The sequence below is a fragment of the Dama dama genome, chromosome 19, assembly GCF_033118175.1.
Source record: "Dama dama isolate Ldn47 chromosome 19, ASM3311817v1, whole genome shotgun sequence".
Taxonomy (NCBI): domain Eukaryota; kingdom Metazoa; phylum Chordata; class Mammalia; order Artiodactyla; family Cervidae; genus Dama; species Dama dama.
In genome coordinates, this window is record NC_083699.1 from 95,222,488 (window position 1) to 95,294,576 (window position 72,089).

The 72,089-nt window shown below is 38.5% G+C and overlaps 1 protein-coding gene and 1 pseudogene across 1 annotated transcript; both read right to left on the minus strand.

Moving 5' to 3' along the window:
- Window positions 1-13,342: 13,342 nt before the first annotated feature.
- Window positions 13,343-25,293, minus strand: LOC133074130 (olfactory receptor 4C13-like). Its single transcript, XM_061168065.1, has 3 exons — window positions 24,855-25,293; window positions 13,609-13,822; window positions 13,343-13,514 (listed from the first exon to the last, which is right to left on the minus strand). The coding sequence occupies exons 1-3, from the start codon at window positions 25,291-25,293 to the stop codon at window positions 13,343-13,345; spliced, it is 825 nt and encodes a 274-aa protein (XP_061024048.1).
- An 8,530-nt stretch (window positions 25,294-33,823) lies between these two features.
- LOC133074131 (olfactory receptor 4C46-like) lies at window positions 33,824-34,730 on the minus strand (annotated as a pseudogene).
- Between the last annotated feature and the right edge of the window lie 37,359 nt (window positions 34,731-72,089).

The following is a 72,089-nucleotide window of genomic DNA, read 5'->3' on the forward strand; positions in this document are numbered from 1 at the left end:
CATTAACACCATCTTCACAAAAGAGGTAAATCATTAAGATCACAGATAATTTTTTTATCTACATGAAAAACATACCACAGACAACTCACTTGAAAAAAACTGAGTTAGAAGCCCTAGGTTGAAAGTTTGTAAGGGAACTTCATTCTAGAGTTATAGGTCCTGGACATACTTTATGGGAGAAGCATGTGTGATGTGAGGCAAGTAAATCAGTAAACCTGTCTTGGTTTCAATTTGTTTCTCTGTAAATTGGGAGCAATGATAATGAAACTGCCAGTGTTGGTTGTGGATAAACCAACTGAAGTGAATGTGCCTGGTGGATAACAAAGTGTTCACATAATGTACTCATATGAATCAGATCTACAGAGTAACAACTTTGGAAATTGACCATATGTTTTTCTGTTGAGATTTGAAAGAGATGTTTACTCTTGTTTCAAATGGTTCCTCAAGTCTTGGTATAAAAAATGAAAATGTTTTCTTTATATTTAATAAAAAATGTGAGCCATAGGGATATTTAAGAAAAAGAGAGCAAATTAACAGTAATTTCAAAATTTCTGCTTTATCTCCTCTGTTAAAAAGAGAATTAGAGCTAGATTGTAAAATATTCTTTCCTCTTTTTGTCACTGACACTCACTTTGCTTTTGATAAATCCATAGTGAAAGGGAAAAATTAGCTATTATTCTCTCATTCAACTCCCTCTTAACCATGCTTTTACCCAATATTTCTATCCAGTGTGCTTTACCTCAGGGTAAGTAAAAATGGAAAAAAAAAATGAGATTAAGGTCCTATGGAAAAACCAATTTCATCAAAGTAAAAACATGAGAAATCTGAAAAAGCAGCAGTAAGACTCTGGAGAGAAACTTCTTACTCTACAGTCATCAAACTGTGGACTTAATGTTCTTTTCATTGCCTATTCTGGACCTATGAACACTGAAACTTTGGCAGTGTACATTAAAATATCAGTATACTTAAAATAATGCCTAGCCAAGATTAAAAAAAAAACAAGTGTTAGTTCCTGGATCTCCCTCTCTCTCTTTTTTAATGACCTACAAAATTTCTTACTTTTCTTTCACACTGTACAACAGGTATAGACCTCTGAATGTATGTAAACAATCATTTTCTTGGCACCATGAACAGCCTAAGTCACTCTCCTCTTCAACAAACTCCTCATGGCATTTTCACCTCTGTGTTTCTCACTGTGTAAATGATAGGATTTAACATGGGAGTGAGAACTGCAAAGAACATAGCCACAAATTTGTCCACAGGGTAGGTGACCACAGGACGCATATAGGTGAATATACAGGGACCAAAAAAGAGCACCACTACCATGAAATGGCAGTCACATGTAGAGAGGGCTTTGCGTCATGCTTCAGAGCCATGGGATTTCAGAGAGTGCAGGATGACTGTGTAGGAGATGAGGAGCATGATAAAAAAAGCTAAGCACATCCCCCCTGTGTTAGCTGCCACCACTGTACCAAGCCTATAGGTATCATTGCAGGCAAGTTCCAACAGTGAGAAGAAATCACACATGAGTGATCAATGACATTGGGACCACAAAAGGTCAAATTGACAATGAAAAGAATCTGCACGGTGGCATGCAGGGTGCCCCCAATCCAGACCACCACCACCAGGAGCTGGCAGAGCCCCTGTGTCATGATGGTGTAGTGCAGAGGCTTGCAGACGGCCACATAGTGGTCATAGGACATGGAAGTGAGAAGGATGATCTCTGAACCTCCCATTATGTGTTCCAGAAAGATCTGAATCAGGCAGCCACCCCAGGAGATGGTTCTCCTCTGGTACAGCAGGTCAGTGATCAGTTTGGGGGTGGTGACAGAGGTGAAGATGCCATCTATGAAGGACAAGTAAGTGAGTGAGAAAGAAGTACATGGGAGCTGAAAGTGTGGGGCTGAGGGAGATGGTGATGACAATGAGCAGGTTGGCCAACATGGTAAATAGGAAAATGAGCAAAAAGACAATGAAGAGCATTTCATGCAAGTGTGGATTCTGTGTGAGTCCCAAGAGAATAAGTTCAGTCACATTATTGAGAGGTGTGAGGACATCCATTTAGGAAGTAATTCCTTCCTATGTCCTGAATTATCTACAAATAAGTAAAAAAAAAAATGATACCAATTAACCATGAAAGAAATTTGATCTGAATTTCTTACAACAAGGAAAGAATGATTATTTTACTGTGGAGCATGTCCTTGTCACTTTTGTCTCAGTTCTTGTTTCAAGCCTTTTAAAAATTTTTTCCAAGATGATTTCTATCTCTACAGACACCTAGTGCCTGTCACCTGTTAAACACCCATAGAGCAATGTTTTGTGTGTAATTTATTGAGAAATCAGTGTTCTGTCTACATGAGATTTAGATTCTTCTATTATTTCAGCTCAAAGCTATTCTGCAAAGTCATCTCAGTGCCTCATGAGCCCTCCTCTCTGTCCATCAGCTTACAAATTATAATTCTCAGATGTATCTTGTAAGTTGAGAAGTGCTACACACAGGTAAGAGTTATTTTCTATTCCATGTGAATTTACATTTGAACCCTCAGCTCTAACTGTGGAAAGAAATATATCATCGACAAGTATCTATCACAAGCATTGAATATAGGGAAATATATATGCCACTGATGACACACTACACTTGGAACCATCCAGAACACAAAAGCCTTTCAGCTGTGTTTCTGATCTTACCATGAGTGCCTGCATGCTAAGTCACTTCAGTCATGTCTAACTCTTTGTGACTCCATGGACTATAGCTCGCCAGGCTCCTCTGTCAATGGGATTCTCCAGGCAAGTATACTAGAGTCGGTTGACATGCCCTTCTCCAGGAGATCTTCCCAACCCAGGGACCGAACCTATGTTTCCTTGATTGGCAGGCAGGTTCTTTATCACTAGCACCACTTGGGGCTCTTACCATAGAATCTGCCACTATGGCTTCAGTACCTGAGACCTATTAGGTGATGAGCAAATGTTTGATAAATTGCCATTCACCATGGGCAAATAGGGCTCAGCTAGTAAAGGATCTGCCTGAAATGCAGGAGACCTGGGTTCAATCCCTGGGTCAGGAGGATGCCCTAAAGGAGGAAATGGCAATCCCGTCTAGTATTCTTGCCTGGAGAATCCCATGGACAAAAGAGCCTGGCGGTCTATAGTCATGGGGTTGCAAAGAGTGGGACACGACTGAGAGACTAACATGCATGGATAAATTATGACTGCTTCCCCTGACCATAAACCTAGAAAGATTTCAAGTGCTCTTTTTTTCCTGCTGGAGAGTGAAAAAGTTGGCTTAAAGCTCAACATTCAGAAAACTAAGATCACGGCATACTGTCCTGTCACTTCATGGCAAATAGATGGGGAAACAGTGGAAACAGTGAGAGACTTTATTTTGAGGGGCTCCAAAATCACTGCAGATGGTGACTGCAGCCATGAAATTAAAAGACGCTTACTCCTTGGAAGGAAAGTTATGACCAACCTAGACAATATATTAAAAAGCAGAGACATTATTTTGCCAACAGAGGTCTGTCTAGTCAAGGCTATGGTTTTTCCAGTGGTCATGTATGGATGTGAGAACTTGACTATAAAGAAAGCTGAGTGCCAAAGAATTGATGCTTTTGACCTGTGGTGTTGGAGAAGACTTTTGAGAGTCCCTTGGGCTGCAAGGGTATCCAACCAGTCCATCCTAAAGGAGATCATTCCTGGGTGTGCACTGGAAGGACTGATGCTGAAGCTAAAGCTCCAATACTTTGGCCACCTGATGCGAAGAGCTGACTCATTTGAAAAGACCCTGAGGCTGGGAAAGATTGAGGGCAGGAGAAGGGGATGACAGAAGATGAGTTGGTTGGATGGCATCACCGACTCAATGGACATGAGCTTGGGTAAACTCCAGGAGTTGGTGATGGGCAGACAGGCCCTGTGTGCTGCAGTTCATGGGGTCACAAAGAGTCAGACATGATTGCTTGACTGAACTGATAAGAAACAGAAATAAACATTTGAAAGGAAGGTGAACTCCTAAAATTTAGTTTCTGACACACTGTATCATGTTAGTATGAAAATTTTTAATTGCCTATAGGAAATAGTATTTTCTGGATTAATTTATTTTCAAGATAGTGTGTTCATTATTTGATACTTTTATTTTTCAAAATTCTATTATGATATAATTTAATATAGTCATATTCAGTAAATTTACAGCTTCTATAGACTTGGATATAAAAGCTCTTGCATGGGTGTTCAGTACACAAGGATCTTTCAAGCAAAGGAAATCCTTATTTTCAAAGTTTTAAAAATAAAAAAAATGTATGGAAGAGAAATAATAGATTGCTAGGTAAGATAGATAAAGAACTACACATATATTATTGTATACAGAGACTAACACAAACATATAAAGTATTTACTTAAGAAGTGGAAAATAAACTGAAAGTTGCTCAGTCATGTCAGACTCTTTGTGACCCCATGGACCTATACAGTCCGTTGAATTCTCTAGGCCAGACCTGTACAGTCCATTGAATTCTCCAGGCCAGAATACTGGAGGGGGGTAGCCTTTCCCTTCTCCAGGGGATCTTCCCAACCCAGGGATCGAACCCAAGTCTCTTGCATTGCAGGCAGATTCTTTACCAGCTGAGATATCAGGGAGTACCTATTACAAGCTCACTCGTTCAACAAATACTTCTTGGACCAAAACTGTGTATATAAACATATGTCATGAGGTGTTCCCCTGTTAATTACACTTACTGTCTGACGTTTCATTACCAAATAGCAGCAGTTTATCCATCCATGATATGCATGACCTTCTCACTCCTTTATGTTTCTGCTACATGATTCCTATGTCTCCTTCTCCCATCTTACTATAGGATCAGTCATCCATCCTTCCTGGTTACAGGCTACTGGATGATTAATGGGATGGGAAACTTGCCAGAAATTTTGCAAAGAAAAGACAAGAGAAAACATAAATATAATAAAATGTATTCTGTGAAAAATATATTTTTGTTTTCAAAAATAAATGAATGAATGTCTTCATTTTTTAGTTATCCAAGGTGAAGATTTTATATCTGTGTGGAAACAAGGTGCAATGGCTTCATTTTATTTCCTTATCCTAAAGTGAGACCTCATAACAGAGCAAAAAAAAAGTTATAGTGTAACGAAGTAAGAGTTAGATGTTATTAATAAGGTTTAGAAATAATGATGAAGAAATAACTTTTCACTTTTATTTGGTTCAACAATACTCTTTCTAGGAAGACACTCTAATGGAAAATATTTTTAACAGAGAAAACTTGTTATTTACAGTTATATTCTACACAATTTTTCAGAACTGTGGGAAACTTGAGAATGAAATAAAATGTTCAACAGTGGAGAAATGGATAATTAAAATGTAGTGTGTCTCTTTGAGTAATACGTAGTTTTTAAAAGATATTTTTAAAATGTGTGCTGTATCATTGAAACACGTGAGTTGTAACATAAATGGAGAACAATTTTGACGCAAATTTGTATTGCATAATTATCCTAATTTAATTCTAACTTTATTATTATTCTAATGTAACTATGTCATAAGAAATAAGGACTCAAAATATTTTTACTTATAAATTGATAGTATTATTTGAGTCTATCTTTCTTGATGTTTTGTAAGCTGAAAAAATGTCATATCAGTGTGGATGAGTGGTGATTATATTATTTTAAGGTCAATTTAAACCTGAGAGTCTCTAATTATGAGATTTCTTTGGTGGGGGGGGGGGGCTTACCTATGAACTTGCCTGACATAGATTCATGGTCAGGGCTCCAAGTAGTTGTTAGTACACCAAGAAAGAAGTAAAGTAGTAAGATTTCAAAATTCCAACTAGCTCAGCTACAATAAGTATCTTTGTTGACTCAAAAATGGTGCCTTTGAATAGCCTTAAAAGTGCTATCACATGTCCTGCATACAGGTGACTTCTATAAAATTTGACCAATAGGACCTCAGAGGTATTGCATCATCATTAGTAGATCTTGCCAATAATTCAATTATTTCATATAAGTTAATTGAACAGTAGAGAACTTGTATGTCTCTCATCTTTAATTTTTAACTTCTACATTAAGCATATACGTACACAAAATACCAAGACTAGAGAAAAAAAATGACCACTTTTGAAGTTAGGTATTGGAAAACAGTTGAGCCTTAATGAAGCCTTAATATTTATGAAGCCTTAATAGTTAATATTATATAAAATAAGCATTCAGGTAGACAATCATCTGATTTTTAATTTTTATTATAATAATTTGTTTTGATTGATCTATGCTTATGCAAATCATAATTTTAAAATATTGTTTTCAGATGTACATTAATTGATAATCATGAATCCTATTATACTATTGGAACTTCACACCAGGTGAAGTTTTCACACCAGTACTTCTCAAGATAGTTGTTTTTTGACAATTCTGGAATTAGATTAGCAATATTTTAATGAAAATAGTTCCCTTGTTTAATTATATTTAGAGATGATTAAGGCATCTATTTCAGTCATTTAAATTTAATTGTATAAAACCATATGGTATAGAGAAATAAGCAATGATATTCACAATACACAGCAAAGAAATATAAGACAAAGAATAAGAATGCCATTTGCCAAGGGAAATTTAGAAACCAGAGCACTAAATCCTGGGCCAGGATCCTTATATTAAATTATTGTTTTATAACTAAAGCAGAATGAACTGTTTGATATCACCAACTGTAAGCCCATTACAAACATCCATGAACAGAAACATTAATGTATGAAATTATTTTGTAAATATATTTAAATCAATTAAGCTCAGAAATATTCTTATGTAGAATAATACAATGTTCAAATATAATTACATTAATAAGAAGAAAATAATTTGTACATAATTCTCATTGGCTTCAGAGAATGTGTCACTGTGAGTAACATGTGTCATGAAAGAAAAGAGTTTAATAAAACTGAAACCACATGACCAAACCTAGTTTGAAAGGACACTCCAATATTACAGTGCTATAATAATATTTGTGATAGCAGATGTAAAAGCCTGAATGAGGATTTGAAACTATCTAAAGAACTGTGTGATAAGGATTTTGCTGAAGTGTCACTGTTAAAATGTCTTGAACTTGTCTTTCAACTCTGGAATGAAAAGCAGAGGCAGATCAGAGAATTATCATGTACGGACAAAATCATCCCTCCTAAAGCTCATAAAAGATTGAAATCCATTCATAATAATCCATTGAGTGGTCGTCCAATCTCTACTTAAATGGCTATGGTTCTGGTTAGAGAGATTGCTTTAGAATCCCTACACCTGTCTAGTCTAGCTCCTCGCACCCTAGAGTAGCATAAAAAGGAGAGAGTGTAGTTAGGTCTAAATCAGTGAAGGTTTTCGTATAAAGAATTATTCAAAAGTGAAGTTCCTGGAGTTATACCAGGAAATCCTACTACTATTATGCTCAGTTGCTCAATCATGTTTGTCTCTTTGCAACCCCATGGACTGTAGCCCAGCAGATTCTTCTGTCCTTGGCATTCTCCAGGCAAGAATACTGGAGCGAGTTGCCATTTCCTACTCCAGGGGATCTTCTCAACTCAGGGATCAAACCTGTATCTCCCACACTGGCAGGCAGATTCTTTACATTGAGCCTCCTGGGAAGCCCATTTTGGAAATAATGTGATAATTCCAGGTGTGCAGCAAAGTGATTCAATTATACATATACATGTATCTATTATTTTTCCAGATTCTTTATCCATTTAGGTTGTTACCTTACATTGACCAGTGTTCCCTTTGCTATACAATAGGTCTATGTTGATTATTTGTGTGGCAGGAGTTAACTGAAGCTTATTTAGTGCTCTGCCTGGGAACTATGCTATTGTAAAAAAGATATGCAATACTTCTTTTGACTCAACTGAAAAGAAACAGTTTGAAACTATAAAAAGATTTGCTGTTGTTTTTATTCAGTCACTAGCTAGTATCTGACTCTTTGTGACCCCATGGACTGCAGCAAGCCAGGCCTCCCTGTCCTTCACTATCTCCTGGAGTTTGCTCAAACCCACTGAGTTGGTGATGCTATCTAACCACCTCATCCTCCACTGCCCCCTTCTCCTACTGCCTTCAATCTTTCCCAGTGTCAGGGTCTTTTCAAGTGAGTTGGCTTTTCACACCAGGTGGCCAAAGTATTGGAGTTTTAGCTTAAGCATCAGTCCTTCCAGTGTACACCCAGGACTCATGTCCTTTAGGATGGACTTGTTGGATCCCCTTACAGTCCAAGGGGATCTCAACAGTGTTATCCAGCACCAAAAATTTAAAGCATCAGTTCTTTCATGCTCAGCCTTCTTTATGGTCCACCTGGCTCAGATGGTAAAGAATCTGCCTGAAATTTGGAGACCCGGGTTCAATCTCTGAGCCAGGAAGATCCCCTGGAGAAGAAAATGGCTACTCACTCTAGTATTCTTCCCTGGAGAATTCCAAGGACAAAGGAGCCTGGTGGGCTACACTCCATGGGATTGCAAAGAATGGGACATGACTGAGTGAATAACACTTACTTACTTAATAATATAGAATGACTTTACAGAAACATTGCAGGTGTCCCCCCTCTTTCTGAAAGTTTACCTTAGTCACCTGACTTTTATGAAGACCAACACTGGTAATTGTTTCACTTATGAAAAAAAAAATCCAAAAGGGACTTTGTTTCCCCCCAAGAAAGAAGTCCATCTTACTAAAATTGGTTAGTTTTTTATTTTTTTTTTCTCTTTTTATTTTTATTTATTTATTTATTTATTTTTATTAGTTGGAGGCCAATCACTTCACAACATTTCAGTGGGTTTTGTCATACATTGATATGAATCAGCCATGGATTTACACGTATTCCCCATCCCGATCCCCACTCCCACCTCCCTCTCCACCCGATTCCTCTGGGTCTTCCCAGTGCACCAGGCCGGAGCACTTGTCTCATGCATCCCACCTGGGCTGGTGATCTGTTTCACCATAGATAGTATACATGCTGTTCTTTTGAAATATCCCACCCTCACATTCTCCCACAGAGTTCAAAAGTCTATTCTGTATTTCTGTGTCTCTTTTTCTGTTTTGCATATAGGGTTATCGTTACCATCTTTCTAAATTCCATATATATGTGTTAGTAGACATTTCTCCAAAGAAGACATACAGATGGCTAACAAACACATGAAAAGATGCTCAACATCACTCATTATCAGAGAAATGCAAATCAAAACCACAATGAGGTACCATTACACGCCAGTCAGGATGGCTGCTATCCAAAAGTCTACAAGCAATAAATGCTGGAGAGGGTGTGGAGAAAAGGGAACCCTCTTACACTGTTGGTGGGAATGCAAACTAGTACAGCCCCTATGGAAAACAGTGTGGAGATTTCTTAAAAAACTGGAAATAGAACTGCCATATGACCCAGCAATCCCACTTCTGGGCATACACACTGAGGAAACCAGATCTGAAAGAGACACGTGCACCCCAATGTTCATTGCAGCACTGTTTATAATAGCCAGGACATGGAAGCAACCTAGATGCCCATCAGCAGATGAATGGATAAGGAAGCTGTGGTCCATATACACCATGGAATATTACTCAGCCATTAAAAAGAATTCATTTGAACCAGTCCTAATGAGATGGATGAAGCTGGAGCCCCTTATACAGAGTGAAGTAAGCCAGAAAGATAAAGAACATTACAGCATACTAAAATAGGTTAGTTTTTTAAACATTTTAAAAAATTTTCTTTTATTGAAAATTAATTAATTTGCTACACAGTGTTAGTGTTCAGATGCACAGAAAAGTGATTTGATTATGTGTGTGTGTGTGTGTGTGTGTGTGTGTGTGTGTGTGTACATATATTCTACTGTGGCTCATGAGGAGATCATGAACTCCTTATTGCCAAATTCAGATTTAAATTGAACAAAGTAGGGAAAACCACTAGACCATTCAATATGACCTAAATCAAATCCCTTATGATTATATAGTGGAAGTGAGAAATAGATTTAAGGGACCAGATCTGATAGACAGAGTGCCTGATGAACTATGGATGGAGGTTCATGATATTACACAGGAGACAGGGATCAAGATCATCTCCAAGAAAAAAAAAAGAAAAAGAAAAGCAAAATGGCTTCTGAAGAGGCCTTACAAATAGCTGTGAAAAGAAGAGAAGCAAAAAGCAAAGGAGAAAAGGAAAGATATACCCATTTGAATGCAGAGTTCCAAAGAATAGCAAGGAGAGATAAGAAAGCCTTCCTCAGAGATCAGTGCAAAGAAATAGAGGAAAATAGTAGAATGGGAAAGACTAAAGATGTCTTCAAAAAACTAGAGATACCAAGTGAATATTTCATGCAAAAATGGGCTCAATAAAGGACAGGAATGGTATGGACCTAACAGAAGCAAAATATATTAAAAAGAGGTGGCAAGAATACACAGAAGAACTGTACCAAAAAGATCTTCACAACACAGATAATCATGATGGTGTGATCACTCACCTAGAGTGATCCTGGAACATGAAGTCAAGTGGGCTTTAGGAAGCATCACTGTGAACAAAGCTAGTGGAGGTGATGGAACTCCAGTTGAACTATTTCAAATCCTAAAAGATGATGCTGTGAAAGTGCTGCACTCAACATGTGAGCATTTTGGAAAACTCAACAGTGGCCACAGGACTGGGAAAGGTCAGTTTTCTTTCCAATCACAAAGAAAGACAATCCCAAAGAATGCTCAAACTAATGCACAATTGCACTCATCTCACACAATAGCAAAGTAATGCTCAAAATTCTCCAAGCCAGGCTTCAACAGTACATGAACTGTGAATTTCCAGATGTACCAGCTGGATTTAGGAAAGGAAGAGGAACCAGAGATCAAATTACCAACATTTGCTGGATCATCAAAAAAGCAAGAGAGTTCCAGAAAAAAACATCTATTTCTGCTTTATTGACTATGCCAAAGCCTTTGACTGTGTAGATCACAAGAAACTGTGGAAAATTCTGAAACAGATGGGAATACCAGACCACCTGACCTGCCTCTTGAGAAATCTGAATGAAGATCAGGAAGCAACAGTTAGAACTGGACATGGAACAAAAGACTGGTTCCAAATAGGAAAAGGAGTATGTCAAGGCTGTATATTGTTACTCTGCTTATTTAATTTATGCAGAGTACATCATGAGAAATGCTGGGCCAGATGAAGCACAAGCTGGAATCAAGATTGCTGGGAGAAATATCAATAACCTCAGATATGCAGATGACACTGTCATTATGGCAGAAAGTGAAGAACTAAAGAGCCTCTTGATGAAAGTGAAAGAGGAGAGTAAAAAAGTTTGGCTTAAAGCTCAACATTCAGAAAACTAAGATTATGGCATCTGGTCCCATCACTTCGTGGCAAATAAATGGGGCAACAGTGGAAACAGTGTCAGACTTTATTTTTGGGGGCTCCAAAATCACTGCAGCCATGAAATTAAGACACTTCCTCCTTGGAAGGAAAGTTATGACCAACATAGACAGCATATTAAAAAGCAGCGACATTACTTTGCCAACAAATGTCCAGCTAGTCAAAACTATGGTTTTCCCAGTGGTCATGTATGGATGTGAGAGTTAGACTATAAAGAAAGCTAAGTGCTGAAGAATTGATGCTTTTGAACTGTGGTGTTGAGAAGACTCTTGAGAATCCCTTGGACTGCAAGGGGATCCAACCAGTCCATGCTAAAAATCAGTCCTGGGTGTTCACTGGAAGGACAGATGCTGAAGCTCCAATACTTTGGCCACCTGATGCGAAGAGCTGACTCATTTGAACAGACCCTGATTCTGGGAAAGATTGAGGGCAGAAAGGGAAGAGGACGACAGCGGATGAGATGATTGGATGGCATCACCGACTCAATGAATATGAGTTTGAGTAAACTCCAGGAGTTGGTGATGGATGGGGAGGCCAGGTGTGCTGCAGTCCATGGCATCACAGAGAGTCGGACATGACTGAGCGACTGAACTGAACTGAACTGATTCTATTTGAGATTCTTTTCCATTATAGGTTGCCTTTAACATACTCATGTTGTTCTTTTGTAAAAGTGAAATAACATAACTTGAACTTTCAAAAAAGGAATAAACTTGTACTGCTAAAATATATTGCTATATGTGAGAAATGGCTATTGCTTTAACATATTAATTTGATTTCTGTCATACATCAACATGAATTAGCCCTAGGCTGGAAGTTTGTAACGGAACTTTATTCTAGTATAATAGTTCCTCAGATGTGATCCTAGGCAAATAAACTAGTAAACCTCTCTTGGCTTCAAAGTGTTTCTCTGTAAAATGGGGATAATGACACTGGTATCATTTTAGTATCAGTTTAGCATGTGGATAAATCAATTGAGAAGAATGCCTGACAGATATAAAAGGGGGTTCATATAATGTGAATACATGTATCATACCTACAGGGCAATATCTTTGGATACTAATCTTGTGACTTTCTCTTGAGATTTGTAGAATATTTTTACTGTTGTTCCAAATGATTCCTCAATCATGGTGTGAAAAATGAAAACATTTCTTCAATATTCAAGGAAATTGTGAGGTATAGAGATATTTTGGAAAAGAGACAAAATTGAGTAATTTCAAAATTTTTGCTTTCTTTTTTTTCTCTTAGGAAGAAAATTACATTGTGAATTATTCTTTCTTCCTTTTGTTGGTGTCACTCATTTTGCTTTTGGCATATTCATAGTACAGAAAAAATACTGGTCGTTATTCTTTCACTCAACTGTCCCTTTCCCATGTATCTACCTAAGAATTTCTATTCCTTGTTTGATTTACAACAGACTAAAGCAAAAATGAGAAAAGTTCTGAGATCAAGGTCATATGGAAATTTCATCAAAGTAACATACATGAAAAAATCTGAAAAAAATAACAGTAAAATTCTGGAAAAAAACTTACTCTACAAATATCAAACTAAAGGTTTATAGTTGTTCTTTCCATTGTCATAGAGACATTAGCATAACCATTAAAGTTATCAAAATGCCTACCCACATTCAATAACCAACAAATGCCAGTACCTGGGTTTTTCTTTCTTTCTTTCTTTTTTAATGATCTGCAATTTTTTTTTAGGTTTCTTTCACACTTTACTACAGATATAATCCTCTCTTGAATATAAATACTTTCTTCACACCATAAACAGCCTAAGTCACTTGTCTCTTCAACAAACTCCTTGTGGCACTTTCACCTCTGTGTTTCTCACTGTGTAAATGATAGGATTTAACATGGGAGTGAGGATTGCAGACAACATAACCACAAACTTGTCCACAGACTAAGTGGTCATAGGACTCAGGTAGGTGAATACACAGGGACTAAAAATGGGCACCACTACTGTAAAGTGGGAGCCACATTTAGAGAGGGCTTTGCACTATTCCTCAGAGCCATAGGACTTCAGGGAGCCCAGGATGACTCTGTAGGAGATGAGGAGCATGGAAAAAATAAGCTTGCACATGGCCCCGTTGTTAGCCGCCACCAGAGTTCCAAGCCTGTAGGCCAGTTTCAACAGTGAGAAGAAATCACACACCAAGTGGTCAATGTCACTGGAACCACAGAAGGTTAAAGTGGGAATGAAAAGAATCTGCACCATGGCATGCAGGATCCCCCGCATCCAGGCCACCACGACCAGGAGCTGACAGAGCTCCTGTCGCATAATGGTCGTGTAAGGGCAGAGGCTTACAGATGGTGACATAGCGGTCATAGGCCATGATGATGATGATGACGATGTCTGATCCTCCCAGGAAGTGTTCCAAAGAGATCTGAGTCAGGCAGCCACCCCAGGATATGATTCTTTTCTGGTACAGCAGGTCAGTAATTAATTTGGAGGTGGTGACTGAGGTCAAAGAGACATCTATTAAGGAACAGTGAGTGAGAAAGAAGTACATGGGAGTAGGAAGTGTGGGACTGAAGGTAAGAGTAATGACAATTAACAGATTGGCCAGCATGGTAAAAAGAAAATGAACAAAAAGACTATTAAGAGTATTTTCTCCAAGTGTGAATTCTGTGTGAGTCCTAAGAGAATAAATTCAATCCCATTGTTGGGAGGCTTGCAGACATCCATTTAGAAGGTAACACCTGCTTGGATCCTGAATTATCTATAAAGAAGTGAAAAATGATACTGATTAAGCATGAAGCTTAGTACAAAAATTCTTAGAACAAAAACAGAATGATGACTTTATGTCCTTGGGCACTTTTGGCTCATTACTTGTTTCCAGTCTTTCTTATTTTTCCCATGATGCTTTCAGTCTCTTCAGACACCTAGTGCCAGTCACCTGTAAAACACCAATAGGACAACATTTGATGTACATTAGACTGAGATGGGATATCTACTTGAGATCCGAATTCTTCTGCTTGTTCCATCTCCAAGTGATTTCTCAAAGTCATTTCACTACTCATTCTTCTGAGGCCTCCTCTGTCTGTCAGCTTACAAATTATAATTCTCAGATGTATTTTGTAAGTTAAGAAGTATTGCACATAGGTAAGAGTTATTTTCTCCTCCATGAGAATTTTCACATGAACCCTCAGCTCGAACAGGGAAAGAAATATACCATTAAAAATATCTATCATCAGCAGGAAGTTTAGGTAAATGTATACTTCATTGAAGGGCTTCCCTGGTAGCTCGCATGGTAAAGAATTTGCCTACCATTCATCAGGTGGCTATTAGTGGAAGGAAAGTCTGTAAGCCTCGGGCTAGAATTATTGTTCGACTGTGAATACGTTCATAATGCAGGTGACCATGGTTCAGTCCCTGGGTTCAGAAAATCCCCTGTAGAAGGGAATGGCAACCCACTCCAATATTCTTGCCTGGAGAATTCCATGGACAGAGGGGCCTGGTGGGCTCTAGTCTATGAGTTGCAAAGAGTCACAAAGACCTGACTGACTTTCACTTTCATACTTCATATGTCACTGAGTCCACTTTATCCCTGGTACCAGCCAGAACACAGAAGCAATTCAACTGTATGTCCTCTCTCACCACAGCTCGGCATGATGTCTGTAGGGTCCGAAACTTATCAGGCAATGAGTAAATTCTTGGTGAATTGCTATTTGCCATGGGTAAAATATGACTGTTTCCCTAGACTGTAAACCTAGGAGGAGTTCAAGTGTTCTTCTCCTGCCATGTTTATCACTACTTTGCAGTAAATGAGAAATATGAATAAATATTTATTTAAAAAGTCATCTTGTACTGTCTCCAATTTTCTTCTAGCTGAGGTAGAAACAAATACAACAATATTCATGGCAATAAACATATTTCTAAGAATCACGGAACTTGGAAACACCTTTCAACTTACCAAAATAAAATACTTGTAAAAATGGAGAAGCTGTTGAAGGTCACAGAGGATGATGGCATAGTGTGAAAGAAAACGCCTGTCTCCGGATCCTAAAGTTAGTGGTCTCACTCTCCACATTTTCATAACAATAATATGTTTGCTAAATATCATTACATCATAGGGTCCATTGATTTCTTCAGTAAAGCACATGGTACCCAGGAAGTGGGAGGTTGGAACAGTATGTCAAAAGAAGAAACTATAAACATATTTATGACCTATATACACATTTGCATTTTGATAGCAGGCTTCACTTATAAAAAGAGCCAAAATTAATTCACAGGAAATTTTCATAAGTTAGACACTTGTTTAGCTGAGAAATATATATTTTTTCAATCAACCATGGAGTAATGATTCCTTATACCACCTATGGCTCAGACTGTAAAGATTCTGCTTACAATGCTAGAAACCCAGGTTCGATCCCTGGGTTGGGAAGATCCCCTGGAGAAGGGAATGGCAATCCACTCCAATGTTCTTGCCTGGAAAATTCCATGGATAGAGGAGCCTGGCAGGCTGTACAGTCCGTGGGGTCACAAAGGTTTGGATGCAACTAAGTGGCTAACATTTCAATTTCAACATATAAATATAAATGTATATATGAAGTGATAGTATATATATATATGAAGTGTCATATATATATGAAGTGAAAAGTGAATGTTAGTTGCTAAGTCATGCCTGACTCCTTGGTGATCCCATGGAGTATAGACCACAAGGCTTCTCTGTCCATGGAATTCTCCAGGCAAGCATACTAGAGTGGGTAGCCTTCTGCAGGGAATCTTCCTGACCCAGAGACTGATTCTGGTCTCCTGCATTGCAAGTAGATTCTTTACCATCTGAGCCACCAAATGGCATATATATATATATGATCTCCTAAAGCACTTTTCAAAGAGGATTCCAGATTCAAGGAGCTATGTACAAGGCCAAATTTCTAATAGTGAAATTGTTTTATAAATTTACTTTTGAAAAATATCTGCATTTACACGGACTAATAACTATTAGTCTAATAAAGTATCATCTCTTATGGCGTATAATCAGAACACATTTTATGTAGCAAATATAATGAAATACAACCCCAAAGAATTCTATATGATGTGAAGATCACAGTTTGTGCAATAAGAATATTTGGGTTCAAAGCTGACTTACATGTTCTATGATCTAATTATTTAATCTTTAAGATCTTTCACTTATTCAGTAAAATAAGAATATCAAATTTTATATTTAATATTGTTCTAACCATTTGAAAATACTTTAATGCTTTCACATCAGTTTAAATACTGTATAACTAATTTTTCTAATTACTGACACTTTTCACCCAACAGATCAAGAAATACAATATTATTATTATTTATTTATTTATTTTTGCTTAATAAGACAATTTTATTCATAATAAGTAGAAAACTGTAAACAATGCAAATGTTCATCAAAAGAGGAGTGAATAACAAAGTATAGTTTAGCATTATGATTAAAAATAATACTCAGCAATAAAAATGAACACTCTACTGATCCACACCAAAACCTAGACACATCTCAAAAACAGTACGCTGAGAGCAAGAAGCCAACTATAAGACAGAGCACATTCTGTCTGATTTTATCTGTGAGAAGGTCTAAAAAAGCCAAGACGAATCCATTGTGACCAAAAGCAGAACAGAGGTGCCTGGGGGCAGGGGAGGGAGGGGAACAACTTGAAATGGGGCATTGGGGAATTTGAAAGTGATAAAAATATTCTCTATCTTCTCTATCTATTGTATCAAGAAATACAATATTATTTTTTAATGTTAGATATATCAGATATGTGCAAAGAGAGAAATGGCAAGCATTTTCTTTCTATATTATGTTCCACATCATCCTAGATTCCAGTAGGCCATGCAGTTTTCTTAGAAACAACTGCCTACATATGCAAGCACATTATAAAAATGTGTAATTACAAAGGAAAATTTAAAATTACTACAAAACAAGAGAGGTTCTGATGAAATGCTTTTTTCTCTGATATCCTTTGAAATGGTTGAAAGAGCATCATGTTTGGATTTAGAATAATTCAGATCTTATTATTAACTGTGTCTCTGATATCAGGCAGGTCATTGCACTTCTTTGAACTTCATTGTTTTTCATCTGTGAAATGGGAATAATCATAGTAACTCTTATCTTACAGAGTTGCTGCTATGGTCAGGAAAGAGGTATGGGATAAAATTTCTAGTAAAAATATAGGAAATGTAAAAACCATGATAGAAATAAAATATTCATAATTGGTCATTTCTTATCTGAAATTGCATTCCTGCTTAACAATATTATAATGGCATGTTTGCCCTCTGGCTTCCTTACTGTGTAAGTAACAGGGATTAACATGGGAGATGGCAACCAGTCCCGCCACTTCATGGCAAATAGATGAGGAAACAATGGAAACAGTAACAGACTTTATTTTCTTGGGCTCCCAAAATCACTGCAGATGGTGACTGCAGCCATGAAATTAAAAGATGTTTGCTCCTTGGAAGAAAAACTATGACAAATCTAGCCAGACTATTAAAAAGCAGAGACATCACTTTTCCAACAAAGTTCCATCTAGTAAAAAAGCTATGGTTTTTCCACTAGTCATGTATGGACATGAAAGTTGGAGCATAAAGAAAGCTGAACACTGAAGAATTGATGATTTTGAACTATGGTGTTGGAGAAGATTCTTTTAGTTCTCATGGACTGCAAGAAAATCCAAACAGTCCATCCTGCAGGAAATCAGTCCTGAATACTCATTGGAAGGACTGATGCTGCAGTTGCAACTCCAATACTTTGGCCACCTGAGCCGAAGAGCTGACTCATTTGAAAAGACCCTGATGCTGGGAAAGATTGAAGGCAGGAGGAGAAGGGGACAGCAGAGGATGAGTTGGTTGGATGGCATCACCAACTCGATGGACATGAGACTGAGCAAACTCCGGGAGATGGTGATGGACAGGGAAGCCTGGCATGCTGCAGTCCATGGGGCCATGAAGAGTCGGACATGATTGAACAACTGAGCTACTACTACTAGGTTCCAAAGCTGTTGCTTTTTAGGTCTAATACATAGATTTATATCACATGAACCCCCTATTATCTAATAGGCACATTGACTTCAGTTGATTTACCTACCCTATTAAACTAGTTGTTCTATTATCACTGCCCCCATTTTACAGAGAAGCAAATTAAGGCCAAGAGAGGTTTACTAATTTACTTGTGTCACATCACACGTGCTTCCCCCACAAAGTGTGTCAGGTACAACTTCCTTTCTTTCAGATGAAACAGAACTGTCTGTGATATATTTTAGCCTATAGATGAGGAAATTATCTGCAGTCTTAATGACTCGCTTTGTCTTTCAAAGAGATGGTGTCAATGTTTTGTAATCTTGTCTCACAATGTCTCTTGTCTTGTCAGTGCGTTGTAATCTTCTACATTGTGGCAATATATTTTAGCAGTGTAAGTTTGTTCCTTATTGCCTTTTTGAAGGTTCAAGTTATGTCACTTCACTTTTACAAAAGACCAACATTAGCATTGCAATAGATACCTATAACGGAAAAAATCCAAAAAATTATATATATATATATAGTTTGTTGCTTTTTACTCATTCAGTCATGTCAGACCCCTTTGGGACCCCACAGACTATAGCCTGTGAGGTTCCTCTGTCCATGGGATTTCCCAGGCAAGATTACTGGAGAAGGTTGACATTTTCTTCTTCAGAGGATCTTCCCAACTGAAGAATTGAACCCCTTTCTCCTGATACAGGCAGATTCTTTACTACTGAGCCACCAGGGATGCATATATGTATATCTGAATCACTTTGTTTTACACTTCAATGAACACAAATTGTAAATTGATGTAATTCAATACAAACCGGAAAAACAATGCAAAAATGTATTAGCATTTATATGATAATGGATGCATGAAAATTTGGGGGGAAAGAGGGTAAAAGCAACGATACTTGAGATTTCTTTCCATTAGTGAAGTTAAGTGAAATCAATTTAACTAAGATAAACTTTCAGAAAGTGGGAAATACCTTCAATATTTCTCCATGAACGTGGAGAATACCAGGTCAACCTACACTGTTAGTAACACTGCCGGGAGCTGTTATGGGGGGTCCCGCCTCTGACGAGGTCATGAAGAAAATACCGAGCAGGCAAGGCCGTCCGGGACCCCATACATGACGAGGTCACGAGTTAAAAAACCCGACAGGCAAGGCCGTCTAGGATAAGGGACCCTCCAGGTTGGCCTCAGCCTCTACCCCATCCTGTATCCTCCCCCGCTTTCTGCTGTTGTTCTTGTTTACCCTGCTGCGGATTCTTGTGTTGCCTGTGGAAAGCTCTCCTGCTCCTCTTTCACTGAAAACAGACCAACTTAAAACCCTAATTAATAAATCTCCTGGACGCTGGTACCCTATGAAGGGGCCAGGGATGAAGGAAATGCTTCAATTCAAACCCTTTTGCTGGCATTCTGGCTTGGGTGATAAATATGTGCTCTCATTGCAAAAAATGCTCTTGATTGTTCTAAACATCCTAAGCACAGTACGCTAACAAAAGAAACTATTAAGTGTAGGTCCCTTCATGGGGTGAGAAAAGCTCCACAAATATGATAGCCACAAATGTGCCTAATAGAAAATACTTTAGATAGAGATTAGCTGGCGACTTCTTGCAGGTAGTTAACTTTTAGACTAAGAGCCTGTTTTATGCCATATCTGCTGTTTTTGCAGTCCTTCGCATTTCTGTTCTGTAAAAAATGTAATCCTATCTAGTTCCCATAGAGATGATGCTTATTAAAAAGAAAATAGATTAATTATAAGAAAAACAGGGTCGGCTACTAAAGTTGCTTAAGTCACACCAGGTGCAAGCCATAAAATGTTAGCAAGCCTGAAGGCCAAATGATAAGAAAGACTCTTGTGAATGAAAAAGTATGTGGGTGACATCCTGTTTCTGTTGAAGGTCAAGTTGCTGTAATGTTTTGAGATGCCCTGTGTGTAAGCAATATGCACTTCCCCCCAAAAGATGTTGTTAAGGGTATAAAGGGGCCGTGCAAAAATAAACTTCAGACTTAGCCCCGAGCTTTGTCTCACTCTCTCTCTCATTCGCCGACGCCATTCATCCTGAGGGTTCCCCTGGATCCTGCTGGGACTGGACCCCGGCATAACACATACATCAAAACTTTTCTGGCTACAACACTCCAACTCATTGTACTTCTCACAAAAGTCACTTCCTAAAACCCAGTGATCAACTGGAGCTATTTCTTCTATAATTTGAACATACTTTACGGGGGTGACAGGGTTTTTAATAAATTTTACATGACTGTCTCAAATTCAAAAGAAACAGGACCTCTTCACACATGGTCTAGGCCTAAAAGATGATATTATCAGCACTTAATTCATTAGAATGGTCAAGTTTGCAATTGCTGGTGAGAACAAAACATTTCAACAATATCTGGTCTAAATTATATGTGTTTCCTTTCTTTGTGACTGTTAGAGAGGATATGAAAGTAACCCAAGGGTAAGGATGGGGGAAGTCTTCAGTAAGTGTTGCTTCTATTCTAAGACCAAAGGGAAGATTTGAAGAGGGAAACTGAGGTCAATGGTTGTGTGTTTGGGGCTATACTAGAGGCTTAGTGGTGGCATGAGAAGATCAATGCAGTACACATTATAAACTGTCAGCAGAAAACTCAGAAGGTATCAGAACCAAAGAAGGAAGTGTAGGCTGTATGACATTATCTTGCTGGTTTGTGAGTTTAAACCTTCTTCAGTTGTTCCTTCACACTCATCATCATAAATCTCCCCTGAGGACCAACTGTCTTCTGATTATTTATGATTCTTATTAAAAATATAGGGAAATAGATATGCTTCTCCTAAAAGTCAATGAGATAAATAGTGTTTGAATCTGCAGTGTAAAAATAATTTGATTTAAACTGTTGAAGGTAAACTGTGAGGAAGACATTTTGACATTTTTTTCTTTGTAAAAGCAAAAATCCTCTTCATGTTTCCTGTGAGTAAAATTAAGTACTAATGTAGGTCATCATAAAAGTGAAGTGACTAAGATGAACTTTCAGAAAGTTGGGGATACCTGCAACATACCTCAATGCAGGTAGAGAACATCATGCCATCCTACATTATTATATAACTCTTGATAAACGAAATCTTCTCTGGTTCCAACACTGCAAATCTTGTTACTTCTCACAAATATCTTTTTGCCAAACACAGTGGCCAACTGGAGTTATTTTTTCCATAATTTGACCACACAGTAATGCATGGTACTAGGGCGATTCTGTTTACTAAGTTGTGCAAGGCTGCCTCTAGGAGGCAAGAATATACAGTGGAGAAAAGAATGTCTCTTCAATAAGTGGTTCTGGGAAAAATGGACAGCTACATTCAAAGAATGAGATTAGAACTCTTTTAACACCATACACATAAACCAACTTAAAATGAATTAAAGACCTGAATATTATACAAGACACTATACAACTCCTAGAGCAAAACATAGGCAGGATATTCTTTGATATAAATTGCAGCATTTTCTGGGATTCATCTTCTAGAGAAAGTTCAGTTCAGTTGCTCAGTCATGTCCGACTCTTTGTGACCCCATGAATCACAGCACGCCAGGCCTCTCTGTCCATCACCAACTCCTGGAGTCTACCCAAACCCATGTCCATTGAGTCAGTGATGCCATCCAGTCATCTCCTCCTCTGTTGTCCCCTCCTCCTCCCGTCTCAGTCCTTCCCAGCATTAGGGTCTTTTCCAATGAGTCAGCTCTTCACATGAGGTGGCCAAAGTATTGGAGTTTCAGCTTCAACATCAGTCCTTCCAATGAACACCCAGGGCTGATCTCCTTTAGGATGGACTGGTTGGATCTTCTTACAGTCCCAGGGACTCTCAAGAGTCTTCTCCAACACCACAGTTGAAAAGCATCAATTCTCCGGCACTCAGCTTTCTTTAGAGTCCAACTCTCACATCCATACATGACTACTGGAAAAACCATAGCCTTGACTAGATGGACCTTTGTTGGCAAAGTAATGTCTCTGCTTTTAAACATGCTATCTAGGTTGGTCATAATTTTCCTTCTAGAAAAAGAGAAATTAACAAATGGGACCTAATTAAACTTAAAAAAGATTTGGCACAACAAAATAAACCATAAACAAAACAAAAAGACAGGCTACAGAATGGGAGAAAATATTTGCAATTGAAGTGAATGACAAGGGATTTATCTCCAGAATATACAAATAGTTTATGCAGGGCTCACATGGGGTCACAAAGAGTTGGACACGACTGAGCGATTTTCACTTCACTGCACTTCACCAATGGCTCACTGGTAAATAACAGGAAACACAGGAAATGCGGGTTCCATCCCTGGATTGAGAAGTTCCCCTGGAGAAGGGAATGACAACCCACTCCAGTATTCTTGCCTGGAGAATTCCATGTACAGAGGAGCCAGGTGAGCTATAGCCCACGGAGTAACAAAGAGTGAGATAGGACTGAGCAACTAACACACACAAACACAGCACTTTGAAGATCTAAATAGGTGTTATTTCCACAGGGGTTTCCCCATTGTTATCCTATAGAATTAACATTTACTATTGGGGAAAAGAAAAAATGGCTGTGTGGTTAATTCACCTTAGGAAATTTAGACTTGTATAATTGATCTGGAAAGTTCTGTTTAGTGTCTACAGTGGGTTAGAGAGTTATGGAAACTGAGTATATAAGGTTTAATAATACTAAGGTGGATTGTATCTATGTGGGACTAAAATTCCAGGGTGTGGGAGTAGGTGGGTAACAATCAAGTAAATAAATAAATGAAAAGCATGATCTTGTTAGCAATGGGTAAGATGAAGAAAGCCCTGTCTACCTGTAGTTTCCACATCACAGTTGTTATCTTGTTCTCTTGCCCTGTATTGTTATGCATCTGTAACTTGGAGCTACTTTTCCCACAGACAAAACCACAGCAGTATTCTATACTCTTGTTCAGTTCAGTTCAGTCACTCAGTCGTGTCTGACTCTTTGCAACCACAAGGACTGCAGATGGATGAATGTGATCTTAGTTTTTTGAATGTTGAGTTTTAAGCCAGCTTTTTTTCACTCTCCTCTTTCACTTTCTTCAAGAAGCTCTTTAGTTTTTCTTCACTTTCTGCCATAAGGGTGGTGTCACCTTGCATATCTGAGGTTATTGATATTTCTCCCAGAAATCTTGATTCCAGCTTGTGCTTCATCCAGCCCAGCATTTGGCATGATGTACTCTGCATATAAGTTAGATAAGCAGGGTGACAATATATAGCCTTGATCTACTCCTTTCTCAATTTGGAACCTGTCCATTGTTCCATGTCCAATTCTAACTGTTGCTTCTTACCTGCATAAGATTTCTCAGGATGCAGGTAAGGTGGTTTGGTATTTCCATTTCTTTAAGAATTTTCCAGTTTGTTGTGATCCACACAGTCAAAGGCTTTAGCATAGTCAATGAAGCAAGAGTAGATGTTTTTCTGGAATTCTTTGGAATATAACCATATGCTTTTTTTGTTGCAATTTATAAGAGGTGTTTACTCTTCTTGTTTCAAATGGTTCCTCAAATCTTGTTATGGAGATGAAAATATTTCTGTTATATTCAAGAAAAGTGTGAACCATGAGGATATTTAAGAAAATGAGAGACAATTAAGGTTAATTTAAAACTTCCTATATAATGTTTGTGCCAAAAAATAATTGTAGATTGTGAATTATTCATTCCTCCTACTGTGAGTGTCTCTCTTTTGATTCTGATGATTTCATAGTGCAGAAAAAAATTCAGCTGTGATTCCCTCATTCAACTGCCCCTTACCTTGGTATCTATCATGCAATTTTTATCCCTTATTTGCTTTACCACAAGCTAAGCAAAAATAGAAAAAGTTCAGAGATCAATGGTCTATAGAAAAGTCAATTTTATCAAAGTAGGATATATAGAAAATTTAGTAAAGTAGCAGTGACAGTTGAGAATAATAAACTCTACAGTCATCAAACTAATGGCTTACATTTTCTTTATTATTTATCTTGTGGCTATGAACATTAGTATTGAAGTCTCTCTGTATGTGTGTTAGTCTCTAGAAAGTTTATTAAAACTTATAAAAATGCCTAAGATATGTCTAGCCTTTACTAAATTATCAACAAATATTAGTTTCAGAACCTTTTTTTCTGTCAATGTTCTGCAAAGTATTTTATTTTCTATCATAATTTACAATAGGTTCAAGGTTATCAATGCATATAAATCATCCTCTAATTGGCGTCATGAACAGCTACACTACTCTCCTCTTCAACAAACTCCTCACAGCATTTTTCACCTCTGTGTTTTTCACTGTGTAAATGATAGGATTTAACATGGGAATGAGAATTGCAAAGAACACACTCACCAACTTGTCTTCAGGGTAACTGATCACTGGACGGGTATAAATAAAAATACAAGGGATAAAATAGAGCAATACTACTGTAAAGTGGGAGCCACGTGTAGAGAGGTCTTTGCACCATCCTTCAGAACCTTGGGATTTCAGTGAGCTCAGGATGACTATGTAGGAGATGAGCAGCTTTAAAAAAAATAAGTAAACACATACCCCCACTGTTAGTGGCCTCTACCATTCCCAGCCTGTAAGTGTTGCTGCATGCAATTTCCAACAGTGAAAAGAAATCACTCATGAAGTGGTTAATAATATTGGGGCCACAGAAGGTCAAGTCCACAGTGAATAACATCTGCATGGTGGCATGTAAGATCCCTCTGATCCAGGCCACCGCCACCAGGAGCTTGCTGAGCCCCTGTCTCACGATGGTCGTGTAGTGCAGAGGCTTGCAGATGGCCTTGTAGCGGTCATAGGCCATGGATATGAGAACAGTGACTTCTGATGCTGCCAGGAAGTGCTCCAGAAAGAGTTGAGTCAGGCAGCCACCCCAGGAGATGGTTCTCCTCTGGTACAGCAGGTCAATGATCATTTTGGGGGTGGTGACAGAGCTGAAGATGCCATCTATGAAGGACAAATGAATGAGAAAGAAGTACATGGGGGCAGAAAGTGTGGGGCTGAGTGAGATGGTAATGATAATAAATAGATTGGCCAGCACAGTGAACAGGAAAATGAACAAAAAGACAATGAAGAGTATTTTCTTCAAGTGTGGATTCTGTGTGAGTCCCAAAAGAACAAAATTCAGTCACATTGTTGGGAGCCATGAGATTCATTTATGAGCTCCCACCTTCCTGGGGCCTGAATTGCCTACAAAGATAAAGCATGATACTTGTTAATCAGAAAAGAGTTATTGTCTGAATGCCTTAGAACAAAAACAGAGCAGTTACAGTGACTGTGGAGCATGTCCTTGGTAGTTTTGCCCCGTAGTTGCTTTAATATTATTCTTTTTTAATTCTTCCTCCACGATGCTTTCTACCTCTTCAGACATCTAGTCTCTCTCACCTGTAAACATCTATCGGTCAACTTTTAACTTACCAAGAAAACATTGGGCTATCTACATGGGATCTGGATTCTTCTCCTGGCTCCAATTCCATGTGAGTCTGATAAGGCATCTTAGTGCTCCATACTTTTGAGCCTTCCTTCTAGTCAATTTACAATTTTCAATTCTCAGATTAATCCTGTAAGCCTAGAGTTACCCCTCAGATATAAGAGTTATTCTCTCTTCCATTAGAATTTGCATTTGAACCCTCAGCTTACTGTGGAAAGACGTCATCAATAAATATCTATCATAAGCAGGCATGTTATGGATTATATATATACATACATATATAAAAGTCTTTGACAACACATCCTTTCTGCTACCTATCAGAACACATATAGCATTCAACTGTGTTTCCTCACTTATCATAGTACCTGGCATAATATCTGTAGTGCTTGAAACCTATTAGATGATGACTAAATGCTTGGTGAATTGCCTTTTTCCATGGATAAGTATACAACTGTTTGTCCTAACCATAAACTTAGGAGAAATTTAAGTGTTCTCATTCTCCAGCTCTGTTTATTATTACTTGATGAGAAACAAGCTTTTGAAAGGAAGCTGCATTCCAATTTAATAATTTCTGATACTCTTTCTGGGGTGAATGTGAAAATGATTATGGCATTTATTAATTGATTTTTTATTCTTTAAAACTTTGATCCACATACAATTAACATTGTTATATTGTTGTAAAAATATAAAGCATATTACAGATTCAGTAGACATAGATTAAAAAAAAAAACTCTTGCATAGGTGTTCAATACATAAGGATCTGTTAGGGAAAAGAAATCCTTATTTTCAAAGTTTTAAAATGAAAATTTCAATGTGGAGAACTAACTGAAATAGCTTGCCAGGAAAGATAAAGAGACAGATAATGCACTATATGTATATACACAGACTAACACAAGTATATCAAATTTGTTGCATACTAATAAATACTTATTGCAGGTTAATTCAGTCAACAAATACCACCTCAGCCACTAGAAAAGCCCCCAACAGATATTTATGGGGTACTTAATCTGCATTTAAATGTATGTATGTTTACAGAGAGTAGTAAAAAGAATCCTTGTTAATTGCCTATAATGCCTGATATTTTATTACCAAACAACAGCAGCTCATCCTACCTTGATAGGAATGACCTTCCCACTCCTTTATGTTTTTGCCAAATGCATTCTTATGCCTTCTTCTCCAGTCTTTCCATACTAGCTATCATTCCTGGTTCAAGGATACTGCATTACTAACAATGAAAAATTGGGGATATACATTTCCCAAAGAAAAGAGAAGAGAAACCATAAATATAATACAATGTATTCTGAAAAAAAAAATTATTTTCCTTTCAAGGATAAAGAATTTTATTTTTAAATTATCCAAAATGAAAAATTTATGCTTAAGTGGAAACAAAGTGCTGAAGCTTCATTATATTCCCTTATTTTGAATTGGGATCCCAGAAATGATCAAAAAAGATAAGAGTATATCAATACATAAAGCAGAATTAGACATAGTTATGTCTAATTGTTTTAGAAATAACTCTGAAGAAATAGAAATTACTTTTCCATTTTTCTTTGGCACCACAATATTCTTCCTAAAAATAAATTCTAAGGGAAAATATTTTTGAAAGGGAAAATTCATTATTTACATTTATTAAGAGCTGTGAAAAATTTAGCTGTGTTAAAGGAATGATTATCATTGGAGAAATGGTGTTTTAAAAAGTTGTGCAATATATTTGGAAAATTCTGATGTATCATTAAGTGGGGAAATTTTGGATGCAAAGTTGAAATATAAAATTATACTAACTAATTATTCTTTTAAGTAATATAAATATGCATCACTGAGAATAAATACACATTTTTACTTCTAAGTTGGTAGCATTGTAGTTGAGCCTAATGTTCTGGAAGTTTACTGAAGGAAAGATTTAAATCTCACATCAGTGAGGATGAGGGATGATTATATAATGTGTAAGATCATTTTTAAACCTGAGGGTCTATGATTATACGATTTCATGAAAAAAAAAAAAAAAATCTCACCTATGAACGTGTCGGACATACGTCCATGACCAGGGCTTCAGGCAACTGTTAGTTTACCAAAAATGAGGTAAGTTGTAAAGTTAAAATGTCAACTAGCTCAGCTACAGAAAGTGTCTTTGTTGATTTGTAAATGGTATCTTTGCATAAGATCTTCCTTTTGAGTCTTAAAGGTGCCATAGGTATCCTGTTTGTAGGCAAAATCTGTAAAGTTTCTTAACTGTGGCTAATTGGACCCCAAGGGTATTTCACCATCATTAACAAATTTTGCCAGCAACCCAAATATTTCATTTAAATGAACTTTAGAAGATAACTTTTATAGCACTCATCTTTAATTTTAATCTCCTCCTTAGGTTTACATAAAGACAAAGTGCTATGACAAAAAGTCAAGTAGAGCACTTCAGAATGCAGGGATTTAATTTAAAAATCAGTGAAATGTGGAGTCTACATATTTATTATTTAACTTAAACGTTTAGGTGGGTAACTATCTGATTATTTTTTATTGTATTTCATTTTAAATTTATCTATCATTTATTCTTCTTAAAATTATTTTCAGAGGTACTTTAAGTGATATTATGAACCCCGTATATTACTAATATTGGCACTTTATACTTGATAAAGTTTACAGTAGTTTTTCAAAGTAGTTATAACTTGTGTCAATTCTGGATATAACATAAAAAAACCATGAAAATAATTCCACTCCAGTTATATTCAAAGATGGAAAAATGAATTTATTTATCATTTTAAATTAATCTCTATTTAATAAAAAAGTAGGCAATAATATTCACAGTTAACAACAAGAGACTGTGACAGGAAATAAAAATGTCATTTGCCAAGGGAAAATATGAAGCTCAGTCACTAAATCCTGGACCAAGACTCTGATCTCCAAATTATTATTTATAACTAATAGGTAATGATACTCTTATGCTGCCACCAGCTGTAAAACCTATTGCAGTTAACTACTAAAAGAAATAAATAACATTATTTGAAATTATACTGTAAATCAATTTCATTCAATTCAACTCAGGAATGTAGAACCACACTCACTCAACATGTACAAATATTAATAAGAAAAAATTTGCACATAACTCTGGATTAGCTCCAGAGAATGTGTCACTGTGAGCATGATGTGTCATGAAAGAAGAGATTTAAGAAAACTGAAACCACATGACTGAACCTAGTTTGACTGGGCGCATAGTGCAGTAATTGTGATGATAGATGCCAAAGACAGTCTGAATGAGGAACTATAAAGGATGCTGTTGAAGTGTCATCCTGAAAATGTCTTTAAACATTTTTTCAACTCTGGAATGAAAGAGAGTGTCAGCAGTCATCAAGACAGTATGGTACTGGCACAAAGACAAAAATATAGATCAATGGAACAGAATAGAAAGCCCAGAGATAAATCCACGAACCTATGGACACCTTATCTTTGACAAAGGAGGCAAGGATATACAATGGAAAAAAGATAACCTCTTTAACAAGTGGTGCTGGGAAAACTGGTCAGCCACTTGTAAAAGAATGAAACTAGAACACTTTCTAACACCATACACAAAAATAAACTCAAAATGGATTAAAGATCTAAATGTAAGAACAGAAACTATAAAGCTCCTAGAGGAGAACATAGGCAAAACAGTTTCCAACATAAATCACAGCAGGATCCTCTATAACCCACCTCCCAGAATATTGGAAATAAAAGCAAAAATAAGCAAATGGGACCTAATGAAACTTAAAAGCTTTTGAACAACAAAGGAAACTATAAGCAAGGTGAAAAGACAGCCCTCAGATTGGGAGAAAATAATAGCAAACGAAGCAACAGACAAAGGATTAATCTCAAAAATATACAAGCAACACCTGAAGCTCAATTCCAGAAAAATAAATGACCCAATCAAAAAATGGGCCAAAGAACTAAACAGACATTTTTCCAAAGAAGACATACAAATGGCTAACAAACATATGAAAAGATGCTCCACATCACTCATTATCAGAGAAATGCAAATCAAAACCACAATGAGGTACCATTACACGCCAGTCAGGATGGCTGCTATCCAAAAGTCTACAAGCAATAAATGCTGGAGAGGGTGTGGAGAAAAGGGAACCCTCTTACACTGTTGGTGGGAATGCAAACTAGTACAGCCGCTATGGAAAACAGTGTGGAGATTTCTTAAAAAACTGGAAATAGAACTGCCATATGACCCAGCAATCCCACTTCTGGGCATACACACCGAGGAAACCAGATCTGAAAGAGACACGTGCACCCCAGTGTTCATTGCAGCACTGTTTATAATAGCCAGGACATGGAAGCAACTTAGCTGCCCGTCAGCAGACGAATGGATAAGGAAGTGTGGTACATATACACCATGGAATATTACTCAGCCATTAAAAAGAATTCATTTGAATCAGTTCTAATGAGATGGATGAAACTGGAGCCCATTATACAGAGTGAAGTAAGCCAGAAAGATAAAGAACATTACAGCATACTAACACATATATATGGAATTTAGAAAGATGGTAATGATAACCCTATATGCAAAACAGAAAAAGAGACACAGATGTACAGAACAGACTTTTGGACTCTGTGGGAGAAGGTGAGGGTGGGATGTTTCGAGAGAACAGCATCGAAACATGTATATTATCTATGATGAAACAGATCAGCAACCCAGGTTGGATGCATGAGACAAGTGCTCGGGGCTGGTGCACTGGGAAGACCCAGAGGGATCGGGTAGAAAGGGAGGTGGGAGGGGGGATCGGGGTGGGGAATACATGTAAATCCATGGCTGATTCATGTCAATATATGACAAAAACCGCTGCAATATTGTAAAGTAATTAGCCTCCAACTAATAAAAATAAATGAAAAAAAAAATTCAAGACAAAAAAAAAAAAAATAAAAAAAAAGGAAGAGTGTCAGATCAGAGAATCATCGTGTGTTGACAAAGTCATCATTCCAAACCTCATAAAAGATTGAAATCCATTCAAAATGGCTCATAAAGCTTCTAGTTAAGATTCTACCATGCTGGATAGAAATTACTTTAGAATCCAGACACTGGTCTAGTACATCACCCAAATCCCTAGAGTAGCACCGAATGGGAAGAAAATAAACTTAGATCTAAATAAGTGAAGGTTACCATGAAAATAACTTTTCAAAAGAGGAGTTCCTGAAGTTATAGGAAATTGCAGTTCCAGGAAAGCCTGTATCCAGGATACCGATCCAAAGACAGAGTGGTTTAAAACCTGGAAGGACAGCAACATAGAATCTCAAACTTGAACAGTAAATCTGAATGAAAACAGGAGAAATTATATATGGATCTCTTCATAGTCGATCAGGAACTAATCAATAGCTGAGGTGTGGTCTGACCTACAATAGTTTCAGGGACTGATTTCACAAAACCTGGTACTGACAAAGTGTTCTGATGGCAGCTTCCTGAGCTTCAATAAGTAGAGGGACATAGTCTCAAGATAACAAAGCACTCATGCACCCATATTGTCTTAGTCCAATCCAAGGAAAGTTTCGTCCCAGGAACACATCTTCTAAGTTGTTTACCAGATATGGAAAAATTCTGATAAGTGGGTTGTGTTTTCACAGCTCTTCCAGTTTTACTTTTAATAGAAGTAGAAGCAAATCTAATAATATTTATGGCAATAAACATTTTATCTTGAGCCAGAATCTCAGAACTTGTAAACATCTTCTAATTTGCCTAAGTAAACTACTTGTGGAACTAGGGGAAACTGCTTCAGGTTGTAAAAGAAGATGATGGCATGGTGTGAAATAAAAATCACATCTTCTCACAGACGTAGAGAAGAGACTTGTGGACACTCTGGGGGAAGGAGAAGGTGGAATGAATTGAAAGAATAGTACTGAAATATATACATTACCATGTGTAGAATAGATAGCTAGTAGGAAGTTGCTGTATATAACACAGGGAGTTCAGCCTGGTACTCTATGATGACTTAGAGGGGTAAGATGGGGGTAAAGCAGGAGGGATACTCAAGAGGGAGGGAATATGTGTTTATTTATGACTGATTCACATTATTTTACAACAGAAACCAATGTAACATTGTAAAACAATTATCTTCCAAGTTAAAAAAAAATAACAAAACCTGAAGGACCTTCTCTATATAACACAGAGATCTATACTCAATATATTATAATAACTTATAAGGGAAAAAATCTAGAAAAGGATATATATGTGTGTGTGTGTGTGTACTTTGCTGTACATCTGAAACTGATGTGACATTGTAAATCAACTATATTATAATAACACAAATAAATAATATATGAAGAATCAAGCTTAAAAAAAATTAAAAAATCATATCCCCTGATCCTGAAGCTTTCCATCATGTTTTCCTTACCATAATATGCTTTCTAAATATTTTTACATCACAAAGTCCATTGTTTTATTCAACAGGCCAACATATGGTATCCCTGAAGAGGGAAGTTGGCTCCTTCAAAAGAGGGAAATACAAACCCATCTATGACATATAGACACATTTGTATTTTGATAGAAGACTTCATTTTTGAAAATATCCAAATTTAATTGATAGCAATCTTACAAGTGAGGTAAGTTTCTTAGGTGAGAAATACTTTGATCAACTATGAACTAATGACTTTGGCTTTGTTTCTATATACCCCTTATGAATGATCTACTAAACCAGTTTTCAAAGAGAATTCCAGATTCAAGGAACTTAAGTATAAAGCCAACTTTATGGTAGGGAAATTGTTCTACAAATATGTTTTACGGTGTGCTTTTGGAAAAAAAAAACTGCATTTAATTGTTACTAATAATTGTTAACATAATAATGTTTCATTTCCTATAGCATATAATCACAACAGTTTTTATATATCATACAGTAATCAAATATTCAGTTCAGCTCAGTTCAGTCACTTTGCAACCCCATGAATCGCAGCATGCCAGGCCTCCCTGTCAATCACCAACTCCCGGAGTTTACCCAAACTCATTCCCATCGAGTCAGTGATGCCATCCAGCCATCTCATCCTCTGTCATCCCCTTCTCCTCCTGCCCCCAATCCCTGCCAGCATCAGGGTCTTTTCTAATGAGTCAACTCTTCACATGAGGTGGCCAAAGCATTGGAGTTTCAGATTCAGCATCAGTCCTTCCAATGAACACCCAGGACTGATCTTTTGGATGGACTGGTTGGATCTCCTTGCAGTCCAAGGGACTCTCAAGAGTCTTCTCCAACACCTTAGTTCAAAAACATCAATTTTTTGGTGCTCAGCTTTCCTCACAGCCCAAATCTCACATCCATACATGACCACGGGAAAAACCATAGCCTTGACCAGATGGACCTTTGTTGGCAAGTATTAGCCCTACGGAATTCTTTGTAATGTAAAAATGACAGGATGTGAAGTAAAACTATTTGGATTAAAAGCTGATTTATGTATTCTATGATCTAATGATTTAAGCTTTCAGATCCTCAATTTTTTTTCTTCAAATGAGAGCACTAAATTTCAATTTTATATTTCTGTCGAGACTATTTGAGAACAGTTTAAAATTTTCACATCACATTAGTTTAAATAAATACTAAATTAAATTTTTATAATCACTGAAAACTTTTATTAGAAAGAACAAGAAATCAAATATAATTTTAAATATTAGATATATTAAGTGTATGCCAACGGAGCATTGGAAAGTATCTTCTTTCTATTTTATATTCTAGATACCAGTAGGCCAAACAGTTTTCTGAGTATCAATCACTTATACATGCAGGAAGATTATATAAGAGTGTAATTAGAAAGGAAAATTTTCAATCACTACAAATCAAGAGACTTGGTTCTGATGAAATTCTATCTTTTCTCTGATACCTTTTGAAATAGTTGAAATACTATCAAATTTGAATTTAGAAGTATTCAGGTCTGAATACTAGTTCCGTCTCTGATATTGGATGGTTTAATTAACTTTCTTGAAGTTCATTGTTCTTCATCTATGAAATGGGAATAATTGTAATAATACCTTGCACGGGTGTATAAGTGTCAAGTTAAAGGTATGGGAAGAGCTTTATAGTAATAATATATGAAAATGTAAAAGTCAAGATAGAAATAAAATATTCATGTTGAGTCATTTATTTTCTGAAACTGTATTCCTGCTTAATAGCATTCTAATGGCATTTCTGACCTCTGTATTCCTTGCTGTGTAGATAAAAGGGTTTAACATGGGGGTAATAAGAGTATAGAATACTGCTATGGCTTTATCCATGGGAAAAGTAGCTACTGATCGCAGATACATAAATATACAAGGCACAAAGAAGAAGACAACTGTGATGTGGGAGCTACAGGTAGACAGGGCTCTTTTCCTCCCTGCAGAGCTGTGAGTCCTCATGGAGCAAAGAATGAACACACAGGATACCAACAATATTACAAAAGTGATCACAGGGATTACCCCACCACTGACAGCAACCAAGAGACCAGCAAGGAAAGTGTCAGTGCAGGCAAGTTGTATCAAGGTGAATATATCACACATGAAGTGATCCATTATGTTGGGACCACAGAATGGGAGCCTGAAAATGACTAGGATCTGTCCAAATGAGTGGAGAAAACCCAGTGCCCAACACACCCCCACCAGGAGGCAGCATGTGCGGTGGTCCATGACAGTCACATAGTGCAGAGGCCTGCAGATGGCCACATAGAGGTCAAAGGCCATGACCACAAGGAGGACAATCTCTGAAGCTCCCAAGAAATATTCAGTGAAGAGCTGTATCATGCAGGCACTGAAGGAGACAGACTTTGAATCAGAGAGCAAGTTGGCTAGCATTTTAGGGATTATGGAAGAGAATAGCAGGCGTCTATGAAGGACAAGAAGGCCAGGAAGAAATACATCAGGGAGTCCAAAGTCTGGCTGCAGATTATAGTAACCACAATGAACAGGTGACAGTGACAACGTAAGTGATAAGTAACACCAAAAATAGAATTCTCTGCATCTGAGGATTCTGTGTAAGTCCCATTAGAATGAATTCAGTCACATTCATCTTGTTTTCTTTTATTGTAATTCTGAAGATAAATTTAGAAGTGGAGAATTAACCTGCAAAAACAACATTATCCACAGCAATGTGATGAGAAGTTAACATTTGGGCTTTCAGGTAAGTCCACAGTGTTTTAATAATAGAAGCTATTTTTTTTTTTTTTCCATAGTGCAAGACAAGAAGCATGCTATATTTGCTATTTTACAAAGAAAGTGAAATTTTGAAGCTGTTTAATTCAGTTTATTACAAGGATGCTCAAAACCTTCTTGCACATCTTCTGACAAGTGGTCCTTGAGTCTTTGTTGGAGGACTTCCCGCCACAGGGAGCTCACCAGGCATTAAATCTTATTGCTTCTCAGCCAGTAAGAAAAGTTAAAAATATTATTAGATATTAAAAATATACTCATACAATTATTGGTTCTGGTTCTGCACATTGATGATACATAGATTAAATCTAATCTACCCCCCTCTTTCATTTAAAAACCACTTCAATTAATCTAAGATAAAATGTCTGTATTTGTCTTCTTCACCTCTTTATCACCATTACTTGGTTCAGTGTCTGACATACTGGTGTTCGATAAAATCAAGTGAATAAATGCATTGGAAGACTCTCATCTGGCTTTTGTTTTGTGTTTTCTTTTGTTCAAGCCAACTGCAAAAATAGTACTTACTGTCTTAACAACAACAACAACAAAAAACTGAAAAACAGTTGGAATGATAAACTCCTTTCACCCAGTGAGATCTCTCACTCTTTCCACCCTGAGCGGTTTTCTTCCCTTGTCTGCACCAACCGTCTCCCTTACCTTCTGGCCAAGGAGCGCAGGGGAGAATAAGAGAAGAAGTGTCATGGTGCTCACTGACCGGGTTCGTTATTATGGTCTGTCAGTGGCTGGGTGGCTTGAACTGAGGCTGCATCCGTTTGGATGGACCTTCTGGGTTTCCGAGTGCTCGGTCCTCCATGCTCTCCAGGTCCTATTATGGTGATGCTTCCTGCTCTTATTAGTCCAGGTGGTACTATATAATCTCATTAATTTTCCTCAACTCCCTCCATATCTTGAAGAGTCAATATTTTCAACTTGCTTTAATCTCCCACTTTGTATATGCTGTTTCTTGTTAAACTCCAAAGGATGTGGAAATTTTATGTTTTTTTTAAGTGCAAAAATATAAGTGTGAAAACACTTTTCTCTGTATAAACCTGTTTTATTCATAAGGCATCAGTCCTTGTTTTATATAAAGCTGATAAAGAAATTTAACTTTTTTAGAAAAATATATTGTGAAAGACTAAAATGCAACAAAAATAAAGATGTATGTGTTATCAGTAGCATTTCTTTTGGAATCATAGTTATATGGGATTTATATCTTTTACTGACAGTAAGCTATTTTACAGTTATTGAAGTAACAGACAACTGACAAGAATGGATGTAATTATTTTCCATAGATATACTAATATTGTCAGATGCAAGTTTGATTGATTTCCCTGATCATTAGAGATAAAACAAATCTTACATTTATTTATAAAATCATTACATACCTCTGATTGAACAATGTTAAAAATGGTACACTGAATTTGCCTTTTGACTGTGATTATATCCTACTAATTCTCTCATTAATCAATCAGCTAAATAAAATTTCTGTTATGTGTTATGTGTTCTTTTCATGTTTTATGAAAATCCGATTTCACTTTTCAAAAAAGTCTTTTTCCTTTGGATATTATAATTAGAAATGGAAAATTTTCTGCCATAACAGGAAACAAAGGTGTCACAGCCCTCAGCAATTGCAGCCCTCCAATGTGAGATGGAAAAGGTCAGTTTTCAATCCAATCCCAAAGAAAGGCAATGGCAAATAGTGTTCAAGGTACCATACAGTTGTCCTCATTTCACATGCTAGCAAGGTAATGCTCAAAATCCTTCAAGCTGGCTTCAGAAGTACGTGAACTGAGAACTTCCAGATATACAAGCTGGATTTAGAAAAGACAGAGGAACCAGAGATCAAATTGCCAACATCAGTTGGATCATAGAGAAAGCATGGGAATGTCAGAAAAGCATCTACTTCTGTTTCATGGATTACATGAAAGCCTTTGACTGGATCACAACAAACTGTGGAAAATTCTTAAAGAGATGGGAATACCAGACCATGTGACCTGCCTCTTTAGAAACTTGCATGCAGGTCAAAAAGCAACAGTTAGAACCAGATGTGGAAAGATAGACTGGTTCAAAATTGGGAAAGGAATATGAAAAGGCTGTATATTGTTACCCTGCTTATTTAAATTCTATGCAAAGTACATCATATGAAATGCCAGGTTGGATGAATCACAAGCTGAAATCAAGATTGCCAGGAGAAATATCAACAACCTCAGATATGCAGATGATAACACTCTAACGGGAGAAAGCAAAGCAAAGAGGAACTAAACAGCCTCTTGATGAAGGTGAAAGAGGAGAGTGATAAAGTTGGCTTAAAACTCAGCCTTCCAAAAACTAAGATCACGTCATCCAGTCCCATCACTTCATGGCGAATAGATGGGGAGAACTGTAAACAGTGGCAGTCTTTATTTTCTTTGGCTCCAAAATCACTGCAGTCATTGTTTACAGTCACAAAATTAGAAGATGTTTGCTCCTTAAAGAAAAGCTGAGACCAACCTAGATAGTGTATTAAAAAGCAGATATATCACTTTGCTGACAATGATCCATATAGTCAAAGCCATGGTTTTTCCAGTAGTCATGTACAGATGTGAGAGTTGGACCATTAAGGAGGCTAAGGAGTGAAGAATTAATGTTTTTGCACAGTGGTATTGGAGAAGACTCTTGGGAATCTCTTGGGCTGCAAGGAGATCAACCTATCAACCCTAAAGGAAGTCAACCCTGAATATTCATCGTAAAGACTAATGCTTAAGCTGAAGCTCTAATACTTTGACCACCTGGTGTGAAGAGCTGACTCACTGGAAAAGAACCTGATGCTGGGAAAGATTGAGGGCAGAAGGAGAAGGGGATGACAGAGAATGAGATGGTTGGATGGCATCACCAACTCAGTGGATATGAGTCTGAGCAAACACCAGAAGGATAGTGAAGGACAGGGAGGCTAGGCATGCTGCAGTCCATGGGGTCACAAAGAATCAGACAGGACTGAGAGGCTGAACAACGAGAATGTGAGCTTGTGAGCCCTGAGGAAATTCTGGAAGAAAAGAGTACCTACCATTTTAGGATCCTCAGAGGCAGCCATTTCCTAAGGTAAAGGAAGTTTATGATGTGAAAACACAGGTAACTGGACCCAGATAGCTAAGGTGCATATCAAATGAGAGATTTCAGTGAATCCAGCCTCTTGCATCTTCCCATACATAGGACAGTGGTAAATTCCTTAATGCATCTGGTTTCTTTAAGTAACAGTAATCCTTTGATGATCCCAGCTACCTGCCCTTTGTTGCAAACCTCCTATAGAGCCTAGCTCCTCCCTTGCTTCCTCAGAGCAGTTTCTCAGGGCTCTCTGAAACAATGTCTCCTGGGCTACAGTCCTCATTTAGGCCCAAGTAAAACCTTACTAGCAACACTTATTTGCAAATTTTTTTCGGCAATAATAATGACATTTTAGAGAAATAAGCTAAAATACTCAAAAAGTCTATGTATTTTTGCCTTGTGGATTATTTCATCATATATTTTCTGGTTTATTTTCTTTTTGATTCATTTCTACATAGTCAATTTGTAGAAATCTCCTTCAAAATTTGCTGTGAAGTAAAATGGTCCAACAACTCTTTCTCATCTCTGTATATTTCTGTGGTATCCAAAATATTACAAGTTCTGAGATGATAAAGGACTAAGGAAATGAAGGCTATTTTCCTCTTGAGAGATGTTATTACTGGGCAAATTACAAAGTTCTTCCTGAAGGTTAGCAATTATTAATATAAGTAATGATCAAAACCTAATATTGCTTCATATATGCTAAGCATTGTGTGAAGAATTTTATAAATTATCTCATTTAAGAATTGTTTTGAAAACATTATATGTGGTTGGAAGATAGAGAAACTGAAACATGGAGAAGTTCAGCATTGTACTCTAGGACATGTAATTACTGAGGAGCAACCCTGAAAATACATTTCAAAACTCTCTGATCTCAAGTCTTGATCTTGATCCTGAGCCCACATTATCTCCCATGTAAGAACTCACCAAATATTTAGCAGGAGATTTCTTTAACATCCATCTTTCAACAAAGGCTTTCAGAAGACTATTTCTTAGTCTAATTTGTGGAAACATTAAAAAATGAATTCAAAAAACCCTTAGGAATTTCAAAGATGTCAACTTCTTCCACTGAGAATTGTCCATTTCCTCTCTCAGGAAACTTTCTAATTATACAGGCATTTTGTTTATTTATTTAGTCAGTTAAATAACATATAATCAACCCTGCCCATATATCATCTGCCCTAAATTTCTTATTTAGAAAACTATCCTACATTGAGCATTTTTTTGTAATCATAATTCATACTTAATTTGAAAATAACTCAAAGATAAATATATAATTCCTAACTCATAGATAGAAAAGCTGAGAATTAGAGTATTTATTTCACTTGTCCAGGATGAGGTAATCAGTATGTAATAGAATTAAAAGCCTGCTTCTGCTGTTGCAGTTCCAAGCTGAATTTAAGAGCTCTCCAAAATCAGAAGCTTCTGGGAAATGTTGGACATGTTTCACCATAAACTGAATAATTATCTTGGATTTCATATTATATTATAAATGAGGTTTTTGAGAAGCCAAGTGTGTAGAGGCCAGCATTAGATCCACAAATAAATAAACAATTAATAAAATATTAGTCATTGAGAATTAGGGGTTTATTAGAAAGTATATAATTCACTCTTTTCATTGTGCTTACAAAGAATCTGAAACCCAGGGTAGGAAAGCGGCATTTCTAAAAGTGCATATTTGGATACTATCAGATTAAAGATAAGAATTCAGATTTTCTAAATGCAAACTTGTTTTATCTTTTCCCTATGGGATTAGCCACTATTCTCACTTGAAATAAGGTAATTTCAACAAAAGACATTGTTTTCTTTGTGTAATTGTTCATGTAATTATTTCAATGAGCTTCATTGTTTCCCAAGTGAGAACTGCCTAAGGAAATAAGAATGTTGAGAGCTCATAACCAAATACATCCTTTGACTCAGTTCTATAGGATTTCTCATGTAAATAGAAAATACACAAAGTAAAGACTTATTATCCAGGGTTTTTTTAAGCTTCCATTTTCCATACCGGTTTAGCCTGTGTCTCCACTTTATTCTTAACCCACAAAAGTAAATTAAGTTGTAATAGTAAGACTAGAGAACTTCCTGCATCTGTCAAATCTCCTTGGTAGCACAAAAATGTGGTGCTTTTTGCTCATTACTTTGGAAAGATAGATTCGTTTCAAATATGTCTATTCAGTTCTCTAAAGCATCAGGGAACAGACATGGAAATGCTTGCCCTCTGTAGAATACACATAGTTCACTAGATATGTAGAACTGGCCACTAGGAGAGCACTGAGTAACTATTCTCTCACTTTGCAGAAATTAATAAACAGAAACCCAGTGAAATAGAGTTGGGAGACCAGAAGACATAGCAGCATAGCAGAGCCCAACAGGAAAAAGAAAGACTTTTTTCTTCCTGGAAACATCTCAGCCAATGAAAAGTCATGTGCTCTTTATTTACTAGTGCCCCCTCAACTTTCTTTTCCCTTCTACAAAAGCATTTACCTTTCCTTGCCTGTGGGGGTAATTGCACATGGTTCCTCATGGTTACAGGCTCTAAATTACAATTCTTGCTGATCCTGAATTAACTCATGCTTGCTGGAGAAATATTTGGCATCCTATATGTTTCAGGTCAACAACTATCAATCAGCTTTCTGACCAGTGAAGGATGTGGCAATATGCCACCTGGGACTGAGGGTTAGAATCCATCTCAGGTAATCTCCAGAAAGATATGAGCATTTCTATTTGCTAGAATATAGTTACCTTAGTAAATGGCCACAGATCTCTCAGAGAAAGGTTAGGTTGAAGATTTGCACGACCTATATGTGCTGACAGCTGTAACTCAAAAATATCTGATATCTTCTTTAGTCAAATAATCTCTGGATTTGGAAATTATCTAATTCTGGCAATTGGATGAAGAAATGTTTTTTCTTTTTGTTAGGAAAAACGCCGCGGGAGGAAAAAAGCCGCCTCTAAGGACCGGTGGTAAAGGCCTTTTATTAAGCGTCGCTCTCGGGCAGAACTCCCGGGGGCTGGTGAGTGAGGAGACAAAGGGAGTCTGCAAAGTATGAGGGGTGGGGAGGGGTTTTATAGTCCGGGCAGGCATCCAGGCCAGGTCTTTTCATATAAGGAAGAAAGCGCGGGCTACAGCGGTGGTCAGTGTCCGAGGGCTTTATGTTGGTACCTGATTGGACCAGCCTGCAGGGGGCCAGCCCCTGGAAGTTTAGCCAGCCTCCGGAATTTGCCTTGCAGCACTTTCCTGGGGGCATGCCCCGACCTTTCATCCCGGCCTTTTTGTTATAGGACAAGGGGCGCCGGTTCTCTCTGGCTATTTCCTGCTGAACGGGGGCGGCGAGGGGTAGGGGCCAGCTGGGACGAAAGGTCAGCTTATGCAGGATTGTGAAGTGGGTCTATGTCTTTTTGATTGAGTCGAGTATAAGCTGTTAGGAGCATGGCCCGTCCGGTCGCAACCCGCGCTATTTTTTGGACCCAGCGAAGAATAAGTTGGATGAGGCAGGGGCCTGTGGTGAGGCCCAGAACCAGCAGGAGTATAGGGCCTAGAAAGGGCAAGAGGTATGGGAGTAAACCATTGAGTCCGGTCCAGAGGGGGCTTTCTTGGAGCTGTCTGCGCCTTTGTTCCAGGCCTGGCGGTTGGGGCCGATAGGGGATGTGGAGATGCCAGTCGATGTCCAGGGCCGTAGCCACCTGCTGGGAGATCTGTGAGAGTACATTTCTTTTCTTTTTCTTTTTTTTTAAGAGAGGAGTAGGGCAGGAAGGGATGACCAGAAAGGAGTGGGCAAATAGGCAGGAATCTAATTGACAGGGTGTTGGTTGGGTTTGGAGTGGACATGAGGGTTGGCCGTCAATGCCCATAACCGAAACCTGGGAAGGACGTAAAGTGTCCCTGAAAGAGGGAAGGACCGAATAGGTAGCCCCCGCATTAACCAGACTTTACCCGTTACCTGGAGCGTTACCCTGGGCTTGGCTTGGGTTATCGGGGTTCCTGAGTCTGGGCGATGTCAGCCATCGTCGAAGCTCAGCAGCTCGAAGGCCGGAGGAGGGCAGGAGGTCTCCCTGGGGCGCTCTGGTCTCCGGCCCCTAGAGGTCGCGGCCCGAGAGGCCTGGGGACAGTCACTAGCCCAGTGTCCTCGCTGTTTGCACAACGGGCACGGCTTGGAAGGAGGCCACGGATTGGGGCACATCTTGGCCCAGTGTCCTTCTTGGCCTCACTTGAAGCAGGCCCCCGGAGGGGGGTTTTGGGACCCCGAGCCTGCCGCCAGCCGCAGGGCCACTATTAAGGCCTGGGTTTGTTGGTTTAGGAGGCTTGCCTGAAATTCGGCCTCTTGCTTGAGCCTTGCCTTTCAGCTGGCCTCAGCAGTTTCTTCACGGGCGTTATAAACTTTAAAGGCCATTTTTACCAGGTCTCGAATAGGGGTCTGAGGGCCGTCCTCGGCCTTGGCCAGTTTTTTTCTGATGTCAGGTGCGGATTGGGAGATAAAACGATTGGCCAAGGTAGCTGCCCCAGTGGGGGACTCAGGGGACAGTCTGGTGTATTGAACAAGGGCCTCAGTCAGCCGATTAAGAAACATGGCTGCGTTTTCATTGGGCCCCTGAGTCACCTCGTCTAGTTTGAGGAGGTTTACAACCTTATGAGAGGACGTTTCCATCCCATCGAGGAGACACTCTATCATATAGCGTACCCGCAGCTGGCCGCCACCCCCTTCCTGGTAGTTCCAATCAGGGTCGGTGTCAGGAACTGCCTGAGCTCCCGGGGGGCGCTCGGGGGAGGGGTTGGCACAGTGCCGCTGGTCGGCCTGAGCCCTGGCTGCCGTCCAAACGGCCTGCCTCTCTTCGGGGGTGGTGGTAGACCCCAGGATGACATATATGTCCTGCCATGTTAAGGCATAGGCGCGGGTCAGACCAGTAAACTGCTTAATGTACTGAGTGGGGTTGGAGGAAAAGGATCCCAGCTTGGCCTCGATCTGTGCTAAGTCCTGGAGAGAGAAGGGGACGTGGACCTGGGCCAGGCCGTCGGCTCCGGCTACTTGTTGCAGAGGGAGTAGCGGGGCTGGGGGAGGGGGCGGGGAGGCCCCTGGAGGGTTGCTATGGGAGCGAGTGTGGGAGCTAACCGGAGACGAGAAGGGAGTGACGGGGGGAAGGGGAGGATACAAGATAGGGTTAATGGCCGGAGAATCTGGGGCCGGCGGTGAAGCCTCAGGGGCGGGAACAGGAGCAAAAGAGGCCGGAGTAGGGTTAGAGGGGGAGAGGTTAGGAGGGGCCGGAGTGGAAGGGGAGGGAGTAGGAACCGGAGAGGAAGGGGAGGGGGCCGTGGGAGAGGTGTAGGGAGGGGGGGCCACCAGATCTTCTGGGGGAACAGAGAAAGCAGGGGACTCAGAGGCGGGAGGAGTCGGCTTAGCTCGGGAGGGTGGAGTCGGGGGGGCCATGGTGAGTAGGATCTGGCTAGGAGCACACGTAGTGCACAGGGTGGGGCGAGAGCGCAACGCCCAAAAGGCCTGAACATAGGGGACCTCAGACCATTTTCCCGTTCTCCGGCAGTAATTATCCAAATCACGGAGGACGTCAAAGTCTAGTGTCCCTGTGGCTGGCCATTGTGAGCCATTATCTAGGGAATACTGAGGCCAGGCCTGTGAGCACAGAAAAGTGAGCTGCTGGGAGCGGATATCTCTCTTTAGCCCTAGAGTCTGCAGGTTAGCCAGCAGGCACTCTAAGGGTGTGGAGTATTGGGGATCGGGTTTGGAGGCTGTCAATCCCATGATGACCACGGGGCGTGGAGGCAACCCCCGCTGTCCGAACGTCTTCGGACGAGTCAAGGGGAGCCGGAGGTCCGTGTAGTCGTGAGGAACGTCTTCCTCACGACCGCAGGGACCCGGAAAGGCCGAAGCCGGAGGTCTACTCAGCCGCTGGGGACGTCTCCCCACCACCTGGTGACCGGAAAGGCCGAAGCCGGAGGCTGAAGCCGGAGGTCTACTCAGCTGCTGGGGACATCTCTCCACCAGCTGGTGACCGGGAGGGCCCAGTAAGTGCGCACTCGTTACGGGGCCCTAGGAGGTGGTCGTCAGGGAGGGCAGGCCCCAAAGCCGAAGGGACTTACTCCGTATCCTGCCGTCCGGGGGGTTGGTCAGCCGCCTGGGTCCGAGGCTTCCGCGGCGGTGGAGCTCGAGGGGGCCTCAATGGCAAGTGCCGGGGGCCCTCACCTCGGGCCCCACGTTGGGCGCCAGATGTTAGGAAAAACGCCGCGGGAGGAAAAAAGCCGCCTCTAAGGACCGGTGGTAAAGGCCTTTTATTAAGCGTCGCTCTCGGGCAGAACTCCCGGGGGCTGGTGAGTGAGGAGACAAAGGGAGTCTGCAAAGTATGAGGGGTGGGGAGGGGTTTTATAGTCCGGGCAGGCATCCAGGCCAGGTCTTTTCATATAAGGAAGAAAGCGCGGGCTACAGCGGTGTTCAGTGTCCGTGGGCTTTATGTTGGTACCTGATTGGACCAGCCTGCAGGGGGCCAGCCCCTGGAAGTTTAGCCAGCCTCCGGAATTTGCCTTGCAGCACTTTCCCGGGGGCATGCCCCGACCTTTCACTTTTATGACTTGAAACTTGGTCTTTCAATTCAGACCTCTATTGAGCATAGTCAATCTGTATTTCATCATCATCACCATCCATTATCAATACCACCATATATTAATTGCTTGGGTTTCCATGACAAAATACTGCAGACTGCATAGCTTAAATACAAGTCATTCATTTTTTTGACAGTTCTGGAGACTGGATGTCCAAGATTAAAGTAACAGCAGGATGGGTTTCTGGTGAGGCCTCTCTTCCTGCTTACAGACGGCCTCCTTCTCACTCCATTCTCTCAGGGCCTTTCCTCTGAGCAAACATGTGGACTCTGGTTTACGTTCCATTTCTCACTAGGACACCAGTTCTGTTGGATGAGGCTTCACCCTATGATCTCATGGAGCACTGCCTGTTTCAGTTGCCACTGCTCAAGGCTTCCCAGCCTACATGCGCATATGAGTGAGGAAACTGATTACATGACTTCAGCCTCAGCCGGTTTGACTGCAAGCTTATGAGAGATGTTGAACTTAAAGTACCCAACTGAACTAATCAAATTCTTGATTATAATTACCTGAAACAGTAAAGTGAGAGTTAGTTTTTTAAACTACTAAATTTGGGAGTGATTTTTTTTTTTTTTTTTAATATGGCAATGGTATCTGAAACACTGCAGTAATTTTAACACTATACTATTGGTTCATGGATAAATATGTTAATTGAACAAAATAAAGACCTAAGAAATAAAATAGTAGATAAATAGATTTTATATATTAACATTATAATAGTGATATAGAAGGGTAGTCAGTAACAGAATATCATTCCCAAGTCAGATCAAGCTGTTTGTCACTTGAAAAAAAAAAATCAATACACATAAAACTTGGTAAATAGGAGAGCTGCCTTAACCACAATGTCAACAATCTCCGGAAATGATGGATTTAGTATTGGCAAAAACCACCTAAAAAGATTCTGCTGAGCCATGAACAGTTTGAATGGAAGAAGAGAAGAAATCTCAGTTAATCATTGAGGTAGAGAGCCAGATTCTTCAACACCCCCCACTGCATGCAGGCTTGTTGACTTCTTTTAGATGTTACCTTGTTCACACAGTTTGGTCATACAGTTTGACTGTGAAATTATTGAAAGGGAACCTAGGAAAGAAATCTGATAATCTGTTACTTATTTTTCATTTCTAACTTTTTTGATCTAGAGAAAGAACCAACCAGTTAGGCAAGCTGCTGTTATAAGCTGAAATATTCGAAAGGTGTGCATGGGCTGAAAATGAGTAGAGCATGGGGTGTCTGGTTAAAGGATACTATGCTGTAACTTTGATAAAGTGACAAGGAAAAGGCTTCCTGCTGAGAAGAGTTTCCTGTAAAGAGATGCTTAAAATTTCATATATGTATAATTAAATATCTGCACTCACAATAAGGAAGACACATGTGCATTTGTAATGAAAAATAAATAATCACAGTTCATAGTTGTTGTCTGAACAATCAGGAGATAACTTCCAATAGAAAGAGTTTAACCTTTGGATCTGTTGACCACTTACAACACTTAGGTATTTATAGCTGGTTTTACACTATTTTCATTGCTATCTTTTGAGTCTGTCAGAACAGTAGACCTATTTAATAATAATTATTATAACTTTTGAAATTCCCTTTGTAAAAAGGAGACTAGTTAAATATAAGTATTAGTTAAATATAAGTATGCTCTTGGTATTTTATACACAAAAGAATAGAAGCAGAGATACCTAACAGATATTTATGTACCAGTGTTAATAGCAGCATTACTCACAACAGCCAACAGGTGAAAACATCCCAAATTTCTTTCACATGTTTGGAAAGATTGTTGTTATTATCTCTCCAAACATTTTCTCAGGTCCTTTCTCTCTTTCTCTTCTTCTGAGACTCTTATAATGCAAATGCTGGTGCATTTAATGTTGTCCCAGATGTTTCTTAGACTGTCTTCAACTCCCTTTCAGTCTTTTTTCTTTATTTCATGGCACTGATTTCCACTATTCTGTCTTCCAGGTCATTTATCTATTCTTCTGCCTCAATTATTCTGCTATTGATTCCTTCTAAGATATTTGTCATTTCGGTTATTGTATCATGTGTCTCTGTTTGTTCTTTAGTTCTTGTGTGTCTTTATTAAATATTTCTTGCAGCTTCTCAATTTTTGCCTCCATTCTTTTTCTGAGATCTTGGATCACTTTCATTACCATTACTGTGATTTATTTTTTCAGTAAGTTGCCTATTTCCACTGCATTTTGTGGCAAAATGGCTGTCTGAGGAGGCCTTACAAATAGCTGTGAAAAGAAGAGAAGTGGAAAGCAAAGGAGAAAAGGAAAGATATACCCATTTGAATGCAGAGTTCCAAAAAATAGCAAGGAGATATAAGAAAGCCTTTCTCAGTGATCAGTGCAAAGAAGTAGAAGAAAACAATAGAATGGGAGAGACTAGAGATCTCTTCAAGAAAATTAGAGATACCAAGGGAACATTTCATGCAAAGATGGGCTCGATAAAGGACAGAAATGGCATGGACCTAACAGAAGCAGAAAATATTAAGAAGAGGTGGCAAGAATACACAGAAGAACTGTACAAAAAAAGATCTTCACGACCCAGATAATCACAATGGTGTGATCACTCACACTCACCTAGAGCCAGATATCCTGGAATGTGAAGTCAAGTGGGCCTCAGGAAAGATCACTATGAACAAAGCTAGCGGAGGTGATGGAATTCCACTTGAGCTATTTCAAATTATGAAAGGTGATGCTTGAAAGTGTTTCACTCAATATATCAGCAAATTTGGAAAACTCAGCAGTGCCCACCAGACTGGAAAAGGTCCGTTTTTATTCCAAACCCAAAGAAAGGCAATGCCAAAGAATGCTCAAACTACCACACAATTGCACTCATCTCACACGCTAGTAAAGTAATGCTCAAAATTCTCCAAGGCAGGCTTCAACGATACATGAACCATGAACTTCCACATGCTGGTTTTAGAAAAGGCAGAGGAACCAGAGATCAAATCTCCAACATTTGCTGGATCATGAAAAAAGCAAGAGAGTTCCAGAAATACATCTATTTCTGCTTTATTGACTATGCCAAAGCCTTTGACTGTGTAGATCACAATAAACTGTGGGAAATTCTGAAAGAGATGGGAATACCAGACCATCTGTCCTGCCTCTTGAGAAACCTGTATGCAGGTCAGAAAGCAACAGTTTGAACTGGACATGGAACAACAGACTGGTTCCAAATAGGTAAAGGAGTACATCAAGGCTGTATATTGTTACCCTGCTTGTTTAACTTATATGCAGAGTACATCATGAGAAACGCTGGGCTGGAGGAAGCACAAGCTGGAATCAAGATTGCTGGGAGAAGTATCAGTAACCACAGATATGCAGATGACACTACCCTTATGGCAGAAAGTGAAGAAGAACTAAAGAGCCTCTTGATGAAAGTGAAAGAAGAGAGTGAAAAAGTTGGCTTAAAGCTCAACATTCAGAAAAGTAAGATCATGGCATCCAGTCCCATCACTTCATGGCAAATAGATGGAGAAACAGTGGAAACAGTAGCTATCTTTATTTTTGGGGGCTCCAAAATCACTGCAGATGTTGACTACAGCCATGAAATTAAAAGACACTTACTGTCTAGGTATGACCTACCTAGACAGCATATTAAAAAGCACAGACATTGCTTTGTCAACAATGGTTCATCTAGTCAAGGCTACGTTTTTCCCAGTGGTCATGTATGGATGTGAGAGTTGGACTATAAAGAAAGCTGAGTGCCAAAGAATTGATGCTTTTGAACTGTGGTGTTGCAGAAGAACTTTGAGAGTCCCTTGGACTGCAAGGAGATCCAACCAGTCCATCCTAAAGGAGATCAGTCCTGGGTGTTCATTGGAAAGACTGATGTTGAAGCTGAAACTGCAATACTTTGGCCACCTGATAAGAGCTGACTCATTTGAAAAGACTCTGATGCTGGGGAAGATTGAGGGCAGGAGGAGAAGGGGACGACAGCTGACGAGACGGTTGGATGGCATCACCGACTCAATGGACATGGGTTTGGGTGGACACCGGGAGTTGATGATGGACAGGGAGGCCTGGCATGCTGTGGTTCATGGGGTCAGACACAAATGAGTGACTGAACTGAACTGAACTAGTTGTTATTCTGGAGTTTTATCTTGTCTCTTCATCTGGGCCATATGCTCTCATGCTCTCTAACTTTCTGTGAATTTGGTTTCAGTCCCACAGGCTGCAGATTGTAGTTCTTATTTCTGCTGTCTGCCTTATCTTCTGCTGTCTGTTGTCTGCTGAGACAGCCTTGAGTCTGTCTCAAGTGGCTTATGTATGCTTCCTGATGGGAGGGACTGGTTCTTGTATACTGATGGGTGAGCTGAGTCTGATCACTCTGGTGGGCAGGGTTGTGCTCTGGACTTCTATGAGAAGCTTGTCTGATGTTGGGTGCATCTGTTTTCCCATCCTGTTGGTTGCTTTCTTGAGGTATCCAGCAAAGGAGCCTATGGGTGGAGAGCGGGTCTAATGGTGGCTTCCAGAAAGGCTCATACCAATGAGTGGTCTCCAGACTTGCCACTGCCGTTGTCTTTGTCCCTACCATGAGCCGAAGACATGCCCCACTTCTGCAGTCTCCAATACTAGAAAGTAGGTCTGGCCCTGTCTCTTGGAATGTCATTGATTCTTTTTCTCCCAAATCCTAATATGTACACAACTGTGTGTATACCCTCCAAGAGTGTAGTTTCTGTTACCTTCGTCATTGTGAAATTTCTGTGATTAAACACTGCTTGCCTTCAAAGCCAAATCCTCCAGGGGCTCCTACCCCTGTGCTGGATATCCAGCCTGGTGAGCCTGACAGGGCTCAAGACTTTCACTCCTGTGGCAGAAATTAAGTAGTAAAATTGCTTTCCAATATGTGGGTTGTCCACCAGGTGGGTATAGGATTTGATTTAACCATGACTGTGCCTCTCCTACAATATTATTGTGGCTTCTCCTTTGCCTTTGGATGTAGGGTATCTATTTTGGTAGGTTCCAACTTTTTTTTTTTGGTATATGGTTGTTCAGCTGCTGGTTGTGCTTTTAGTGTTTATATGAGAAGGGATGAACTCACATTCACTGTTCCACAATCTTGAGCTAATCTCTGTTCTGTGCACTAAATTACAACTCATTGATAGACAACTAACGTGCTTATAGGTAAAAGTCTCTATAACCCTTCCAGCTAAATGCAAGGAACAACTCATTTTTTCTGCTTATCTGACTGAAGTAAAATAAGTTGTTAGATTTGTAGTATCTTCAAAAGCCCAGGAACAAAATTTATATGTTCCAATAAGAATAAGACATTGAAAACATAGCTGACATAGGGCCTAAAAATATGTAATAATTCATAGTAATTCCATATAAGCCACAACTATTCTCAAACTTGAAATGAAGTGATAGTATTTGTGACCTAGAAAAGAAAGAAAGGTGGTTTTGCAATAAGTATTTCAATGTGATCCACCAGAAGAGCAAAGAAGATATAAAATGTATGTATTTTAAAGCATTGGAGAAATATCAAATGCTCAGTGTTTTCTGGAACCAATATTTTGAAAAGCCAGGCTCTAAACCCTGAATTTTAGGTGCTCTTTTCCCTAAAGATATGGGTCAATTCTGAACCACACAGGAAAGACTGAAAAGACTTAGTGGAAGTTCCTACAAATGCTTTTCTCTTGGAAAAATAAATGGGATTAAAATCCTACCAAAAAGAAGAGAACCTGGAAACAACCAGGCTTGCATTTGAGACTACAAAAAGCTTTCTACTCTTTATAGCCATAAAACAAAGTCAGATTTAAGAGATGGTTCCAAAAATGTGTTGCTGCTGTTTGTGTCAGAGTATTCTACCTGAGTTTTCCTCCAGGAGCTTTACAGTATCCATTCTTTCATTTATGTCTTTAATCCATTTAGGGTTTATTTTTGTGTATGGTGTAAGAGATGCTCTTTAAGAGACAATCTTTCTTCATGGTATATTCTCTTGGAGACAGTCTTGCACAATTTAGTAAACATGGTCACACTAGTACCATGCTTGGACATTGCTGTGTGGTCAAATTATGAAAGAAATAGCTCCGGTTGACCACTGAGTCTGAGAATAACCACAGCATTGTAAGTCAACTATACTCCAATAAAAATTGATTTCGAAACTGGAAATTATAGTTATGAGGAAACAAAGTGCAACAGCTTCATTGCATTTTCTTATTCTGAGATATGATATACCAACAGATCAGAAAAGGATATGGTGTACATAAGGTAAGAGTTAGGCATAAGTAATATAATAACATTATTTTATGAATAACTGTGAAGAAATAGAAATTCCTAGCTGAGTTAGAGTGAATGTCTTCATTGACTTTTAAGTGGTACTTTTGGAGGAACCTTAAAATAATCACATGTCCTTTTTGTGGGCACATTCTCTAAAGCTTCTCAGTTGTGGCTAATAGAACCTCAGGGGTATTTCACCATGTTAGCAGACTTTGCCAGCAAATCAGTTGTTTCCTGAAATTACCTGAACAGCAGAGGAGAACTTTCTTTATCATGCATCTTTAATTTTGATCTCCTTCTTGAAGACAAAACACTATGAAAAGAGGGGGGGAAAAAAGAAACATTGATTTCTTATGAATTCAGGTTTTTGAAAACACATGAATTTATTATGATGTCTGAGTATTTAGTATTGTGTAAACTAAATATTTAGGTGGATAACTAATTGATATTTAAACTTTATTATAGTTATTTGTGGTTTAACTTACATATGCAAATCATGATTTTAACATATTGCTTTCATATACATTAAGTGGTAACTATGAGTCTTATTATAATAATGGCACTTCAAACAAGATGAAATTCACAGTACTTCTTAAAGTTGTTGTTTATTATGTCAGTTCTAGAATTAGATAAATATGATAATTATGAAAGCAATTACATTATTTACCTGTACATAGAGATGGTAAAATGCACTTATTTCAGCCACTTTCATTGAATAATATTCATATGGCATTAAAAAAAAAAACAGACAATATTATTCACAATTTATAACAAGAAAATTTAAAAAATGGAATAAGAATGTCATTTGCTAAGGAGAAGAAGCCAGGCCACTAAATCCTAGGCCAGGAACTGATCTTTAAGTTATTGTTTTGCAACTAAAGAAGAATGACACATATATTGTCACCAACTGTAAAGCCCATTACAATTATCTACTAAAATAAATAAATATCAATATTGAAGTTACTTGATAAATAAATGTAATTCAATTCAACTCAGAAATATTCCTATACAGAAGCACACTCACACATCATGTTCAGATAGTCTGAATGAAAAATTGAAACTATCTAAGGCTTCCCAGGTGGCTTAGTCATAAAGAATCTGCCTGCAATGCAGGATGCAGAGCTTTTCTATCCCTGGGTCAGGAAGATGCCCTGGAGGAGGAAATGCCTACCCATGCCAGTATTCCTGCCGGGATAATCCCATGGACAGAGAAGCCTGACAGGCTATAGTCTATGGAGTCTCAAAACTGCAGACACGACTGAGCAACTGAACACACACACAAAGAATTATAAGAGATACAAATTTCGTTGAAGTATCATTGTAGAAATGTCTTGAACTTTTCTTTCAACTCTGGAATGAAATCTAGTGTCAGATCAGAGAATTAGCGTGGACTGACAAAGTCATAATTCTCAACTTCTTAAAAGATGGAAATCCATTTACAATGACTCATTGAGTGGTCATCCAATATCTATCTAATTAACTATTGTGCTCAGTGGAGAGGTTGCTTTAGAACCCTTCAGTTCAGTTCAGTAGTTCAGTCGTGTTTGACTCTTTGTGACCCCATGGACTACAGCACACCAGGCCTCCCTGTCCATCAGTAACTCCCGGAGATTACTCAAACTCATGTCCATTGAGTTGGTGATGCCATCCAACCATCTCATCCTCTGTCGTCCCCTTCTCCTCCTGCCTTCAATCTTTCCCAGCACCTTTCCCCTATACCTATCCCCTACACCTTTCCCCTACACCATTCCCTATCCTAAACACCTTTCCTGTACACCTATCTAGTCCAACTCCCCAAGCACTAGAGAAGCATACAATGGAAAGAGAATGGAGTTAGGCCTAACTCAATGAAGGCTGTCCATAAAAATAGTTTTTCAATCAAGGAGTTCCTGGAACTATACTGGTAAAATGTGTTTCCAGAATACAACTCCAAGGACAGAGTGGTTTAAAACATTGGAGAGATAGTAACACAGATTCTCAAACTTGAAGGGTAAATCAGAGCTGATTTACATATTATATGATCTTTCTGTTCCACCATCTTTTCAGTATGTTAAGAAAGCTAAAGTTTAACTTTATGTCATTGTGACCATTTGATATCACTTCAAATTGTTCATAACAGCTTAAATACTGTACAATTAATTTTCATAATCACTGATAATTTTTTCCCAAGAGAACAAGAAATTCAATATAATTTTAAATATTAGTTTCTTCTTCCTAATTTATATTCCACTAGTAAAGCATATCGGAGAAGGCAATGGCACCCCACTCCAGTACTCTTGCCTGGAAAATCCCATGGATGGAGGAGCCTGGTAGGCTGCAGTCCATGAGGTCGCTAAGAGTTGGACATGACTGAGCGACTTCACCTTCACTTTTCACTTTCATGCACTGGAGAATTCCAGGGACGGGGGAGCCTGGTGGGCTGCCGTCTATGGGGTCGCACAGAGTCAGACTCGACTGAAGTGACTTAGCAGCAGCAGCAGCAGCAGTAAGGCATATAGCTTTCTGAGAACCAACTGCTTCTATATGTAAGCACACTATGTGAAAGTGAAGTCACTCAGTCGTGTCCAACTCTTTGCGACCCCGTGGACTGTAGCCCGCCAGGCTCTTCTGTCCATGGGTTTCTCCAGGCAAGAATACTAGAGTGGGTTGTCATTTCCTTCTCCAGGGGGTCTTTCCAATCCAGGGATCGAACCCAGGTCTCCCACATTGCAGGCAGACTCTTTATCCTCTGAGCCACCAGGGAAGCCCTTCTAAATACTATGGAATGTTTTCCAATTACTAGAAAACAAGAGAGATTCCAATGACATACTCTCTTTTCTCTGAGATTATTTGAAATGATTGAGGAAGAATAAAATTTGAATTTAGAAGAATGATGATCTGAATACAAGCTCTGTCTCTGATAATATGTAGATTATTTAGCTCTTTTGAACTTTATTCCACCTCATCAATGAAATGGAATGATCATAATTATACCTACATTGGAGAATTGCTGTTAGTGTCAGTAAGAAATATAGGAAGGGCTTTATAGTAATAAAATATGGAAAAGTAAAGATATGATGTGAAGAATGTGAAGAACTGACTCACTGGAAAAGACTCTGATGCTGGGAAAGATTGAAGGCAGGAGGAGAAGGGGACAATAGAGGATGAGATGGTTGGATGGCATCACTGATTTGATGGACATGAGTTTGAATAGGCTCCAGGAGCTGGTGATGGACAGGGGTGCCTGCCAGGCTGCAGTTCATGGGGTCACAAAAAATCAGACATGATTGAGCAACTGGACAATAACAACAAATAAATTCATTACACATTCCTAATTAGGCAATGTTAAAAATGGTACATCAGAGTTTCCTTTTGACTGATTACTAATATCTTACTAGTTCTCCCATTAATCAGTAAATTAAACAAAATCTTGTTCTTGTATTTAATTTATATTTTGTGAGCTCCTGATTTAAATTTAATTTTTTTTCCCTGGATAATACAATCCTGCTGTTTTTAGAGAGAAAAACTAAGACTCATAAAAGTATAGACATTCTTACCCTGTGTGGCTTATTTATTTATGTATTTTCAACTGCCCTGGGTCTTGCTTGCTGCACTCAGGCTTTCTGTAGCCATGGCAAGCAGGGGCTACTCTTCTTTGTGGTGTGACGGGGTCTCCTTGTTTTGGCTTCTCTTGTTGTGGAGCACGGTCTTAAGCTTGTGGCTTCAGTGGTTGAGAAACTGGGCTCAGTGGTTGTGGTCTGCAGGCTTAGTTGCTTCAGGACATGTGGAATCCTCCCCGACCTGGGGTTGAACCTGTGTCCCCTACTTTGTTAATCAAACTCTTAACCAGGGAAGTCCCCCTGTGTATTATTTAACTAAAATTTTTCTGTTTTATTTTGCCTGGGATTTATCTGTATATAACCTGTTTGTAGGAATCCCCTTTACAACCTGTTTAGAAATGAAATAAAATGGTCCAATAGCTCTTTCTCATCTGTGCCCATTTTCACATTGTCAAAACTATTATAAGTTCTGAGATGATAAAATAGTAAAGAAATTAAGCCCAAGAAGATAAGGACTTTGAAAATAGAGACGCTTTCATTTGAGACGACAAAGAGCTTTTTACTCTTTTATTTCCATAATACAAAACAGAGACATATCTAAGAGACAATTCCAAACAATATTGCTGCAATTTATATCAAAGAGTGTTTTTCCTAGGTTTTTCTCTAGGAGTATCATAGTGGCTGGTCTTAGGTGTGTTTTATATATGATGTAAGGGAATGCAGCTGAAGAGGGAATCTTTTTTCCACTGTATATTCCTGTCTCCTGGAGACAGCCTTGAACAGCTTAGTAAATACAGTCACCCAGTACCATGCTCTGGCATTGCTGTGTGGTCAAATCATGAAAGAAATAATTCCAGTTGACCACTGAGTTTGACCAAACAACAAGCAACATTTGTGAAAAGAAACATGGCATGTTGTAGTCAGAGAAGTCGACTCAGCATGTAAAGAATCCTCCTGCAATTCAGGAGACATGATACAGTCAAGTTCGATCCCTGGGTCAAGAAGATTCCCTGAAGAAGGAAATGGCAAACCCACTCCAGCATTCTTGCCTGGAAAAGTACATGGACAGAGGAGTCTGGCATGCTACCATCCATAGGGTCGCAGAATCAGACATGACTGAGCACGTGGCACTTCGGTCTGCTTAGACAGTCAGAGAAGCCCTGATTAATAAAGGGTGATGTAATAATGCAAGATGACCTGATGTCCTCTAGGTGCAGTGAGGAGCATTGCAAATATCCCCAACTATCCAGAAAGTTCACATTAACCACTTCACTTTTATGAATAAGAAAAAAGAAGGAGATTTTTGCTTAAAAAACAAAAAAACAAAAACAAAAAAACTCTGTTACCATACTATTGTGCTTTTGTAAAAGTGAAGTGACATAACTGAAAATTTAAAAAAGAAAAGCTTGGAATGCTGAAATATAGTGCTACAAGTGAGACAAGACTACAACACATTTGACACCATCTTCTCAAGGGACAAATTAAATCATTAAGACTGCAGATAATTTTCTTATCTATAGACCTATACATGCCACAGACAACTAAGGCTATTTAAGAACATAAATGGCCATAATCAAAAAGTCTGCAAGCAATAAATGCTGGAGAATGTGTAGAGAAAAGGGAACCCTCTTACACACTTTTGTTGGGAATGCAAATTGATACAGTCACTATGGAGAAGAGTATGGAGATTCCTTTAAAAACTAGGAACAAAACTATCATAAGACACAACAATCCCACTATCGGGCATATACCCTAAGAAAACCATAACTGAAAAAGACACATGTACTCCAGTGTTCACTGAAGCACTATGTATAATAGCTAGCACATAGAAGCAACCTAGATGTCCATTGATAGATGAATGGATAAGGAAGTTGTTGTACATACACACAGTGGAACATTACTTAGCTTTAAAAAGAAATGCATTTGAGTCCGTTTCAACGAGGTGGATAAACACAGAGCCTATCACACAAAGTTAAGTTAGTCAGAAAAAGAAACTCAAATATAGTATATTAACAGATATGTATGGAATCTAGATAGATGGCACTGATGATCCTATTTGCAAGGCAGCAAAGGAGACACAGACATAAACAACAGACTTGTGGATACAGTGGGGGAAGGGGAGGGTGGGACGATTTGAGAGAGTAGCATGGAAACGTGCACATTACCATATGTAAAATGGATAGACAGTGGGAGTTTGCTATATGACCCAGGGAACCCAAAGCCAGTGCTCTGTGCCAACCTAGAGGGGTGGGATGGGGACTGAGGTGGGAGGGGGGTTCAGGAGGGAGGATTTTGTGTCGTTGTATGGCAAAAACCATCACAATATTATAGATTAATTATTTTTTAATTAAAAATAAAATTCTAAAAAGATAGAGCAAATGAATAACTCTAAAATTTCTGGCTTATTTTTAGTGGCAAGGAAACAATTAGATTTTGAATTTTTCCTTCCTCATTTTGTTGGTGCCTTGCTTTTGACTTCTGATAAATTCATAGGGAAAAAAAAGTCAGCTGCAATTCCTTCACTCAACTGCCCCATCCCAATGGATCTATAGAAAAAATTTCTATCCCTTATTTGCTTTACCACAGGCTATGGAAAAATAGAAGATCTGAGTCAATGTCCTATGAAAAAACTGATTTCTCCCACGTACCATGTATGCAGAGTTTAGTAAAGTAAATGGAAGACGCTGGAGTAAAACATACTCTAAAATCAGGAAACAAGGAGATTATAGTTCTTTCCTTTGCCTAATCTGAAGCTATGAACATGAACATTGAAGACTCTAGAAAGTATATTAAAACTTATCAAAATGCCTAAAATGTGCCAATGTTAAATAATCAACAAGTAGTTTCTGGGCTTTTTTTTTTTTTCCTGTCAATGATGCTCAAAACTTTTACTCTTACAATTTACAACAGGTACAATTCTACATATGTATATAAATCATCACTTTCTTGGCATGGTGACAAGCCTAAATTACTCCCCTCTTCAACAAACTCCTTATGACACTTTTCACCTCTATGTTTCTCACTGTATAAATGATGGGATTGAACATAGGAGTGAGGATTGCAAAGAACACAGGCACCCACTTGTCTGCAGGGTAAACAGCCACAGGATGTGTGTAAGTGCATGTACAGGGGACAAAAGACATTACCACTACTGTGAAGTGGGCACCACACTTAGAGAGGGCTTTGTGTTGTCCTTCAGAGCCATGGGATTTCAGGGAGCTCAGGATGACTATGTAGTAGATGAGCAGCATGGAAAAAATAAGCAAGCACATCCCCCTTGTGTTAGCTGCCACCACCATACCAAGCCTATAGGTATCATTGCAGGCAAGTTCCAACAGTGGGAAGAAATCACATATGAAGTCATCAATGGCATTGGGACCAGAGAAGATCAAGTCCATGGCAAAAAGAATCTGCACGGTGGCATGCAGGAGGATCCCCCCAGTCCAGACCACCACCAGGAGCTAGCAGAGCCCCTGTCCCATGATGGTCATGTAGTGCAGAGGCTCGCAGATGGCCACACAGTGGTCATAGGCCATGACCAATGGGGATGGTGGCCTCTGATCCCACCAGGAAATGCTGCGTAAAGAGCTGAGTCAGGCAGGCACCACAGGAGATGGTTGTCCTCTGGTACAGCAAATCAACTATCGATTTGGGAGTGGTGACAGAGGTCAAGGAGTCATCTAGGAAGGACTAGTGAGTGAGTAAGAAGCACATAGGGGCAGAAAATGTGGGGCTGAGGGAGATGGTGATGACCATGAGCAGGTTGGCCAGCACTGTGAGTAGCAAAATGATCTCTGATGCTCCAAAGAATTGTTTGAGGTAAGACCTGTTTCCTGCAGCTGTATAGCACAGGAGTTCATCGGTGCTCTGTGATGACCTAGAGCAGCGGGATGAGCCAGGGGGTGAGAGGGAGGCTCAAGGGTGAAGGGATATATCTATACGTATAGCTGATTCACTTTGTTGTGCTGCAGAAACTAACACATGGTAAGGCAATTATACACAAATAAAACAAACAACAACCAAAGAAGAAGCCGCTGAATTATACAGCTTTTTTTTTTTCCTGTTTTTGGCCATGGCACATGGCCCTTGGGATCTTAGATCCCAGAACCCTTGCAGTGGAAGTGAATAATCTTAAGACCTGGACCTCAAGGGAATTCCCTGAATTGGATGGCTTTTTAATCATAGAGCAAATCAGCTAGCATTTTAAGGTTGTGTTTTTTTTCTAAGTTTTCCTCCAGGAGTATTATAGTCACCAATCCTACATGTAGGTCTTTAATCTATTTTAAGTTTATTTTGTATATAGGGTAAGGGAATGTGTTGAAGAGGCACTCTTTTTTTCCACTGTATATTCATCCATCTTGGAGACAGTCTTGTACATCTTAGTAAACACAGTCACCCCAGTACAAAGCTCTATCATTGCTGTGCACTCAAATTATGGAAGAAACAGCTCCAGTTGAACACTGAGTTTGACACAGCAACATTTGTGAGAAGAAACATGAGTTGGTGTGTTGTAGTTAGAGAAGCTCTGATTTATAAAGAATGATGTAAAAATGTAAGATGGCCTGACGTCTTCTAGATGCAGAGAGGAGCATTGCAGGCATCCCCAACTTTCCTGAAAGTTCACCTTAGCCACTTTGCTTTTGTGAAGATCAACACTAATTCTCTTTTTCAATAACAGCAAGGAAAACTTAAAGGGATTTTGCTTTAAAAAATTCTGTTACCATGCTAATGCCGTTCTTTTGTAAAAGTAAAGTGGCATAATTTGAACTTTCAAAAAGGAAAAAGTTGCAATGCTGAAATATACTGCTATTAATACATATTAGACAAGGCTGCAACCTATTGATACCATCTACTTGAAGGACAGTGACTCATTAAGACTGCAGATAATTTTCTTATCTATACACCTAAACATAGCACAGACACCTAAGGATATTCAAGAATAGAGAGCAAATGAAGACTAATCTCAAAACTTCTGGCTTATTTTTCTGTTTCTGCCAATAAAACAGATGGTGAATTATTCTTTCATCCTTTTGTGATGGGCTCTCTTTTTTGCTTTTGGTAAAATCATAGTAAAAAAGAAATTTTCAATTGTGAGTCATTCGCTAATTGTCACTTCTCCGTGTATCTACCTAGGAATTTCTATCCCTTATTTGCCTTACTACAGACTAGGCAAAAATAGAAGTTCTGAGATCAATGTCCTGTGGAAAGGCCAATTTTGTCCAAGTAATAAATATGAATTTAGTACAGTAGGTGTCAGGATCTTGAGAAAAACATTCTACAGTTCTCAAACCAGGGATTTATTGTTGCTCATTTCATTTCCTAATGTGAATCTTTGGACAAGAACATTGAAACATCCTAGAAAGTACATTGGGGTTCCCCAGTGACTCAGTTGTAAACAATCTGCCTGTAAGGCAGGAGACTTAAGAGACCTGGGTTCTATCACTGGATCAAGAAACTCCTCTGGAGGAAGGCATGGCAACCCACTCCAGTATTCTTGCCTGGAGAATCCCATGGACAGAGAAGTCTAGTGGACTATAGTCCAGAGGGTCCCAAAGAGTCAAACATGAGTGAAGCAACTGAGCACTCAGAAAGTATATTAAAACTTATAAAAATGTCTAAAATATATCCAGACAATATTAAATAATCAAGAAATATTAGTTTCTGGCCCTTTCTTTCTGTCAATGATCTACAATTTTATTTTTACTTTCTATCACAATTTATAACAGGTATAATCTTACGTATGTACATAAATCATTCTCTTCTTGTCATAGTGAACAGCTTAAGTCATTATCATTTTCAGCAAACTCCTCATGGCATTTTTCATCTCTGTGTTTCTCACTGTGTAAATCATAGGATTTAACATGAAGTGAAGACTGCAAAGAACATAGTCAGCCACTTGTCCTCCGGTAAGTGGTCACAGGACGCATATAGGTGAATATACAAGGGACAAAATAGAGCACCACTACTGTAAAGTGGGAGCTACATGTAGAGAGGGCTTTGTGCCTTCCTTCAGAGCCATGAAGGAAGCTCCAAGGATTTCAGGGAGCTCAGGATGACTATGTAGGAGATGAGGAGCATGAAAAAATGAGCAAGCACATGACTCCAATGTTAGGTGCTACCACCATTCCAAGCCTGTAGGTACTGCGGCAAGCAAGATGCAACAGTGAGAAGAAACCACACATGAAATGGTCAATGGTGTTGGGACCACAGAAGGTCAAGTCTACTGTGAAAAGAATCTGCACAGTGGCATGTAAGATCCCCCCGATTCAGACCACCACCACCAGGAGCTGGCAGAGTCCCCATCACATAATGGTCATGTAGTGCAGAGGTTTGCAGATGGCCACATAGCAGTCACAGGCCATGACAATGAGGATGATAACCTCTGATCCTCCCAGGAATTGTTCCAAAAAGAGCTGAGTCAGGCAGCCACCCCAGGAGATGGTTCTCCTCTGGTACAGTGGGTCAGTGATCAATTTAGGGGTGGTGACAGATGTGTAGGAGGCATCTATGAAGGCCAAGTGAGTGAGAAAGAAGTACATGGGAGTAGAAAGTGTGGGACTGAGGGAGATGATGATGACCAAGAGTGGACTGGCCAACACAGTAAATAGGAAAATGAACAAAAAGACAACAAAAAGTATTTTCTTTAAGTGTGGATTCTGTGTGAATCCCAAGAGAGCAAATTTAGTCACATTGTTTAGAGATGTCAAGAGATCCATTTAGCAGCGTATACCTTCCTGGGTCCTGAGCTACCTACAAAGGAACAAAGAATGATACCTATTAATCATGAAAGTGGTAGAGTCTGAATTCTTTAGAACCTAAACACAGCAGTCCCTGGAACTGTGGAGCATGTCCTTGCCACTCTGCCCGGCACGTGCTTCAGTTCTTGCTTACTTCCTCTGTGATGTGTTTCCCCTCTTCTAACATCTAGAGCTTGTCACCTATAAAATATCTCTTGGGCAACATTTGATGTGTCATTAACTGAAAAAACACTAGGATTTTCCCCTGCTTTCCAACTCCATATGACTCTGCTAAGTCATCTCAGTGTCTCATGTTTCCAAGCCTTCCTCTCTGTGCGTGAGGTTACAAATTTTAATTCTCAGATGCACCTTGTAAGCTGGGATGTGCCACACACAAGTAAGAGTTATTCCCTTTTCCATGATAATTTATATTTGAACCCTCTGCTCTAACTTTGGAAATAAAGACATGGTCAAAAGATATTCATCATAAACAGTGGGTTTAGGGAAATACATATAAATCACTGCTCACACAATGTAACTAGCACCAACCAGAATACAAGCTATTCAGCTGTGTTTCCTCACTCACTATAGTGCTTGGCATGATGTCTGTAGTGTGTGAAACTATTAGGTGATAAGTAGATGCTTGATGAATTGTTATACACCATGGGTAAGTATATGCCTGATTTCCCAGACCATAAACCTAGGAGGAATTCAAGTGTTCTTTTTTCTCCTATTCTGCTTATCATTACTCTCTACTTTAAGAGAAACAAAAATAGACATTTGAAAAGAAGCTGCCCTCCAGCTTAATAGTTTTGGCACATCTTATGGGGTAAATATTAAAATATTTAATTGCCTCTAGGAATAAGTATGCTATGGGGTCTTTTTACTTTCAAGATAGTTATAGTGTTTGTTAATCAATTTTTTTTATTCTTTAAAATTCTGTTTCATATTGAATTTAATGTAGTCGTGCTCAGTAAATGTAAAGCTTCAATAATCTTGGGTAAAAAAAGAAATAATAACTCTTCCAAAGTTTTTCAGTATATAAGGATTTTTCAAGTAGTGGAAAGTTTATTTTCAAAGTTCTTAAAGTAAAAATTTAATGTGAAGAGCAGAAAAGTCTGAAAGATACAGAGATAGACAATGTACTATATATTCACGCATATCAATATATACTCAGACTAACACAAGCACAGATACAATCTTCTACTCAAGTATCTATTACAGGTTCCCACACTCAAGAAATATTTGTTGGACACTTATTGTCTATGAATGTGCATCAGTTAACACATTCATGAACTGTGTTCATAATAGTGTTCATAATAAAGCCATGAACAGTGTTCCTGCTCAGTGCCCTTAAAACTTAAATTTCATTCCCAAACAACAGCAAGGTGTCCATCCACAATAGAAATGGTCTTTCCACTTCTTCCTATTTCTACTACATGCATTCTCATGTCTTCTTCTCCCACGTTTTCATAAGATCCATCTTCCTTCATTCCTGGTTATAGACTACTGAATTACTAATAGAATGAGAAATCTTGGGACACAAATGTCCCAAAGCAAAGACAAGAGAGAATATAAGTACAGCATAATGTATTATGCAAAATTACGCCTTACCTTCAAAGATCAATGGACAAAGAGCTTTATTTTTTAATTATCCAAAAGGAACACAACAGGGACTTCCCCAACAGTCCAGTGGCTACAGAGTTGGTTGGGGATTCGACCCCTGGTTGAGGAGCTAAGACTCCACATGCCATGCAGCCAAAAAAACAAAATATACTTTAAAAAAGCAATATTGTAACAGATTCAGTAAAGGTTTTAAAAATGGTTCACAAGAAAAAATGAACACATACTCTTCTGTGTGTGTGCTAGTCACTCAATCATGCCCAACTCTGTGCGACCCCATAGACTGTAGGCTGCCAGGCTCTTTTGCCCAGGGAATTCTTCAGGCAAGAATACTGGAGTGTGTTGCCACTCCCTTCCCCTGGGAATCTTCCCAACCCAGGGATCAAACCTGGGTCTCCTGCATTACAGGCAGATTCTTTACCATCTGAGTCACCAGGGAAGCCCTATACTCCTGTAAATATTAATTAAAAACTGAAAATTATAGTCATGAGGAAGCAAAGTGGAGCTGGTTCACTGCATTTTGTTATTCTGAGGTACAATCCTCTAACAGATCAGAAAAGGGTATACACACAATGTAAAAATGAGAGATCATTTATATAATAAAACTGTTTTTGAAATATCTATGAAGAAATTTATGTTTTTGTTTTTCTTTGGTGCACAATACTCTGTCTAGAAATAAATTCTAACGGGGAAATGGGAGGGGGGTTCAGGATGGGGAATACATTTAAATCCATGGCTGATTCATGTCAATGTACGGCAAAAATCGCTACAATATTGTAAAGTAATTAGCCTCCAACTAATAAAAATAATTGGAGAAAAAAATAATGGAAATATTTTTAAAGGAGAAAAATCATTACTAACAAATATTTTCAACACAATTATTAAGGGTTGTGGAAAATTTGGAAGTGGTATGTAATATTCAACATTGGAAAAATGGATAACTAAAATTGAATTTGAAAATTGAAAGTTGCACAGTCGTGTCCATGGAATTTTCCAGGCCAGCATACTGGATTGGGTAGCCATTCACTTCTCCAAGGGATCTTCCCAGCTCAGGGATCGAACCAGGTCTCCTGCATTGCAGGCAGATTCTTTAAAAATTGAGCCACCAGGGAAGTCCAGTAATATGTACTTCCTAACAAGGATGCTTTTAAAAATTTTTCAGTATCACAAGAACATTCTTCATTTGTAATATAAAGTGGAGACAATTTGGGATGCATATTTGAATTGCTTAATTATTCTAATTCTACCCAATTTTGTTATTCTTCTTACTAGTTTAAATATATGTCAATAAGGAAAAAAGACACCAAAATATTTCTACTTATAAATTGGTAGTATTGTATTTGAATCTATCTTTATTGATGTTTTATATGCTAAAAAAGATACATTTTAATGTCAGATAGTTAAAGGTAAGGAATGATAATATCATTTATTTCATCCATTTAAACCTAAGAGTCTATGATATACAGTCTATGATATTCTGGGGAAAAAAAAAAAAAAAACAACTCACCTATGAACATATCTGACATAGGTCCATGCTAGGGTTTCAGACAGCAGTTAGTTCAGCAAGAAAGAAGTAAAGTTGTAAGATTTTAAAATGCCAACTGGCTCAGCTATAAATGTCTTTGTTGGTTTATAAATGGTACCTTTGTATGAACCTTAGAAGTAGGATCATGTATCTTGTAGGCAAATTCTTTAAAGTTTCTTAGCTGTGTCTAATAAGATCTCAGGGATGTTTTGCTATCATTAGCAGATTTTGCCAACAACCCAATGATATCAAGTAAAGTAGGTAAACATCAGAGGAGAACTTTTAGAGCACTCATCTTTAATTTCAAACTCCTCCTTGAGTCTGTATGAAGACAAAACACTATTAAAGAAGGAAACAAAAAAAAAGCAGCTGGTCACATGAATTGGAAAACATATGGGTTTATTATGGAGTATGAATATTTAGTATTATGTAAATTGAGATATAAGTGGGTATTTATCAGATATTTAAATTTTATTATAATAATTTGTTTTTAATCTACTTATGAAAATCAGAATTTTAAAATATTGTTTTCAAATATATTTTAAGTGGTAATTGCTGTTTAGTCACTGAATTGTATCTGACCATTTTGTGACCCCAAGAACTGTAGCCCACCAGATTCCTTTGTCCATGGGATTTCTCAGGAAATACTGGAGTGAGTTGCCAGTTCTTTTCAGGGGATCTTCCAAAACCAGAGACTGAATGCATATCTCCTGTTTGGCAAGCGGGTTCTTTATCTCTGAGCCACCACTGAAGCAAGTGATAGTTATGAACCCTATTATGATGTTGACACCTCATACCAGGTGAAATTTACAGTAGTTCTTTTGTGCCAACTCTGGAGTTACAGTAACATGATGATGATGGAAATAATTTAATTATTCAATTATACTTAGAGATAGGAAAATACACTTATTTCAATCAATTAAATATAATTTTATAACATTCATGTGGAATAGGATAAAATAAGTGATGACATTCAAAATTTATAGCAAGGAAATAGGAGCCAGGGAATGAGAATGCCATTTACCAAGGGGAAAGAAGAGGCCAGGCCTTTAAATTGTGAGCCAGCATTCTTGTATTTAAGGTATTGTTTTACAGCAAAAGTGGCATGAAATGTATTCCCACCAATTGTAAATCTCATTACAATTATCTACTGAAAGAAAAAAAAATAGATATTTGCAAATATTTTGTAAAAAAAATACTTCAACTCAAAAAATACTCCTGTATATATAAAAAAGAAATATTTCTAGATAGAATTGCAGTCACATACCATGTTCTAATATGCTTTAAGTAATAAGAAAAATACATTAATTGTACATAACTCTGCATTGACTCCAGAGAATATGATCATTTTGAGCAACATGCATTATGAAAGAAAAGAGGTTAAGGAAACTGAAATCACATGGACAATTCTAACTTCACTGTAGTTATTGTTGTTCAGTTGCCAAGTTGTGTCCAACTCTTTGTTTCCCCATGGACTGCAGCATTCCAGGCTTCCCTGTCCTTCACTATCTCCTGGAGTTTGTTCAAACTCATGTCCATTGAGTCAGTGATGCCATCCAACCATCTCATGCTCTGTTGCTCTATTCTCCTTTTGCCCTCAATCTTTCCCAGCATCAGTCTTTTCCAATGAATTGGCTGTTTGCATCAGGTGGCCAAAGTATTAAAGCTTCAGCACCAGTCCCTCCAATGAATATTCAGGGCTGATTTCCCTTAGGATTGACTAGTTTGATCCCCTTGCTGTCCAAGGGACGCTCAAGAGTCTTATCCAATACCACAATTTAAACGCATCAATTTTTCAACTTTCATCTCCTTCTTTATGGTTCAACTTTCACATCCATACATGACTACTGGAAAAATCATAACTTTGACTGTATGGACATTTGTCATCAAAGTAATGTCTCTGCTTTTTAATACACTGTCTAGATTTGTCATGGCTTTTCTTCCAAGGAGCGAACATCTTAATTTCATGACTGCAGTCACAATCCACAGTGATTTTGTAGCCCAAGAAAATAAAATCTGCCACTGTTTCCATTTGCTGTCCATCTGTTTGCCATGAAATGATGGGACTGGATACCATGATCTCAGTTTTTAAATGTTGAGTTTTAAGCCAGCCTTTTCACTCTCCTCTTTCACCTTCATCAAGAGGCTGTTTAGTTTCTCTTCACTTTCTGCTATTAGGGTGGTATTATCTGCACATCTGAGGTTGATATTTCTCCTGGCAATCTTGATTCCAGTTTGTGATTCATCCAGCCTGGCATTTTCCATGATGTACTTTGCATAGAAGTTAAATTAGCAGGGTGACAGTTTACAACCTTGTCATATTCCTCTCCCAATTTTGAACCAGTTCATTTTTCCACGTCTGGTTATAACTGTTGCTTCTTGACCTGCATACAGGTTTGTCAGGAGTCAGATAAGGTTGTCTAGTATTCCAATCTCTTGAAGAATTTTCCACAGTTTGTTGTAATCCTCACAGTCCAAGGCTTTAGCAGAGTAAATGAAGAAGAAGTAGATATTCTTCTGGAATTCCCTTGCTTTCTCTATGATCCAATGGATGTTGGCAATTTGATTTCTGGTTCCTCTGCCTTTTCTAAATCCAAGGTGGGCATCTGGAAGTTCTTGGTTCATGTATTATTGAAGCTTAGCTTGAAGGATTTTGAACATTATCTTGATAGCATGTGAAATATGTAGAGTTGTTTGGTGATTTGAACATTGTTTCACATGGTTCTTCTTTGGAATTGGAATGAAAACTGACTTTTTCCAATCTGTGGCCACTGATAACTTTTCCAAATTTGCTGATATAATGAGTGCAGCACTTTAACAGCATCATCTTTTAAGATTTGAGATAGCTCAGCTGGAATTCCATCACCTTCACTAGCTTTGTTTGGAGTTATGCTTCCTAAGGCCCATTTGACCTCACATTCCAGAATGTCTGGCTCTAAGTGAGTAACCACACCATTGTGGGTACTCCAATATTAGAGAAGTGCTACATGGCTGCATGTACTATAGTGCTATTTGTGATGTTAGATGCCAAAGACAATCTGTATAAGTATACAAAACAATCTAAAGAACTATAAGGGACATGAATTTGGCTGAAGTGTCATCATGAAAATGTCTTGAACCTTTCTTTCAACTCTGGCATGAAAGCTAGATTCAGATCAAAGAATTATCATGTACTGACGAAGTCTTCATTCCAAATCTCATAAAAGCTTGAAATTTACTCACAATTGCTCATTGAGTGCTTATGCAGTCTCTACTTAAATAGCTACAGTGCTAGGTAGAGAGATTGCTTTAGAACTCTTACATGTGTCTAGTCTAGCTCCCCAAGCTCTAGAGAAGCATAAAAAGAAAAAAAAAGAGCAGAATTTAGGTCTAAAACAGTGAAAGCTGTCCAAGAAATAACTTGTAAAAGAGGAGTTCCCAGAGCTTTACTGGGAAAATCTGTTTCCAGATTACAACTCTAATGACAGAGTGATTTAAACCCTGGAGAGAGAGTAATACAGATTCTCAATCTTGAATAGTAAAGTAAAATGAAAACAGAAGAAGTTATTCTTGAGTCTTATCATTGGTCAGAAACTAGTATGGTTTGACTTTTGACAGGTTCAGGGATTAATTTCACAACAACCTGGTAAAATGTACTGGCAAAATGTATTTATGGAAGCTTCATGCATTTAAATAGGTAGAGAAACATATTCTCAAAGCACTCAAGAGTAGAGCTAGGGGCTTCCTTGTTAATCTAGTGGCTAAGACTCTGAATAATGACTGCAGGGGACCCAGGTTCAATCTCTGATCAGGGAACTAGATCTGACAAGCATGCAATAACTAGGTGTTCACATGCACAACTAAAGCTCCCCTACACAGCAAAAATGACCCCATGCAACCAATATAAAAATAAATAAATATTAAAAGCAAACAAACAAAAAAGAAAACAGATGACCAAGAAATGGCATGTTGGGTCACCTTGCCATTTCTCATCATATTAAATCCAAAGACTAGCCTAACAGTAAGCAATACTTAAAAAAAAAAAAAAAAAGTGCAGAGTCCATATTATTTTAGTCCAATTCAAAGGCATTTTCATCTCAGAAAGACATCTTCTAAGTTGTTTACCAGTAATGTAAAGGTTTTGGAAGGTGGACTGTGGTCTCATAAGCCTTCCTATTTTACTTATAAGTAGAAGCAAATATAACACTATTCATGGCAATAAACACACTGGCTTGGCCAGAATCACAGAAATTGAAAATACACTGCAATTTACCTGGGTAAACTACTTGTAAAACTAGGGAAAACCATTTAAGGCTAAAGAAGAACATAATGGCATAGTGTGAAATAAAACTCATGGCTCCTGATACTAAAGCTAGTGTTCTTACTCTTCATCATGTTTTCATAACTAAAATATGTTTGCTAAATATTGTTACCTCATGATGTCCATTGATTTCTTCAATAAAGTATAATATGGTACCTATGTAGTAGGAGATAGGGCATTTCCAACAAAAAAGGAGACTATCTCACACACACACACACACACACACACACACACACACACACACATATATATATATATATATTTTGATAGCTGATTGACTTCATTTTTGAAAAGATCCAAAATTAATTTTCAGCCAAGTCTTATAAGTTAGTTGCTCAGTTTTGTCTGACTCTTTGCATGGATGGTAGGCTGTCAGCCTCCTCTGCCCCTGGAATTCTCCAGACAAGAATACCAGAGTGGGCTGCCATTTCCTTCTCCAGGGGCTCTTCCAACCCAGGGATCAAACCAATATCTCCTACCTTGCAGGCAGATTCTTTACCACTGAGCCACCAGGGAAGCCCACATAATTTATTTAGCCAAGATGTATTTTCCTTGGTTAAATGTAAAGTAATGATGCCCACTCTTCTTTTAAAAATATATATACATTGCTTATAAATAATCTCCAAAGCAGTTTTCAAAGAGGAATCAAGTTTCAAGGAATTAAGTACAAAACCAACTTTGTAATAGTGACATTGTTTTTTCAAACATTTTACTGGGCACTTTTGGGGAAAAAAAAAAAAAAAGCATGTAAGTGCTTCTAGTAATTGTTAACCTAATGAAGTGTCACTTCCTATGGCATATAATCAAAAAATATTTTTGTTTTTATAGACCAAACCTCATCTAACATCAACACAAAGGAATTCTGTATAATGTAAAGATCACAGGACATGGAATAAGAGTACTTGGGCCCAATGCTGACTTACATGTTATATGATTTAATTATTTAATCTTTCTGATCCTCCAACTTATTGGTAAATAAGAATACTAAACTTTAATTACACAATGTTTTTGTTTCTGTTTGCGAACAACTTGACCTTTTCACATCAGCTTAAATAATGTACAATGAATTTTCATAATCACTAACCATTTTCGCCAAGGGAAAAGGAAGATCTTAGGAACTTAGAAGGTTATTCAAAACTTAGAAGGTTAGAAGGTTCATTCAAAATGGAACAGCCTCAGTTAAAGGCATACAGCCTTTGACAAGCCACAACAAGGAACCAGGACAGTAAACACCATGACATTCTTTTTTTTTTTTTTTTTTTTCTTTTCTCACCTTCCCTCTAATATTCAGCTAGGGCTACCTCTTGGCCAGAAGGTAAGCAAGTTGATTGAAACGGACCAAGGAAGACCGATGTTTAGGATGGAGAGAATGAGAGATCTCAATGGGTGAAAGAACTATGTATTTTTAAATATTCCAACCATTTATTCAGCTTTTATTTTCCCCTGAAGTAAGAAACTAAATGCTTTTCTTGGAATTAGCTAGAAAAAAAGAAAACACAGAGGAAATGAGAGTCTACAAACTCATTTATTCACTTAATTTTATTGAACGTCAGCATGAGCCAGACCCTGAACCAAGTACTGGTGATAAAGTGGCTAACAAGACACAGACCTTGTTTCTTAGGCTTATTAAGTGGCTTTTAAGTGGAAGAGGAGAGAGAGTGAGACTTCATCTTTGTATCAACAGTGTGCCAAACCAGAACAAACAGCTGCACAAGTACCTTCTTTAATATCTAAAGAAGTGTTTTTCATCTTTCTTACTGGCTGAGAAGCAATCAGGTTAATATATGGTGAACTCTCTGTGCCTGGATGTCCTCCAGCAAAGACCCAGGGACCACTTGTCAGAAGGTGTAGAAGGACTTGAGCATACTAAGCCTCATGATAAGCTGAATAAAACAGCCTTAAAAGTTCGCTCTGATATATTTGTTTTTCTCTTTCTGACTTACTCCACTCTGTATAACAGGTTCTAGGTTCATCCATCTCAGTGAAATTGACTCAAATTCATTCCTTTTTATTGCTGAGAAATATTCAATTGTATACATGTACCACAACCTCTTTATTCATTCATCTATCGATGGGCATCTATGTTGGTTCCATGTCCTGGATATGGAATTGGAAAATGGTACTGATGAACTTGATTGCAGGGCAGGAATAGAGACACAGACATGAAGAATGGACTTGTAGACACAATGGGGGAAGGAGATGGTGGACAGATTGAGAGAGTAGTATTGAAATATATACATTACCATGCTTAAAAATATATAACTAGTGGGAAATTGTTGTATAACACAGGGAGCTCAGCCTGGTGCTGTATGATGACCTAGAGGGGTGGGATGGTGGGGGAATTAAGAGAGAGGCTCAAAAGAGAGGAGCTATATGTACATGTTGCTATATGGCAGAAACCAACACGACATAGTAAAGCAATTATTTTCTCGTTAAAAATTAAAAAAAAAAAATAAAATAATGTTAGTGAAACAATTTCTTTTGATAAAATGGAAAAAGTAACATGTTTCTTTTCCTCTTGCATACCATGAGAAAAAATATTTTCTCATTACTGAAATGTTTTGGACATATCTGAAAACCCAAAGCAAGGTGTCGACACCTTGGTGTCGAAAACATCTTATTTCATTAAGTCCCCACTTCTGAATTCATTGTATCACTGAAACGAAAGAAGACACAGTGAATGTGACTGAATTCATTCTGATGGGACCTGCACAGAATCCTCAGATGCAAAGAATTATATTTTTGATGTTACTTATCACCTACATTGGCACTGTCACAGACGACCTGCTATTCCTCTTCCACAATCCTGTTACCTTCAGCCACTGAATTAGACAGGTTTTCTTTTCTTTTTTTGCCTCTGCATTGCAGTATGTGAGATCTCAGTTCTCAGACCAAGGACCGAACCCCAGGAGTCTGCAGTGAAAGTGTGGGGTCTTAATCACTAGATCACCAGGGAAGTCTTTGAATTACACAGCTTTTGAATCAGAGAGCAAATCAGCTAGCATTTTAAGGATTGTGAAGAAGAATAACAGGTGTCTACAAATGACAAGAAGACCAGGAAGGAATACTTCAGAGAGTGTGCAAAGTCTGGCTGCGTATGATAGTCACCACAGTGAGCAGGTAAGGTTTTGAGCTCCCTGGGGTCTCAGTGGTAAAGAGTCTGCTTGCCAATGCATGAAACTCAAGTTCAATCCCTGAGTGGGAAGATCCTCTGAGAAGGAAATGGCAACCCCCTCCAGTTTTCTTGCCTGAAAAATTCCATGGAAAGAGGAAAGTGGCAGGCTGTAGTCCATGGGATCACAAAGAGTGGGCCACTACTGAGTGACTGAGCAGGAACATGAGAGAGTAATTACTTCATTCAAAAATTATTCATTCTTTTTGTTTTGCATATGGAAAAACTTAGACCTATGAAAGGAAGAAACATTTCTAAAATTACATATTGTGTTTAAAAGCAAGAATTAAGTTTTCATTAAATTCTATACATCTGTGTCTCTTTTTCTGTTTTGCATATAGGGTTATCATTACCATCTTTCTAAATTCCATATATATGTGTTAGTATACTGTATTGGTCTTTACC

Bases quoted from the DNA above. Each gene is read 5' to 3' on its own strand.
- LOC133074130 (XM_061168065.1), bottom strand. From the start codon at position 25,293: ATGTACTTCTTTCTCATTCATTTGTCCTTCATAGATGGCATCTTCAGC. The intron at 13,823-24,854 runs GTATGTGTTTAC...GTTCCTTAATAG, and splicing joins AGAGGCCACTAACAGTGGGG to ATGTCTCTTTGACCTCAGTC. The intron at 13,515-13,608 runs GTCAGCTCCTGG...CTGTGGTTCCAG, and splicing joins CATTATGCGACAGGAGCTCT to TGACATTGACCACTTGGTGT.